At 42.3% G+C, this 72,089-nt stretch overlaps 1 protein-coding gene across 1 annotated transcript; it reads left to right on the top strand.

Annotated features, from left to right (window-relative positions):
• Positions 1-33,496: 33,496 nt before the first annotated feature.
• slc39a6 (solute carrier family 39 member 6) lies at positions 33,497-65,756 on the top strand. The gene is made up of 12 exons (XM_020466983.2): positions 33,497-33,639; positions 45,241-45,448; positions 47,933-48,557; positions 48,860-49,016; positions 50,754-50,861; positions 51,149-51,318; positions 51,642-51,830; positions 58,503-58,587; positions 59,117-59,512; positions 59,950-60,030; positions 60,548-60,738; positions 64,150-65,756. Exons 2-12 carry the CDS (start codon positions 45,246-45,248, stop codon positions 64,300-64,302), a joined length of 2,358 nt encoding a protein of 785 aa, XP_020322572.1. The 5' UTR covers positions 33,497-33,639; positions 45,241-45,245; the 3' UTR covers positions 64,303-65,756.
• The last annotated feature ends 6,333 nt before the right edge of the window (positions 65,757-72,089 follow it).

Genomic DNA, 72,089 nt, shown 5'->3' with positions numbered 1-72,089 from the left:
CAAAAACAAAACGAACAGTGAAGCTATATAAACGAGTGCTGACAGGCAACTACACATAGACAGGAACACACGAAACCAAAAGGGAAAATGGCAACCTAAATAGGATCCCCAATCAGAGACAACAATAAACAGCTGCCTCTGATTGGAAACGAATTCAGACCACCATAGACATACAATTACCTAGACTTACAAAGAACTAGATATACAAAAACACTAGACAAGACAAGCATACCCACCCTCGTCACACCCTGACCAAAATAATAACGAAAACAGATAACTAAGGTCAGGCCGTAACAATACCCCGGGACGGGGCACTGTGGATGCTAGAAACTCTCTGGTCCCAAGCATATCCCAAATTACCCACTTTTCTTTTTGGTAATTTCTCTTGTCTAAAATTGTTCAGTTGGCAGGGGATGGAGTGTTAACTTGATTTAGCACCTCTAGTGTCTGCATCTTCTTAGGGAATGCAAAAGCTGGCTGATGTAGATGCCCACCCGTCCCCCGTCCCAAAGGTGCGGACTCCCGGTACCCGGACCGGGTACCGTTGCCGGAAGCTCCGGACCGGGTACCGTCGCCGGAAGCTCTGGACTGCCGAGTCACACTGGATATCTGATGCATGGTACTGGTGGTACCGTGCTGGAGACACGCACCTAATGGCGAGGAGCAGGCACAGGACGTACTGGGCCGTGGAGACTCATTGGAGATCTGGCTCAATGCGTCCTGGCTGGATGCCCATTCTAGCCCGGCAAATGCGAGGAGCTGGAATAGAGCGCACCAGGCTATGAATGAGAACTGGAGACACTGTGCGCCTCTCTGCATAACACGGTGCCTGACCAGTCACACGCTCCTCACAGTAAGCACGAGGAGTTGGCTCAGTTCTCCAACCTGACTCAGCCAATCTCCTTGTGTGCCCCCCCAAAAATGTTTTTATTGGGGCTGCCTCTCGTGCTAGCCGTGTCCCCTCATATCGTCGCCATTCCTACTGCGCTGTTTCCACCTGCTTCCATGGCAGTCTCGTCCCCTCGGTACTTCTCCTCGTGGTATCGCTGTTCCGCTTTCGCTATCTCCTCCTTAGGACAGCGATACTCCCCAGGCTGCGTCCAGGGTCCTGCTCCATCCAGTATTTCTTCCCATGTCCTTACTGTCTGCTCCTCCTGAACACGCTGCTTGGTCTTTTTATGGTGGGTTCTTCTATCACGGCCGTCGTATGCGTACATTCTCTTTAATGAACACTGAACAAACTAACCAAAACAAACCATGACGTTATATAAACGAGTGCTAACAGGCAACTACACATAGACAAGAACCCACGAAACCAAAAGGGAAAATGGCAACCTAAATAGGATCCCCAATCAGAGACAACGATAAACAGCTGCCTCTGATTGGGAATGCATTTAGGCCACCATAGACATACAATTACCTAGACTTACAAAAAACCCTAGATATACAAAAACCTAACCAAAATGATGTGAAAATATTGATATAATAACCATCATATTGAAGTAAACCTGGAGTCACACAATATGTTGTGTGGCCATCCCAGTAGGACTCGGGAAAGCATGCAGTTTATTAGGCTACAGATTAAATAGATGATGAACTTCACAGGGTGGTGAAAGTGCAAGGTGATGAGCTTGATGCTCCTTTCCAATAAATATTGAGGGTCTTATTCTGGTGACATGATGATCCATGCTTGGCTGCTGTTTGACAAATACAAATAATATTTGTAATAATCTCAATGTAGACAGCCTAACCCCAATGTATCTGCCAGCTGTTAGCTAGAGCGCATGTGTCAAAACCAGAGTGGGAACATTTGCTATATGACGCAACAGTGTTTGTGACAAAACCCATCAGCAGAGTTGGAAATGAGATGGAAAGCCATTTAACTTGTATTTTTCATTCGGCACATAGGAATTTAACGGCAAAAGTTATTTTTATGGGCATTATGTCACCACGCACAGCCTTTTATCAACAAAAGTTTAGTTTGATGGAAACACATCTCTGGTGGGAAAATACGCTTGTTTATAAGCAGATTTTAGAATATTCACATGAACATCTGAAGTAAATTGGATGGAAACCTAGTTATTGATCAAAATCAAATCCAATTTTATTGGTCACATACACATATTTAGCAGATGTTATTGGGAGCGTAGCTAAATGCTTGTGTTCCTAGCTCCAACAATGCAGTAGTATCTAACAATTCACAACAATACACACAAATCTAAAAGTAAAGAAAGGAATGAAGAAATATCAATATTAGGATGAGCAATGTCAGAGTGGCATTGACTAAAATACAGTAGAATAGAATACAGTATATACATATGAGATGAGTAAAGCAGTACGTAAACATAGAGTTGGAAGAACTGACTAAATGAAATAATGTGAGCCTTTTAGATGACATAACATTTGAGGACACACCTTAAGGGCCAATGTATTTTCAATGTTTTGTTCACCTACACAAAGCTGGCCAACTTTTTCCCTCTCTTTCTGGCTGCCCTCCCACTTCCCTTCTAAGTTCAAGTTTGTTTATTTGTCATATACACATCATTTACATGGAGGACACAGTGCAATTAAATGCTTACTTGAAGGTTAACCTCTCGACAATGCAACAGAAATAGAAAAAGTAAGTAGCCATGTGAATAAAAACAAAAGCTCAATGGGTCGTTTTGTTATTATTTCTTTTTACAAATAGTTACATAGCCTATATGGAAATAACATACAGGTGTCAAACATATTTACCTGCAGAATGGAATAGGCTATAAGACCTTAAAGCAGCAATCAGCAGTAGAAACAATAACAGAGCAGTCACCCCACCCCTGGTTCTGTAAAAAGCTGAGGGGTGGCTTTGGAGAAATGTATTCACTCTCAAATTCATAGACTGGGCTATGGATACAAGGATTGACCATCCATGATATCAACACTATAGTTTAACCATGTTTTGAGGCTATAGTGTTTGTTCACATTTTCTTTGTTACAAACATTGGAGGAACACATGCTTATATTTTGGGTTCTGATGGGGTACGATTGTTGAAATAACCTCATGAGGCATTTATAAGTAATATTCTATAAGAATCAATGGTTACATATCATTACTTTATACTTACTGTAAGTCTAAAAATGGATGTAGCAACTGCTGATAGTCCCTTTAATTTTAAACAGGGTTCAATATAATATTGGAGTAAAATGCAGCTTCAGTCCACTGGGTGTCACTGGGTTACTGTCAGAAGATAATGCTTCAGTCAGAATAACGTTCTCTCCTTTCTTTGGTCTCAGCTAGCTAGCCAGCCAGTAGCTACCGAAGAGGCTAGCCAGCCAAGCTAGCTACAGAAATGAAACCCATCAAATACACTCGCTGGAAATAAACACTTCCTAATATCATGGCTTAAATTAACATCCTTAGCTTGACCATTCCCTAAATATACTGTTAAATTACTCTGACTGACACCCAATAGTTTAAGGACGCTGAACACTAACGCTAGCTTATTAGCATTAGCCAACCCTTATGCTAATGGAACCTTATGCTGATGGGAGACTAGCTTGTTTGCCAACACCAACCCTGCACAAACCTGTGGCTAACTCTGCTGCACTTTGACTTTCTGGCTGTTCTGTCCTCTCCACCTCATTCACTGCTTCCTCAACCTGCTCAACCGGGTCACTTTTCTGTGCCACTCTTTTGGAAGAAGTTCCCAATATCCAGACAATGACTGTGTGACAGGCGTTTTGCTGAGTGATGACATTGTAGGGGTGGGAGAGGGGTTAAGAGACGTGCATTGTGAAATCTAGACCAATCACAGCAGGCACTCTGTCGCTCCAGGGGCTTCTTGCAGTGCCTGCTAGTGCCTAGTACAGTATAATGTATTGTTTATTTTTGTCATAACAAAATGTCAGTAAAAAAATACATATATACTGCATTGTGCAAATGATGGCCGTTTATGGAAACTCTTATCAGACTGAAATGTTTAAAAAAAATATATATTAAAAAGACCTACATAAATTATTAATGAATCCATTTAATCTGCCCATCAAAATCTTTGGCACATAAATGTGTCAGAGGCTAAATTACCTAGATACGACATTGGCACTGAAATATATTGTACAAGGTAAGAAAATTATGACATTATGGCTACTAGGGTAAAAGTAGGACAAGTTACCAATGTCTGTACAAAGTGTTAATTTTGTTACGTTAAATATTTCACATTCTAAAATATGCAGAGTGGTCACTAGCTTGCACAGCCACAAAGTCATAAATCTGATTTTAAACCTAACTCTAACCTTAACCCTAACCTTAACCACACTGCTAACCCTAACCTTAAATTAACATCAAAAAGCTCATTTTAGATTTAATGAATTTTTACAATACAGCCAATTTTGACTTTGCAACTGCCCATCTAGCGGATATCACTCAGTTCTGCCTTCAGGGAATGATTTACGACAATAAACGTCAACCTGCCTCCCATCACCCCGACAAAGAAAATAACTTAGGTAATTGAACGCAAGAAAATTTAAAAAACGCATTTTAATGTAACCCCAGACAGCTGGTTGCCAGTTTTGATTGAACATATCCCCTGTCTCTCTATTGTGACTGGCAAAGGTGACCGTTGCTCATCGTAACAGACTTTAGGTAAAACCCAGTGTGGCTAACCCCCTGTCTGCATGTTTGCCTTGTATTACCCACAGATGGATTCATCCAGCATGACCAGTCATTCAATATCTCATCGCAAAAAAATATAAAATCAATGACCCGCTTTGGGTTATCAGGTAAACAAGAAGGAAATTGAAAGTGTACGAGACACACTAGTGGAGATAACAGATATTGGGCATGGGATGTCATATTGATGTCATTTCTGGTTGAAATCTGAGAAATATTTTATATAGTGTTATCAGTGAGGGATGTTAATTAATTGATGTAGCACTTGTCTACCAACTCAAAGCACTTTAAATAGTAAGGGGGAAACTCACCTCATTCACCAATGTCTGGCACCTGGGTAATGCACGGCAACCATCTTTGTGCCAGAACACTCACCACACATAAGCTATCAAGTGGAATATGCCAATTAGGAATGAGGGGGATGATTAGGTGGCCATGATGGAATGGGGCCAGGGTGGGAATTTAACACCCCTACTCTTTTTTGTGTGTGTGGGGGTTGGGGGGGGGGGGTATATCAGCTTTAATATTGCAGATAGATCAATGTAATTGATGTAATTGTCTGCATCATTTCCAATCCCACAAATATAAGCACTAGTCAAAAGTTTGGACACACCTTCTCATTCAAGGGTTTTTCTTTATTTGTATTATTTTCTACATTGTGGAAACTATGAAATAACACATATGGAATCATGTAGTAACCAAAAAAGTGTTAAACATATCCAAATATATTTTAGATTCTTCAAAGTAACCACCCTTTGCCTTGATGACAGTTTTGCACACCCTTGGCATTCTCTCAACCAGCTTCACCTGGAATGCCTTTCAAGAAGAAGTTTCCACATATGCTGAGCACTTGTTGGCTGCTTTTTCTTCACTCTGCTATCCAACTCATCCCAAACCATCTCAATTGGGTTGAGGTCAGGTGATTGTGGAGGCCAGGTCATCTGAATGCAGCACTCATCACTCTGAATGCAGCACCCCTACACCATCACACCTCCTCCATCCCTCATGTGGGAACCAAACATGCGGAGATCATCTGTTCACCTACTCTGCAGTCCCACAAATCTCAAATTTGGACTCATCAGACCAAAGGACAAATTTCCAACGGTCTAATGTCCATTGCTCTTGTTTCTTGGCCCAAACAAGTCTCTTCTTCTTATTGGTTTCCTTTAGTAGGGGTTTCTTTGCCTGATTCACAGTCTCCTCTGAACAGTTGATGTTGAGCTTACTACGGTAGATGATTCCATATGTATTATGTCATAGTTTTGATGTCCTCACTATTATTTTACAATGTATTTGTCATAACTCTCCTGTGAAGATCTTAAGGATTAGGTTACAGTGGATCCGCACTACAGCTCCCTCTCTCTCAAGCAGAGGTGGAGGGCTGCTTTATGGTGGTCATAAAATACTCTGCTTCTGGGCTCTGTAATATTTGAGATTGGAATGTGACTGTGGAACACAGAGAGACACTTGGACATCAAAGGTTGAATAATTGAACAGCATTTCTGTATTCCAAGCAGTTGGAGTGGTCTGTGGACACATAAGGAACAGTCATGTCGAGTTTGGTAACCTCATGAAGGACAGGAGACACACATGACTGTTTTTTTGTTTGTATACACTTCTCAATTATGGGGTTTGCATCTGAATGTTGTATAAAATAAATGATCAAGTATAAGAATACTTTTGGAAAGATAACAATGTGATCTTAGTCTTCTAAATGAGAATTGTTTTTCATAGTAACTTAAGATAAGTCAGTGGCCACGTCTCCGTGATAGATTATAACAAGATACAACTGCGAAAGACTTTGATCTCTGGTGGACAACCAAAGACTTTCTGTCGGCAATCTATCCAGCAGACGGACCGGCGATTGTAGAGAGGGACAACAAAGGCATTAACTCGTAAATATGTAAATTGCAATTTCATTTTGAATGAGCGGTTGTTCATGTTCAAAGTATTAGCATTCCCATGAATGTAGCATTTGACTGTATGTACGGAGGTCCACTGAGTTTCCCGCTCTTGAGCTGGCCCCACCCCTTTCATTTGTCTACCAAGCATTCATATCGGCTTAGGCCACTAAGGACTTTCAGTGTATCATGTCAGTAACCAATGTATAACTATTGTGTGTGTGTTTATGCAATTCTGTGATTGATTAGTTAGTTAGAAAATAAATCATTAAGCCAATTTGTATGGCCTACTAACATCTTACTACACAACATACACTTAGTATTACTTTCTTAGCTACATTATACATATCTCCCTGTTATATTACATCATTTATGCAGCAGCATACAATACATTTTTGGACTCACCTTGTTGTGCGGTGCTCACTTGAACAGGAAGGTGGCACAGCGGTCCTTCGGGGGCAAATTTTATCATCAAAGTCAAGCATTCTCTGGATTTATGGTGCCTTCCCAAGGTCTGTGCCTCGACACAATCCTGTCTATGAGCTCTACAGACAATTCCTTCGACCTCGTGGCTTGGCTTTTGCTCTGACATGCACTGTCAACTGTGGGATCTTATATAGACAGGTGTATGCTTTTCCAAATCATGTCCAATCAATACAATATACCACAGGTGAACTCCAATCAAGTTGTAGAAACATCTCAAGAATGACCAAATCAAATCAAATTTATTTATATAGCCCTTCGTACATCAGCTGATATCTCAAAGTGCTGTACAGAAACCCAGCCTAAAACCCCAAACAGCAAGCAATGCAGGTGTAGAAGCACGGTGGCTAGGAAAAACTCCCTAGAAAGGCCAAAACCTAGGAAGAAACCTAGAGAGGAACCAGGCTATGTGGGGTGGCCAGTCCTCTTCTGGCTGTGCCGGGTGGAGATTATAACAGAACATGGCCAAGATGTTCAAATGTTCATAAATGACCAACATGGTCGAATAATAATAAGGCAGAACAGTTGAAACTGGAGCAGCAGCACGGCCAGGTGGACTGGGGACAGCAAGGAGTTATCATGTCAGGTAGTCCTGGGGCATGGTCCTAGGGCTCAGGTCCTCTGAGAGAGAGAAAGAGAGAAGGAGAGAATTAGAGAACGTACACTTACAGTGCCTTGCGAAAGTATTCGGCCCCCTTGAACTTTGCGACCTTTTGCCACATTTCAGGCTTCAAACAAAGATATAAAACTGTATTTTTTTGTGAAGAATCAACAACAAGTGGGACACAATCATGAAGTGGAACGACATTTATTGGATATTTCAAACTTTTTTAACAAACCAAAAACTGAAAAATTGGGCGTGCAAAATTATTCAGCCCCCTTAAGTTAATACTTTGTAGTGCCACCTTTTGCTGCGATTACAGCTGTAAGTCGCTTGGGGTATGTCTCTATCAGTTTTGCACATCGAGAGACTGACATTCATTCCCATTCCTCCTTGCAAAACAGCTCGAGCTCAGTGAGGTTGGATGGAGAGCATTTGTGAACAGCGGTTTTCAGTTCTTTCCACAGATTCTCGATTGGATTCAGGTCTGGACTTTGACTTGGCCATTCTAACACCTGGATATGTTTATTTTTGAACCATTCCATTGTAGATTTTGCTTTATGTTTTGGATCATTGTCTTGTTGGAAGACAAATCTCCGTCCCAGTCTCAGGTCTTTTGCAGACTCCATCAGGGTTTCTTCCAGAATGGTCCTGTATTTGGCTCCATCCATCTTCCCATCAATTTTAACCATCTTCCCTGTCCCTGCTGAAGAAAAGCAGGCCCAAACCATGGTGCTGCCACCACCATGTTTGACAGTGGGGATGGTGTGTTCAGGGTGATGAGTTGTGTTGCTTTTACGCCAAACATAACGTTTTGCATTGTCGCCAAAAAGTTCAATTTTGGTTTCATCTGACCAGAGCACCTTCTTCCACATGTTTGGTGTGTCTCCCAGGTGGCTTGTGGCAAACTTTAAACAACACTTTTTATGGATATCTTTAAGAAATGGCTTTCTTCTTGCCACTCTTCCATAAAGGCCAGATTTTTGCAATATACGACTGATTGTTGTCCTATGGACAGAGTCTCCCACCTCAGCTGTAGATCTCTGCAGTTCATCCAGAGTGATCATGGGCCTCTTGGCTGCATCTCTGATCAGTCTTCTCCTTGTATGAGCTGAACGTTTAGAGGGACGGCCAGGTCTTGGTAGATTTGCAGTGGTCTGATACTCCTTCCATTTCAATATTATCGCTTGCACAGTGCTCCTTGGGATGTTTAAAGCTTGGGAAATCTTTTTGTATCCAACTCCGGCTTTAAACTTCTTCACAACAGTATCTCGGACCTGCCTGGTGTGTTCCTTGTTCTTCAAGATGCTCTCTGCGCTTTTAACGGACCTCTGAGACTATCACAGTGCAGGTGCATTTATACAGAGACTTGATTACACACAGGTGGATTTTATTTATCATCATTAGTCATTTAGGTCAACATTGGATCATTCAGAGATCCTCACTGAACTTCTGGAGAGAGTTTGCTGCACTGAAAGTAAAGGGGCTGAATAATTTTGCACGCCAAATCTTTCAGTTTTTGATTTGTTAAAAAAGTTTGAAATATCCAATAAATGTCATTCCACTTCATGATTGTGTCCCACTTGTTGTTGATTCTTCACAAAAAAATACAGTTTTATATCTTTATGTTTGAAGCCTGAAATGTGGGAAAAGGTCGCAAAGTTCAAGGGGGCCGAATACTTTCGCAAGGCACTGTAGATTCACACAGGACACCGAATAGGACAGGAGAAGTACTCCAGATATAACAAACTGACCCTAGCCCCCCGACACATAAACTACTGCAGCATAAATACTGGAGGCTGAGACAGGAGGGGTCAGGAGACACTGTGGCCCCATCCGAGGACACCCCCGGACAGGGCCAAACAGGAAGGATATAACCCCACCCACTTTGCCAAAGCACAACCCCCACACCACTAGAGGGATATCTTCAACCATGATCAATGGAAACCTGAGCTCAATTTTGAGTCTCATAGCAAAGGGTCTGAATACTTAGGTAAATATGTTTTTTTTATATATATATATATTATAAATTTGCTATAATATCTAAAAACCTGTTTTCACTTTGTCATTATGGGATATTGTGTGTAGACTGATGCGGATATCTTTTTAATTTAATCAATTTTAGAATAAGGCTGTAACGTAACAAATGTTGGAATAAGGGAAGGGGTCTGAATACTTTTCAAATGGACTGCATTCTGTCCCCTATCAACACTTTTTAAACCTTTGGTGCCAGCGAAATTACATGAGAAAGTTAAGTCCATAAGGGTGATAGTTTGTTGTGTGATTTTCTTTACGGTCTATTGAAGTATTTAAAACAGTATTATAATCTCCCACCATAATAAGAGAGTCTTGAATAGCTTGTAAACTGGATAGATTATTTTATATATTTTCAAAGAAGTGTGGATCATCATTATTTGGACCGTATAGATTAATGAGCCAAATCTGTTTATGGTCTAATAACATATTTAAAATAATCCACCTTGAGGAGCTGTTTGAACAATTGGCACATTCAGATCAAAATTGTTAATTAACATCACCCCTTTTGAGTTTCTTTGCCCATGGGAGAATTATATTTCCTCCCCAGTCCTTTTTCCACTCAAATTCATTTAAAATTGTTGAATGAGTTTCCTGTAAACAATAGATATTATATTCCTTCTCTTATAGCCAGGTAAATACTAATGGTATATTATTTGTATCTGCTAAGCCTTTAAAATTATAACCCGACAATAAGTGCCATGGGTATTTAATAACCACAAAGAGTCAAGACACACATTTAACATCCTAGCACCCTGCAATGTCCTCTTCCCTATCCTGGGGTATTGGGCCTTCCTTAGACCAGAGGGAAGAGTGCATTCTACTGGTGATACAACATCACTTCTAGCATTACAAGCCAGTGGAGGTATGCAGGGTGGTATGCTGCTGGCAAGAGGTTACTAGGGTAGCATCCATTCTGATCATATTACAGAGAGAGGTAGACATCTGCCCAGAACAATTGTTTTATATCTTTTAATCACATTCTTCAAACAGACTATTCTACTTCCACCTCAAGGCAATGCAATGAGTTCATTTCACGTTCATCAATTCTGAACGCAACAAAGGGTGGCATCCATTCTGATCAAATTACAGAAAGAGGTAGACCTCTGCCCCCCAAAATTGTTTTATATCTTTTAATCAAATATTTCAAACGGACTATTCTAGAGATCTGCATCTGCGCCTAGGTGGTTAGGAGACTGTAGTGCTCAAGAAATTTGTGAGAAAATCATCCCCCACTTCAAACACTGAATAAATGTTTGGATTTTGACATTCCCTCAATCAAGCAGTCAATCAATCAATGAAGTAGACCCGCCAAAGGCCGATGGACTACATCTCTCCATACAGAGTGACAATATCGACATGATCTACTACCACAGCCTGGTTTTGTTCACCGGATCCCCATCCCCGCTAAATCCCCTCTCACAATGACAATTTAAGTCAATCTAGAGTTAACCTATGAGAAACAAGTAGTGCAAAATAGTAATCGTGGATCAAGGCAAAATACTAGTCTCGTAACATGGGTGGATGCCAGTATCATATAACATCAGAGCCCAACCTGTATTGGTGAGAATTGTATACCAATCCATTCCTGGTGCACCTCCAGGGGATGCACATTTCTCTTCTATCTCAGCACTAACATGGCTGATTCAACTGAAAATGGGCTTGGTGATTAGTTGAATCATGAAGTTAGTGTTGGATGCTAGTGCTGGTCCCCACACTAGGTGCAAGTTGGAACCAAATAAGGTTCTTGAGAACTATACTATAGGGGAACCATTTTAGTGTCTCTGAAGAACCACAAATGGCATGGTTCTTTGAAGAACCACAAAATAACAATGCACATGACTGCATTTGCTAGTGATAGAGCCATGGTTGTTGCATTCATACATTTTCAGTCCTGTGGCCCTCACCAAGTGAGATGGTAGATATGTTGTCATTAAAATTAAATTCATTAGACAATACAATATACACTGCTCAAAAAAATAAAGGAAACACTTAAACAACACAATGTAACTCCAAGTCAATCACACTTCTGTGAAATCAAACTGTCCACTTAGGAAGCAACACTGATTGACAATAAATTTCACATGCTGTTGTGCAAATGGAATAGACAACGGGTGGAAATTATAGGGAATTAGCAAGACACCCCCAATAAAGGAGTGGTTCTGCAGGTGGTGACCACAGACCACTTCTCAGTTCCTATGCTTCCTGGCTGATGTTTTGGTCACTTTTGAATGCTGGCGGTGCTTTCACTCTAGTGGTAGCATGAGACAGAGTCTACAACCCACACAAGTGGCTCAGGTAGTGCAGCTCATCCAGGATGGCACATCAATGCGAGCTGTGGCAAGAAGGTTTGCTGTGTCTGTCAGCGTAGTGTCCAGAGCATGAGGCGCTACCAGGAGACAGGCCAGTACATCAGGAGACGTGGAGGAGGCCGTGGGAGGGCAACAACCCAGCAGCAGGACCGCTACCTCCGCCTTTGTGCAAGGAGGAGCAGGAGGAGCACTGCCAGAGCCCTGCAAAATGACATCCAGCAGGCCACATAAGGCTTTATTTTGAGAGCCTAGTTGTACAGGCCACATTATTATGCTGGTTTGTGTGATGTGTAATTCCCATTGGAATCCAGACAGAATGGGCATTTCCAACATTTAGATTTTTTATTCACCCACAACTTGCATTCAGAATGACTGCCAGGGTTGGGAAGACTAAGATATGAGAATACCTTAAATATCTGAACTAGAACAACCATTTCAGTAACGGCTATAATAAATCCAAGCTACAGTCTTACAGAATCCCCCTGCCAAGGGAGCTGTGTGACAAATTTCCAGTGGTCTGTGTTGTTGTGAGGGTTATCATCACCTCCAGCTTGTAGCTTCAGCCAATCAGACTGTCCCCATGCACCCCACACTTTGCCCATGCACTGACACCGCATCAAATGATTGGTCAGATGATCATAGCTAGCCCAGCACTGGCCAATTGGGCCGTTTGCATGCTCTTTCAAGTGTATAAATATACTCTTGAACTTGACATGTTATTGTGGGTAGAGTTATGTGCGTGGGATACGTGAACACAAAGTAAGTTGTTGCTGTTCAAAGCCTATTTGTCACATGCACCGAGTACAACAGAGGTGTAGACCTTTCCGTGAAATGCTTACTTAGAAGCCCTTAACCAACAATGTAGTTCAATAAATAGAGTCATGACAATATTTACTAAACAAACCAAAGTAAATGATGTAATAAAAAGTAACACAATAAAAAAACAATACTGAGGCTATATACAGGGGGTACCGGTATTGAGTCAATGTGCAAGGGTTAGTTGAGGTAATTTGGACATGTAGGTAGGGGTGAATTGACTATGCATAGAATATAAACAGTGAGTAGCATCAGTATAAAAACAAAGGGGAGGGGGTCAATGTAAATAGTCCGGGTGGCCATTTTATTAATTGTTCAGCAGTATGTTAAGAAGCTGTTAAGGAGCCTTTTAGACCTACAGTAGACTTGGCGCTCCGGTACCACTTGCAGTGCGGTAGCAGAGAGAACAGTCTATGACTTGAGTGACCGTAGTCTTTGACCATTTTTTGGGCCTTCCTCTGACACAGCCAAGTATATAGATCCTGGAAGGCAGGAATCTTGGACCCAGTGATGTACTGGGCCGTACTCACTACCCTCTGTAGTGCCTTGCGGTCGGAGGCCGAGCAGTTGCCATACCAGGCAGTGATGCAACCCGTCAGGATGTTCTCGATGGTGTTCTTTTCCTGCAGTCCACAATCATCTCCTTTGTCTTGATCATGTTGAGGGAGAGGTTGTTGTACAGGGAACATCACACTGCCAGGTCTCTGACCTCCTCCCTATAGGCTGTCTCGTCGTTGTCTGTGATCAAGCCTACCACTGTTGTGTGGTAGGCCTGATCAGCAAACTTAATGACTTAATGATCAGCAAAATCAGCAAACATAATGATAGTGTTGGAGTCGTGCCAGGCCGTGCAGTTATGAGTGAACAGGGAGTACAGGAGGGGACTGAGCACCCAGTATATCCTTCGGGTTGGACTCATTAAAGAAAAAATATGTTCTGATATCCAGAAGCTCTTTTCGGTCATACGAGACAGTAACAACAACATTATGTACAAAATAAGTACAAACAATGCAAAAAAACACACAAAATATCACAGTTGGTTAGGAGCCCGTAAAAGAGCTGCCATCCCCTCCGGCGCCATTACCCTCATGTTGTTTAGCTTGGCTTTGTATATCACTACGTAGCTATTACAATGTTATATTCGGAAGTTGTTATTAGTATTATTACCTTTAGTGTAATCTCTATGTGCATTACTTGCTATTTATGTTGCCCGTTTGTATAGCCTCATTGTATGGTATTAGGTAAGATGTTATTATTGTACTTTTATGTATTACCTGGTTATTAAATACAGTCCTTAACTACTGTGCTATTCCAGTTCTGTTCCATTTTTATTCACTGTTGTAGCCTATTTGATATGCATCCATCCATCCTGCTCTATTCATTGCATTCCATGTGCATATTCATTATCTCTCTGTTTTTGTGCCTGTACAGAACCATACCCATGTTCATCTTCTTCTGTGTGTGAATAAAGTTCCTGTGTGTGTTAACTCTTGGGCTGCTTTATTCCCCTCTAACCGGTGGTGGTGTCAATGAGTCACAAACCAGCAAAATACGTAGCGCCACGTCGCTCTCTTTCAAACAGATTGGAATAGTTTTGAAAAATGTATGTTGTATGAGTAGCATACAATTAATTAATCAATCAATGTACATGCAAAAAAATGTATTCTAGTGTCAAAATGCATTAAATAGTATAATTCTGGTGTCATGACGTTGCCTTCTTTGGGTACAGCAAGCCCATCCCCCTCTCCCTGCCTCCCCTTGCCTCCTTCAACTAGGCTGCTGTGGTCAGAGAGAGGTCGTAAATTCCTGAGAAGACCCTGCCTCATGGCCACACAGTATAAGAGACAGAGTGAATTTTCATAGAGAACAAAGGAATATCTTCCACCTCACAGATCTTGAGGTCCGAACAAATTTCATCTTCCGGACAAGGTATAAAATATCGGTGAAGAATCCAGCTACGAACTGGTCCGTTTGTCACATTTTGGGGAACCTCATGGGAGATGGTGTGGCCACATTGCCATAACGCTGTTTATATAATAGCCTCAGATATGAGGTTTACATCTAATAGTTGTATAAGATGAATGAGTGAGTATGATACTGTTTGTAAAATTGTGTGATGTGATTTTGGACTGTTTAATGAAGGAAACTCCACTTCCCTTTTGAGTTTAACTAAATCAGCAGTTAGTCAGTTAGCCACTCTAACCACAACAGAGAGAGAGAGAGAGAGAGAGAAGGAGAGAGACGGACAATTCTACAAAAGAAACGCACTTTTCACCAGCAATCAAGACGACACACTGAGCGTAAATATATATATTGATTGCAATTGTTCCCGAATGAGTGAGCGTTCATGTGCAAAGGATTAGCATTTAATTTGTTTTAATTATCAACTCTGTAGTGACTTCTCAGCTGACCCCCACTCCCCATTTTGTCCACCAAGCTGTGATGCCGGTTTAGCCCACTAGGGCACATTCCCTTATCATTTCTTGTAACCATATTGACTTTGTTTGTTTGTTTATGCATTTCTGTGAATTACTTAGTTAGTAATAAATAAATTATTTAAGACAATTGATGTATGGATGACTCATAGTGAAGACTGGGTTCGTGCAGATAACCAACAATTTATGACGTTTGGAATGAGACTAACGTGAGGTAAAATAAATAATTCATTATAATTCGAAGACGAATTGATCAGATATAAAATATATGAAAAGTTATTTTAGGAAATGATAACTTTGTAATCTGAATATTTTCCTTGGTGCCCGGACTTCCTAGTTAATTACAGTTACATGATTAATCAGTTTGATCGCGTAATACTAATTACAGAGAATCTTTGATAAAAACGAAGTCTTCAATTTAATGATAGTAAAGACACGACACTGGTAATAAGTCAGTCTAAGTCGGTCTCGTCCAAAACAAAGATTTGTAAAGATAGAAAAAAATAGCATGTCACGGAATGAAGGGTACCATAACAGCATTCCCTGGGTTGGGTTAATTTTATTCCTTCCCACATGCCCACAGCCGGCAGCACCCAAGTAATCATCAATTCGGAGAGCAGATGCAAGCGACTCAATCGTATTGCCCATTGTCAATACGGTTTGACATTCTACATCCCTATGAAGCTAGTTAGGAACCATCAGTAGTAAATTACACAATGTACATGGGACAATGTTTTAAAGGTTAATAGCTCCAAATTTCAATTACTTAACCTCAAACCAACTACAAATTGTAGAAATTCCCATACAAATATTGAAATTTATTGACGGCCCCTACTATCCCCAGAGATAGGCTATCCGAAGTCAAACCAAATTTTGCAGTCAACCTTTAAATCAAATCAAGTGCACACACAGAAAACATTTTAACGTGAAAAATCTAACAGCTTTGTAGTTCTTGACACAATCAAACCAGTGCGTCTGGCACCTCCTACCAAACCCCATTCAAAGGCACTTAAATCTTTTGCCTTTCCCTCTGAACTTCACACATACACAAAACATGTCTCTACTGTCTCAAGGCTTAAAAATCCTTCTTTAATCTGTATCCACCCCTTCATCTACACTGAATGAAGTGGATTTAACAGGTGACATCAATAAGGGATCAAAGCTTTCACCTCGATTCACCTGGTCAGTCTATGTCATGGAAAGAGCAGGTGTTCCTAGTGTTTTGTACACTCAGCGTATATAAAAGGAGTACCGGTGCCAAGTCAACATGCATGGGTACGAGGAGGTTGAGGTAATTGCAGTGATATGTACACTACCGTTCAAAGGTTTGGGGTCACTTAGAAAGGTCCTTGTTTTTGAAAGAAAAGCCATTAAAATAACATCAAATTGATCAGAAATACAGTGTAGACATTGTTTATGTTGTAAATGAATATCGTAGCTGGAAAAGGCTGGTTTTTATTGGAACATCTACATTGGCGGCGTACAGAGGCCCATTATCAGCAACCATCACTCCTGTGTTCCAATGGCACGTTGTGTTAGCTAATCCAAGTTGATCTTTTTAAAAAGGCTAATTGATCATTAGAAACCCTTTTGCAATTATGTTAGCATAGCTGAAAACTGTTGTTCTGATAAAGAAGCAATAAAACTGGCCTTCTTTAGACTAGTTTGATATCTGGAGCATCAGCGGGTTTGATTACAGACTCAAAAAGGCCAGAAACAAAGACTGTTCTTCTGAAACTCATCAGTCTATTCTTGTCTGAGAAATGAAGGCTATTCCATGCGAGAAATTGTCAAGAAACCGAAGATCTCGTACAACGCTGTGTACTACTCCCTTCACAGAGCAGTGCAAACTGGCTCTAAACAGAATGGAAAGAGGAGTAGGAGGCCCCAGGGCACAAATGAGCTCTGGCTCTGGTGCGGAACGTGGACCCCACTTCACCACAATTTTTGTCCGCCTCCTCAACCGCCCCTGTGGCCTCTTACGAGCCATGGGTCCCGAATGGACGGGAGATTCCGGCAGCTCCGGACAGGCGGGAGACTAAGGCAGCGCCGGACAGGCGGGAGACTCTGGCAGCACCGGACAGGCGGGAGACTCCGGCAACTCCGGAGTGAAGGACGGCTCTGGCCGTTCCTGGCTGACCGACGGCTTTTGCGGCTCCGGGCTGACCGGCAGCTCTGGCGGCTCCTGGCTGACTGGTGGCTCTGGCGGCTCCTGGCTGACTGGTGGCTCTGGCGGCTCCGGGCTGACTGGCGGCTCTGGCGGCTCCGGGCTGACTGGCGGCTCTGGCGGCTCCTGGCTGACTGGTGGCTCTGGCGGCGCCTGGCTGACTGGTGGCTCTGGCGGCGCCTGGCTGACTGGCGGCTCTGGCGGTTCCTGGCTGACTGGCGGCTCTGGCGGCTCAGGACAGACTGGCGGCTCTGCCACAAAGCAGGATCAATGAGTGGGAAGACTTGAAATAGATACATATTGTTGGAGTACTATGGAGCATTTTCTAAATTTAATCTGACCCCCTGCAACTGGACACTGATCTTATAGGAGACTCCTGTTTCCCCTGAATCGATGACAAAGACGTCATCACTAAGGTTGGTCATGGATTCTCTGTGCTACACCAAACAGTACCTCTCCTGTACGTCTGGTGTGAACTGCTCTCTTGAGGTCATGCCACAGCATCTCAATCGGGCTGAGGTCAGGACTCTGACAGTGCCACTCCAGAAGGTGTATTTCCTTCTGTTGAAGCCATTCTGTTGTTGATTTACTTCTGTGTTTGGGTCGTTGTCCTGTTGCATCACCCAACTTCTGTTGAACTTCAATTGGAGGACTGTACTCTCTGTTCACTCATGACTACACGACCAGGCACGACTCCAACACCATCATTAAGTTTGCTGATGATACAACAGTGGTAGGCCTGATCCCCGACAACGATGAGACAGCCTAAAGGGAGGAGGTCAGAGACCTGACCATGTGGTGCAAGGACAACAGCCTCTCCCTCAACGTGATCAAGACAAAGGAGATGATTGTGGTCTACAGGAAAAGGAGGACTGAGCACGCCCCCATTCTCATTGACGGGGCTGTAGTGGAGCAGGTTGAGAGCTTCAAGTTCCTTGGTGTCCACATCACCAACAAACTACCATGGTCCAAGCACACCGAGACAGTCGTGAAGAGGGCACGACAAAACCTATTCCCCCTCAGGACTGAAAAGATTTGGCATAGGTCCTCAGATCCTCAAAAGGTTCTACAGCTGTACCATCGAGAGCAGCTGCTGGTTGCATCACTGCCTGGTATGGCAACTGCTCGGCCTCCGACCGCAAGGCACTACAGAGGGTAGCGCGTACGGCCCAGTACATTACCGGGGCCAAGCATCCTGCCATCCAGGACCTTTATACCAGGCTGTGTCATAGGAAGGCCCTAAAAATTGTCAAAGACTCCAGCCACCCTAGTCATAGACTGTTCTCTCTGCTACCACACGGCAAGCAGTACTGGAGTGCCAAGTCTAGGTTCAAGAGACTTCTAAACAGCTTCTACCCCCAAGCCATAAGACTCCTGAACAGCTAATCAAATGGCTACCAAGACTATTTGCATTGCCCCATACACTGCTGCTACTCTGTGTTGTTACTTATGCATAGCCACTTTAATAATTCTACCTACATGTACATAATTACCTCAATTACCTCGACACCGGTAACCCCGCGCATAATGACACATTGACTCTGTACCGGTACTTCCTGTATATAGCCCCGCTATTGTTATTTACTGCTGCACTTTAATTATTTGTTATTCTTATCTTTTACTTTTTTAGAGATTTTCTTAAAACTGCATTGTTGTCTAAGGGCTTGTAAGTAAGCATTTCACTGGAAGGTCTACCTGTTGTATTTGGCGCATGTGACAAATAACATTTGATTTGATTTGATAACCTAACATTCTCCCGCAAAATGTCTTGAGAAACTTGGGAATTAATTTTTCCGTCGATGTAGGCAAGTTGTCCAGGCCCTGAGACAGCAAAGCAGCCACAAACCCTGATGCTCCCTCCACCATACTTTACAGTCGGGATGAGGTTTTGATGTTGGTGTGCTTTGCCTTTTATTCTCCACACATAGTGTTGTGTGTTCCTTCCAAACAACTCAACTGTATTTTCTTCTGTCCACAGAATATTTTTCAAGTAGCGCTGTGGAACATCCAGGTGCACGTTTGCAAACTTCAGACATGCAGCAATGTTTTTTTGGACAGCAGTGGCTTCTTCCGTGGTGTCATCCCATGAACACCATTTTTGTTTAGTGTTTTACGTATTGTAGACTCGTCAACAGAGATGTTAGCATGTTCCAGAGATTTCTGTAAGTCTTTAGCTGACACTTCAGGATTCTTCTTAACCTTATTGAGCATGCTGTGCTGTGCTCTTGCAGTCATCTTTGCAGGATGGCCACTCCTAGGGAGAGTAGCAAGAGTGCTGAACTTTCTCCATTCATGACCCAAAAACGGACAATTTGTCTTACCATATACTGATGAATACCAAGGCTTTTAGAGATACTTTTGTAACCCTTTCCAGCTTTATGCAAGTCAACAATTCTTAATCTTAGGTCTTCTGAGATCTCTTTAGTTCGAGGCATGGTTCACATCAGGCAATGCTTCTTGTGAATAGCAAACTCCAATTTTGTGAGTGTTTTTATAGGGAAAGGCAGCTCTAATCAACATCTCCAATCTCGTCTCATTGATTGGACTCCAGGTTAGCTGACTCCTGATTCCAATTAGCTTTTGGAGAGGTCATTAGCCTAGGGGTTCACATACCTTTTCCAATGTTTAAATGATGTATTCAATATAGACAATAAAAATACAATAATTTTTGTGTTATCAGTTTAAAGGAAGATCAGATCCAATGTGATGACCAATTTATGCAGAAATCAAGGTAATTCCAAAGGGTTCACATACTTGTTCTTGCCACTGTAGCAGGCGCCAGGCTAACTCCAGTCATGTGCTAAGGTTTGCTGGTAAACCTAGCTTTAGGTAGCTGGTTGTAATGTTGTAGCTTATTGTTTAGTAGCTAGTCATATCTATGACTAAAAACAGAACAGGTTTTACAATCAAGATACAACATATCTCAGATTGTAAAACCTCTTCTACTTTTAGTCATAGATATGGCTACCTGTAGTTGATTAGCTAGCCAGCTAAGTTAGCAAACAGAAAAATTATTTGATTCCCCCCCACTGTAACATAGTAGTATGTTAGCCAGCAATACACAGTATCGGTTTCAGTAGATAAACTAAAGTTAGCTATCTAGCTAGGTGGCTTGCAGAAAAATGTATTTAATTAGCTAGGCACCATGTTTGTCATCTGCCCTCTTGGTGTTTTTAGCTAAACCCAACTTTTTGTTTCGAGTCCTTTGCGCTTTATTCCGGTTAAAACATGTATGGTTAAATGTCACCATGTAGTTGAGAGATGCTCCATCGTCAAATTTGTGTTGATGAGCCATTGCATCTGGTCAGTTGAATCCGCCGATGGGAACATTGCTGAAAGACGTCCAATGACTCTATCGAACAAGGACAACCATATCTACACCCACAAAAACTTATAGTGTGATCAATATAACATAGAGCCTTCACGAAATGCCACAAAGCAGGACTACATTTATTCATAGATCTCACCCCCCTCCGTCATCAATACACCGGAAGCTGTCATAGGGTGTATCATTCAGCGAGCAGCCCTCACCTGCCTTCCTCCTGTGCAATTATGTGTCTCAGACATTATGAAAACAAGCCCAGATTCCCCCAGGGTGAAATTCCCCTTTAACAACTCGGGGGAGATTTATGATGTCCTGTTGTCCCTATCCACTGACACCAAGCTCACAGGCAACTATGGTGCTAAAACAAAGTTGCAGATTAATAACTTTGGCTTCATGTGTGCAGTGGTCGTTTGGTATGACATCTTGTTCGAAAGTTAACATAGCCAGTAAGAGTTCTTCCAAGACTATCGCTCAGATGCAGCTTTCGCAGGCACATTAGCAAGCGTAAAAGAGTTGTCAGAGGAGATGTGGATTGAACCCTGTTTCCCAGCGTAGCTCACGGTTCATCCCAGGAAGAAGAGAAGTCTGTTTGGCTGCGAGGGAGAGGATGAGCCTCTGACTGACACTCTACCCAATCCGCCAATGAACGCTTTACACAGGTTGAGGAGCAGAGCAGTGTTTTCAGTATCCTGTACAACATCCCCACTATCAAGGACATGGACACTGCAGCGCTTACCAGGGACTGTGCAACACTGGAGAGGGCCCTTACGCACAGGGATTCCTGGGACATCGATGCAAAAGAGCTGTGTGATGAGCTCAAAGCCTTGAGCAGGAGACTGGAGAGTGAGGCAAAACCACTCGATGCACTGGAGTACATACCAAGACACCAAATGACCTCCTTGTACCCCAATGCCTTTGTTGCCCTGAGAGTTCTTCTCACACTCCCTGTGACAGTGGCAAGTGGAGAGTGCACCTTCTCCAAGCTCAAACTCATCAAAAACTACCTGTGCTGTACTATGAGTCAAGAGAGAGTCAAAGGACTCGCCACCATATCAATTAAGTATGAAATAGACTTACAAAATCAACCTCCGAGAAGCAGTGCATGTTTTTCTTGCTTTTTCTGCGAGGAAGGCCAGGCGAGTAAACTTTGAATAAAAGGCAAGCATTGATCATACCCTTGTATGAATTCTATCGCCGAGTAATTTGTAAGATGAATCAATTATCATCTTTTTACTATGAGTTTACTTAGTTATTTTTAGACTTAAATAGACTACATCTGAATGTAGTCTGAGGACAAAGTGAGGGAAATGATCTCTGAGAAATTGAAGATGGACCACAGGAAGATTGAGGTGGAGCGCACCCACAGGACTGGAAAACCCACCACCGGCCCAGGTGATAGGCCCAGGCCGATAGTGGTCAAGTTCCTGAGGTTCAAGGACAAGGTAGCTGTTCTCGAAAGAGCTAAGAACTTGAGAGGAACGTATATCTTCCTCAACGAGGACTATCCTGAAGCTGTGCTCCAGAAGAGGAAAGAACTGATCCCAGCCATGAAAGCTGCCAGAGTGCCTACATCCGCTACGACAGGCTCATTGTCCACCCTCCCTCCCAGAAGCCTGGAAGGGATGAGAGAGCCAAGCATATGGGTTCGTAGCCTCAACCCCGCAGCACACACACACCAATTGATGAAATAACGAAAAGTTATGGTTGTACACCTGACTGGCTTACTTACTGCAAATTGAGAAATTATGTGACTAAACTCGACAAAAAGAAGAAGTAGAATGATGGAAAAAAACTACTTTAAATGAAATTATGGGCAGAAAGACAAATTCGACTCCATCTTTCATCGAATCAGATGGCTTATTCATCACAAAACCATTTGATGCTGCCAATAATTTTAATTATTATTTAATTGGCACAGAGGGAAAACTTTTAGGCAGGAAATGCCCACTACAAACAGTGGGCATTTCTAAAAAATGCAATCTAAGGTAATGCCTACTAAAAAAACAAATAATGAAAGAAAAGCAGTGCACGTTTGAATTTTGTCAAGTTAGTGTGGGAGAGGTGGAACAATTATTGTTAACGATTCGCAATGACAACCTCCTGGCATTGATCATTTAGATGGAAAGGTACTGAGGATGGTAACTGACTCTATAGCCACTCCTATCTGTCATATTTTTAATCTGAGCCTAGAGGAAGGTTTTTGTCCTCAGGCCTGGAGTGAAGCCAAAGTAATTCCGCTACCCAAGAGTGGTACTGGTTGTAACCTCAGACCTATAAGCTTGCTGCCAGCTCTTAGCAAACCGTTGGAAAAAATGGTGTTTGCCTAAATACCATGCTATTTCTCTGTTTACAAATTAACAACAGAATTCCAGCTTGCTTATTGACAAGGGCACTCAGCACATACTGCATTGACACAAATGACTGATGAGTGGTTGAAATACATTTATAATAAGAAGAATGTGAGAGCTGTACTGTTGTATTTCAGTGCAGGCTTTGATATTATTGACCATACCTCTGCCATATTGTGGATTCAGAGCTATCTATCTAATAGATCTCAAAGGGTTTTCTTCAAAGGAAGCGTCTCTAATGTAAAACATGTAAAGTGTGGTGTACCACAGGGCTGCTCTCTAGGCCCTCTACTCTTTTCTATTTTTACCAATGACCTGCCACTGGCATTAAACAAAGCATGTGTGTCCATGCATGCTGATGATTCAACCATATACACATCAGCAACCCCAGCTAATGAAGTCACTGAAACCCTTAACAAAGAGTTGCAGTCTGTTTGGAATGGCTGGCCAGTAATAAACTGATCGTGAACATCTCTAAAACTAAGAGCATTGTATTTGGTACAAAATATTCCTTAAGTGCTAAACCTCAGCTGAATCTGGTAATGAATGGTGTGGCTGTTAAACAAGTTGAGGAGACTAAATTACTTGCCGTTACCTTAGATTGTAAACTGTCATGGTCAAAACATATAGATTCAATGGTTGCAAAGATGGTGAGAGGTCTAGCGTGACACCACACTCCAAAAAGCACGTTCTGCAGGCTCTAGTTTAGTCTAATCTTGATTATTGTCCAGTCGTGTGGTCCAGTGGGGCAAGGAAAGACCTAGTTAAACTGCAGCTGGCCCAGAACATAGTGGCACATTTTGCTCTTAATTGTAATCAGAGGGCTACTATTAATACTATGCATGCCAATCTCTTGGCTAAGAGTTGAGGAGAGACTGACTGCATCACACCTTTTTATAAGAAACATTAATGTGTTAAAAATCCCAAATTGTTTTCATAGCCAACTTACACAGAGCTCTGACATACCCACTTATCCCAACAGACATGCCACCAGGGGTATTTTCATAGTCCCCAAATCCAGAACAAATTCAAGAAAACTTACAGTATTATATAGAGCTTTTTGCAAGGAACTTCCTTCCATCTTTGATTCTAAGATGGCTTGCAGTCGGACATTTGTTTTGTCTTGTCTTGTCCCGTTCCGTGTACATATCGTTTTCTTTGCATATATTTAGTATATATTTTTTATATTTTTTAATCTCAATTTCCATCTACGGTCTGAACATACTCTCCTGCAACCCGCCTCACCCAATGTGGTATGGATCTGCTATTTTTTTATACTTTAGAACCGGAACCCCCATCAGCAGCTACCCAGCTAACTAGCTCCTAGCTAGTAGTCAGTTAGCCCCTGCTAGCAGTCATCACCATCAACTCGGATATCAGCCAGCCTCAACCCGGTCAATTCCTGCCAGTCTGCACAGCTCGATATAAACCCAGAGCATATCGGACTGCTCTTTCTCTACCACATCTCCGGATTCCTACCACAAGCTCTGAACCTTTACACCGGATCATCGCAGCTAGCTCGCTGCTATCCGAGTTGTTACTCCTGGCTAATGTCTCTGTCCCGAAGCAAGCACTAGTTAGCCTGGAGCTGGCCTCAAGCTAGGCCCATCCCCTGGCTAGCCGAAGAGATCCATCAGACAATTCCTGGGCTTCAATACCTCTTTTGCCATTTGGCCTAGACCCTTTGCTGCCGACACGGAGCCCCAATGATCCATCGTGACTGGTCTGCCGACGTAATCGTCCAAGGGGGTTTCAACAGACTCTTCCGTTGTGACGTCCCCCTGAGGCCCATCTGCTAGCCTGCTAGCCCCGGCCTGCTAGCTGTATGAATTGCCATGTCTCCAGCTCGCCTAGATACTCACTGGACCCTATGATCACTCAGATACACATGCCTCTCCCTAACGTCAATATGCCTTGTCTATTGCTGGTTTGGTCAGTGATTATTGTCTTATTTCACTGTAGAGCCTCCAGACCTGCTCAATATGCCCTTTTGTTCCACCCCCACATATGCGGTGACCTCACCTGGCTTAAATGGTGCCTCTAGAGACAAAACCTCTCTCGTCACTCAATGCCTAAGTTTATCTCCACTGTTCTCACATCCTACATCCCTTGTCTGTACATTATGCCTTGAATCTATTCTTCCGTGCCCAGAAATCTGCTCCTTTTATTCTTCATTCCGAACTCACAAGAAAACCAGTTCTTATAGCCTTTAGCCATACCCTTATCCTACTCCTCCTCTGTTCCTCTGGTGATGTAGAGGTTAACCCAGGCCCCGCAGCCCCCAGAATCCCTCCCATTCCACAGGCGCTCTCATTTGTTGACTTCAGTAACCATAAAAGCCTTGGTTTCATGCATGTTAACATTCTCCCTAAGTTTGTTTTATTCCCTTCTCTAGCATGCTCCACCAACCCGGATGTCCTATCCGTGTCTGAATCCTGGCTTAGGAAGCCCACCAAAAATCCTGAAATTTCCATCCCTAACTATAACATTTTCCGACAAGATAGAACTGCCAAAGGGGGCGGAGTTTCAATCTACTGCAGAGATAGCCTGCAGAATTCTGTCATACTATCCAGGTCTGTGCCCAACCAATTCAAGAGTCTACTTTTAAAAATCCACCTTTCCAGAAACAAGTCTCTCACTGTTGTCGCTTGTTGTAGACCCCCGTCATCCTCCAGCTGTGCCTTGAAACCTTGAAATCAGCCCTAGCCTTAACAGGAAGCCAGTGTAGAGAGGATTGCACTGGAGTAATATGATCCCATTTTTTGGTTCTAGTCAAGATTCTAGCAGCTGTGTTTAGCACTAACTGAAGTTTATTTAGTGCTTTATTCGGGTAGCCAGAAAAGTATTCAGAACCACAGCAGTGGAAAGAGGCCACTCTAGTCGGGGCATGAAGTTAAGAACGCTGAAACTGATGTTGGACAATCAAATTTGATATGTAAATAAACAAAATGCATTAAGGCTGAGACATAGAGAGAAAGCTTATTTTACACACCCTCCATGCATTCATGAAAGCACTTGTTTTCAAAGCTCAAAGGATAGAGTTCTACTGGAATATTAAATTCTATATTAATAAGTTGAGGGGTCATGGCATGTGTGATATACATTGAGTGTACAAAAAATTAGGAACACCTCCATGAATTAGACAGACCAGGTGAAAGCTATGATACCTTATTGAGAGCATCCTGTCGGGTTGTATCACCGCCTGGTACGGCAACTGCACCACCGGCAACAGCAGGGCACTCCAGAGGGTGGTGTAGTCTGCCCAACGCATCCCCGGGGGCAAGGACAACAACCACCCAGCCACTGCCTGTTCACCCCGCTATCATGATTTGATGTCACTTGTAAAGTTCAGTCAATCAGTATAGATGAAGGGGAGGAGACAGATTAAAGAAGGATGTTTAAGCCTCGAGACAATTGAGACAAGGATTGTGTATGTGTGGCATTCAGAGGGTGAATGGGGAAGACAACATACACTACCGGTCAAAAGTTTTAGAACACCTATTTTTACTATTTTCTACATTGTAGGATAATAGTGAAGACATCAAAACTATGAAATAACACATATGGAAACATGTAGTAACCAAAAAAGTGTTAAACAAAGAGAGGAGTAGGTAGGAGGCAGTCGCAGGTTTAGAATTAATGAATTTATTTAAGTACCATAGATCAAAGCGAAACCAAATGCTGTTTGTGCTCAAAATATATCTTCATAAACAAAAAGGCACAGGCGAACCCAAAGTAGAAAATATAAAGTACTCAGGAAATAGTAGGCGAGATTCCTCTCAGGAAAACAATTAACATTTACAATGACCGACAATGACAAATGTCAGAGGCAGTATATATACAGTGATAGAGTGGGGATTGGAACCAGGTGTGTGTAATGACGACGAGACAAGTCTGGGGTTGATGAGTGAAGGGCGTTTGCCAGTAGTAGGTTCGGCAGCAGCTAGAAGGCCTGCGACACCGAATGCCTGAGCTGGACAGGAGGGGGAGCCAAAGCAAAGGCTGGTGTGACAATATTTGAGATTCTTCAAATAGCCACCCTTTGCCTTGATGACAGCTTTGCACACTCTTGGCATTCTCTCAACCAGCTTCATGAGGTAGTCACCTGGAATGCATTTCAATTAACAGTTGTGCCTTCTTAAAAGTGAATTTCTGGAATTTATTTCCTTCTTAATGCAATTGAGCCAATCAGTTGTGTTGTGACAAGGTAGGGGGTCTATACAGACCAAGTCCGTGTTATGGCAAAAACAGCTCAAATAAGCAAAGACAAATGACAGCCCATCAATACTTTAAGACATGAAGGTCAGTCAATAAGGAACATTTCAAGAACTTTGAAAGTTTCTTCAAGTGCAGTCGCAAAAACCATCAAGTGCTATGATGAAACTGGCTCTCATGAGGACCACCACAGCAATGGAAGACCCAGAGTTACCTCTGCTGCAGAGGATAAGTTCATTAGAGTTCCCAGCCTCAGAAATAGCAGCCCATTTTAATGCTTCAAAGAGTTCTAGTAACAGGCACATCTCACGATCAACTGTTCAGAGGAGACTATGTGAATCAGGCCTTTATGGTCGAATTGCTGCAAACAAACCACTACTAAAAGACACCAATAAGAAGAAGAGACTTTTTTGGGCTAATAAACATGAGCAATGGACATTAGACAGGTGGAAATTTGTCCTTTGGTTTCAAAAATTTAGATTTTTGTTTCCAACCGCCGTGTCTTTGTGAGACGTGGTGTGGGTGAACGGATGCATGTGCATTTCCCACTGTAAAGCATGGAGGAGGAGGTGTTATGGTGTAGGGGTGCTTTGCTGGTGACACTGTCTGTGATTTATTTAGACTTCAAGGCACTTAACCAGCATGGCTACCACAGCATTCTGCAGCGATACGCCATCCCATCTGGTTTGGGCTTAGTGGGAATATCATTTCATTTTCAACAGGACAATGACACAACACATCTCCAGGCTGTGTAAGGCTACTTTACCAAGAAAGAGAGTGATTGAGTGCTGCATCAGATCACCTGGCCTCCACAATCCCCCGACCTCAACCAAATTGAGATGGTTCGGGATGTGTCGGACCGCAGAGTGAAGGAAAAGCAGCCAACAAGTGCTCAGCATACAGTTGAAGTCGGAAGTTTACATAAACCTTAGCCAAATACATTTAAACTCAGTTTTTCCAAATTCCTGACATTTAATCTCAGTAAAAATTCCCTGTTTTAGGTCAGTTAGGATCACCACTTTATTTTAAGAACGTGAAATGTCAGAATAATAGTAGAGAATTATTTATTTCAGCTTTTATTTCTTTCAACACATTCCCAGTGGTTCAGAAGTTTACATACACTCAATTAGTATTTGGGAGAGTTGCCTTTAAATTGTTTGACTTTTAGCCTTCCACAAGCTTGCCGTGATGCCGAGCACTCATCATCTTCATCCATTAGTGAGTCGATGGCTTGAATAGTCTTGCTGGAAATGGAATACAATGTAAAAATGTGCAGCATTCAGTAAAGACCTAATTAACATATGCAGGTGGCTTCTATCTTCAGTGTGCTTTAAATGCTTTATTATCAAGATGTTTAAAGTGCGTGTGGGCGACCTCAAAGAACTGCAAAATGTTGGATAAAGCATATACTGTACAGTACTGTCTTTCTTCATCAGCATCTTTATACTTTTGTTAATAAAATAAATTATAAAAATACTCTATCAAAATGCAGATGTTTATTTCGTTATGGATCCATAACAAATTACTATGGGAATAAATATCACTGAATGACAGAAATATTGGAACAAAGTAGGCTAACAAATTGTTGCTTAATGGAAGAGGCAAGTCGAAGGGGGAAAAGACAGCGCTGCTCTGAGACAAGCATAGGGACTGGTCTTGATAAATCAATGAGATTTTTATTTATCTCCGTTTGGGTATTGGTTAGACTACAATTAGGGTGTGGAAATGTTAGGAATATTTTGCTCTTACTGTTTCACATCTGACCATGATTGGGAGTCCCATAGGGCGGCTCACAATTGGCCCAGCGTCATCCGGATTTGGCCGGGGTAGGCCATCATTGTAAATAAGAATTTGTTCTTAACTGATTTGCTTAGTTAAATAACGGTTACATTTAAATGTAACAAACCTCATCCATGGAGGGTATTGTTTTCTTAGCAAGGGAGGATAATTCTCCACCTGGGCGGACTGTGAGAGGATCACGTACAAACACAATGATATCCTTGGGCATGCTGTAGTCTTCAAATCTGGTGGAGAAGTTGTCCCTCAGCTGCTTGATGAAATCTTCCCTCACCTCTGTGACAATGCTGCGGCCTGGTCCCTCTGCCTGCCGTTTCTTCAGTGTGCTGAAGTGCAGTAGCCTTCCAGATGACAAGTCCAAATCAAACAACTCAACCTTACTTGTAAAGGCCTCAAATTTCTACACCATGTCCACGACTGTTTCCCTCTTCTTGTTTTTCCACAAACGGGGCTGTTTTCTGGACTCAGTGGCGCAAACGATCTGGGAGAATCTCAATTGCATACTCTCGTCTTCTCTCCTGGACTCCTTCTCAAACCCCATTGGAGGAGAAGGTCAGAGGGGCAGGACCTCTGGCTTTTATCGTCCAATGGGTTTTGAGAAGGAGGGGAGGAGAGAGGACTCGATGAGGATGCAGTTGAGATTCAGCCCAATGGGTCAAAAATAAAGTTAAAATATTTTGTATGTCTTCTGTGCCCATATGAATAACCCCTATGATGTAACTGGAATGATAATGTTCTTCTTGTCTGTTTTTGTTTTATTATTTCACTGACATACTGTGTTTGATCTTGTCTAGCCATCTTGTCTCAAGAGGACCACAATGGAAATAAGTCCCAGACTTTATTGTGTGTTATCCTCAATGATTTTACTCATGTGCATGTATGGCTTTTTCAAGTTGTATGTTTGCTTGTTTTTATTAATTTGTCAAATTGATAAACTAAACTAAAAAGTCTGATAAAATGGAAAACTAAATGGAAAAGATTGGATGTCAAAGTCATGACATGACAAATGCATTAAATCATTCCTAACCAGAAATACTAATTCGGGGAGGTAAAGTAACACAGACCAAAAATATGCAATAAGTAGTAAGACTATGGCCAGCTTTATAGACAAGGTAACCTTAATAATTCGTTCAAATAGAAGTCCAATTTTGTGATGTTGTCAACCCATGGAAATATTGCTAAAATCTCTTCTTCTTCCTCACATGTCTACTCTGCTGACCAAAGCTCAAGTAAGTCGAGAGATAAATGGGAGAGGCTGTGGACATGTCCTAATGTGCCTTTCCCAGCTAGCTAGTTTATGCTGGCAAGCTTGCAACAACAGCACTGCGCTAGTTAAAACTTGTAAAAGTGATGTTTATTTACACTGAACAAAAATATCAACGCAACATGTAAAATGTTGGTCACTTGTTTCATGAGCTGAAATAAAAAGTACCAGAAATGTTCCATATGAACAAAAATATTATTTCTCTCTATGTTGTGCTCTAATGTGTTTCCATCCCTGTTAGTGAACATTTCTCCTTTACCAAGATAATCCATCCGCCTGACAGGTATGGCATATCAATAAGCTGATTAAACAGCATGATCATTACATAGGTGCATGACAATAAAAGGCCACTTTAAAATGTGTAGTTTTGTCACACAACACAATGCCACAGATGTCTCAAGTCTTGAGGGAGCGTGCAATTGGCATTCTGACTGCAGGATTGTCCACCAGAGCTGTTGCCAGAGAATTGAATGTTCATTTCTCTACAATAAGCTGCCTCCAACATTGTTTTAGAGAATTTGGCAGTATGTCCAACCGGCCTCACAACCGCAGACCACGTGTAACCATGCCAGCCCAGGACCTCCACATTCGGCTTCTTCACGTGCGGGATTGTCTCATGCAACAATCTTTGAAATTGTTGCATGTTACGTTTATATTTTTGTTCAGATGGGCAAAGGAGAAATATCTTGTAGTATTAGTCACCATCTGGATGTCACTGTGACATGCCAATTAGCTAACGTAACGAGGTTGTAGCAAAGTGCTTCCCACTGTTTTCCTTCACCGGGCAGCTGTATCACATTGCTGGTGGTAGCTAACATGGCCAATGTGTTCCATCCAGTGATGTACAAACCCTGGATTGCATGTATAGGCCATTACTAGGCTTTGAAGCCACAAGTCTGTCCTATTGGCACTCCCCAGTACGGGCAGTCCCCAGTAGGAGCAGTCCCCAGTAGGATCAGTCCCCAGTAGGAGCACTCCCCAGTAGGGGCACTCCCAAGTAGGGGCACCCCCCAGTAGGTGCACTCCCCAGTAGGGGCAATCCCCAGTAGGAGCCATCCACCATAGAAATTAATGGAATGTTTCAAGGAAAACAATGTATGTTTTTAACTATTTTTGTTGTTGTAGTGGGGATAGTAACAATAGTAATCTATAAAATTATACTTGAAGTAAAATGTTTTAATATATTAACATTTTTATGTTCAGTTCGCAATATAATTTAAAACTATGCATTAAGGTGTCTGTAATATAATAAATGTGGCAAAAACGAATGTAGACCTTAATAAATTCATTTCTATAGCTTCCAAAATATTTTTTGCATTGGTGGAGGAGTGCCAAGATGGAGGCACAGTGGCTTTAACACCCCCAAAATTAATCTAGTGTATAGATAAATCATTGGTTCTGTCCCACTTGATTATATTTTGAGTAGGATACCAGCATAAATGAGAAATAGCTTGTAATATTGGTAGTAAGCATCTGGATGTCACCGTGATACAGTCTACTGCTCAATGGGGAGACACAAGAACACAGGGCACAGTGTGTCCTTCATTCCTGATTGCCGACTAAAGTGTGAGCATTGCTGTTCTGCAGTAGTAAGGAGGGAAGTAGCAATATCAAGCCAGGGTGACAGCTAAAGTACATTTCTTGTTATGATTTTCGGGATTAAAGTCAAATATATATTTTTTTAACAACAATTACTCCGATAAAATCTGAATGATTCTGAACACTCTCCCAGTCTCAAGTCCCATTTTTGGCAGACAAATTTCAAATTCTCTTTGAAGTTTCTAGCCACAAGCATAAACTAGCTAGCTGTGGATGGCTCATTAGGATGACTGACTGAACTGACTGAACCAAATTTGTTCTTTCCCATTCAACTCTTGCTGTGTGACATACATCATACATTTCGAGAAGGGTGCAGTTGCGGCCTGCAATTCGGGGCATTCCTGCATATGGACATCCCTGCATCGGCAGGAAACTCTCGTCCATTTTTAAGTTAGGACAGGCATGAGGTGGGGGCCCTCCAGTACAGTAGTGCATAATAACGTTGGATGCCATCCGCCGATAAACCCCACACAATACGGGCATGGGTGACAACGGTAGCTAGCTAGCTGTACACCAGTAGACACTGTCCTTCGCCACTGCCTGTCAGGCACTGTTTTCCTGCAGTTCTGTTAACGATGGCGAGGGCAGGCGGAAGCGAAGGACACTTGGTGCTAGTTTAACCAGCTCGTCCTAAGGAGGACTCCGGTACCCAGCAGCCCGGAGCGACACTGTGTGCTATCTAGCAAGCACTCGGGGTCGCTAACTATCAAGCTAGCTAGTACTTGGTGTCGCCCCAGCCACCTGCCTGCTTTCTCCGGTACACAGGAGGCGGCACTGTGTGCTAGCTAGCAAGCTAGCACATGGTGTTTCCCCAGCCTCCCTCCTGTTGTGCTAGCGGGAGGTGGGGACGACCAGTAGACAGTGTCCTTCGCCCATGCCCGTCGGGCTTGGTTTTCTCCGGTATACAGCAGGCGGGATGTGGGGTGGTGACACTAACTAGCAAGCTAGCTAGCACGCGGAGGCGACCGATAGACAAATTCCTTCATCCCCGCCTGTCGGGCACTGCTTTCCTGTGTGTTTTGTTAATGACGGTGAGGACAGGCGGGATCGAAGGATTACCGTCTACCGCTATCTAGCAAAGAGGACTCCAGTAGGTGTGGAGGGGGCAGGAACCAATGGGATGCTCGAGTGGGGGTGTTCATGAAGGAACCAATGGGATGCTTGGGTGGGAGGCAGATGCCCACATGCAGGAACGCCCCAAATTGAGGGCTACAGTTGCACACAGGTTCATGTCCTAACTGTCCAGGAGCAGAAACAGATCACATCCTCCTTCAAACTTATGAACAAGCATTTCACTACACTCGCATTAACATCTGCGAACCATGTGTATGTGACCAATAAAATTTGATTTGACATCAAAGGCAAACGCTCAGAAGAATTATTACGTCCCTGGGAATAAGCTTCACCCTTTGCTCAAAATCCTCCCAGAACACACTGTAATCCATTTATCAATAACTTCCTTCTTCCAGTCATGTAGACTAGAGCGCAGAATCTAGAACATCAGTCTCACCACACTCCATCCCGGTAGGTGGCGGTAATGCACCTAATACTGGTATGCACCCTATTGCACATTTTGGCCACCAGACGTCTCTCCTGCCGAGATAAATACTTTAGTCAGCACTATTCCGTACCACACACACTTCATTCGAAGGAAGGTTTGGGAGAAACGTGTATCCTACAAGCGCTACGGTTTCCAGGTAGGAGATTCCTTGTGCTATGTTTAGCTAGATTTTAACACATGTATCAAGCGGCGGAGTATGTCGCCCGCCTTGCGTTTTTGTTCAATGGGTTTGTTTAGTTTCCGGTCTATCCTGCTTGACGTTTTCTCTGCACACGGCACCGTAGATTTTGCTAGTGCAGAGTGCATAAATTCAGCTCATGGCGCTCTCTTTTGATAGTAAACTCGGTGTATTTTGTCTCAGAGATTCCTGTGGTCGTTACAAAACAATTGTATCGTTTTTCATTTGCGCATGATTGCCTATCATTTACACCCTGACTAGGCCCTGGCAAGGCCCGCAAGCAACCACCATATGTTCTTCCTTCGAAATGCCGCATCTGTTGATAAAGGATAAAGAAATCTCTAGCTATGAGTCTGGATACTTGCATGTTGGCCTTTTGTTATAAGTGATTTGTCGTGGTTATGCTAACACGAACTATGAGTGTGGATCTGTCGACGTTCGTATTTACCTGATTAGTTATTCTCAGATATACTGGCCCCATTTTGACCAAAAACGGTAAATTATGCGTTTTGTCCTGGTTGGTGCAATCCGATTTCTTTGTGACGTCCCTACCCTAAACCCCTACCGAAACGATTTTAAATGTCAACTTGGAATGTGTAGGGACGTAGCAGGGATCCCGGATAGCAATATTGACCATATTGCCATAAAGATACAATAGTGTGTGATTGTGGCCTGCAATTCGTGGCGTTCTTGCTTGTTTTCATTCCTGCATCTGCAGGAACACCCCCCTGTCCAGCATGCCAGGCGCGGAAGGACATTAACTACCGGTGTCTCTCCCACCTGCTGAGTCCCAGCAGTGTCCTTTGCTTACACCTGCCGAACACTTGCCCTCGACTTTAACAGAACTGCTGGAAAGCGGTGCCCGACAGGCAGGGGAAAACTACCTATCCCACCTGCTGTGTACCGGAATCCTAACTAGCTAGCACACCGTTTCTTTCGCTCCAGCCTGCCGGACACCTGTCCTCGCAGTCATTAACAGACCCGCAATAAAGCGGTGCCCGACAGGCAGGGGCGAAGGACACTATTGCCGCCCCCACCCCATCTTATATTGTAGTTTTTGTTAGTTTGCGTCCAACATTATGTTCATTACCGCCACCTAGTTTACTGGAGCGCCCCCGCTTTTTGCCTGTGTACCGGAGTCCTATCTTAAATTGACCAGTAGAAGTATAAAGAGCGGTTGCATCATTTCTGGGGGAAAACATGTTTACTGTTGCCTTGCTTTCCTGTTGTTTTGAAATGGCAATACATCACTTCATGCTAGTTAGCCAGCTAGCTAATTGGCCAATAGCACAGATGAAATAATAATCTTTGTTAATGGCTTGTTGTAGCTAGCTAAGTCTGAACTAGCACACCTGATTCACCTTGGCGCAAGAAAGAGGATTTCAACACCTACCATCTCAGATTATTCTGAAATCGTTTCTGTAGTTTGAAACGGATAGGGTTATCATTCCTGCAACATTGTTTAGTTGAAATACATTTCTCACAGAACAAATGATATCTAATTGATTGCATCAAATTGGCATTTTTTTATTTATTTTTTAAAGTTCAATAAATATAGTACCTAACATCCTATTTGGACAAAAGGTCTTCCTAACAATGAGTAAGACATGAGAAATTGCCAAACAGCCACCCACAGACTGGCCACAACCGCAGGGCCGGAGCCAGACATAAGCGGTCGCTTAGTGTCCCCAGTCCTTCAGAGTCTTAATTTACTGTTCAGTTAGAATAGTAGAATGCACAAGGTGTCGTTTCGAAATTTGGTTGTGCATCAGCAGTCTTTCTTCATGTCAGTCATCTCAATTAACCATGTCCGCTTCCAATTTTTAGATTGGGCGAAACTAACGTACCATCGATCTAAACTTGTAATAAGCATGGCCAAATACCATCAGGCCACACAGGGCGTGTGCTCAGAGCCGTGACCTTCAGGGGACCCCATTTAAATAAAATAAACTTTATTACTCACACTCACTCAGATCGTATTAACATGGTGTAAATCTTGGCCAAATGTGTAGAATTGCAGCAAATTAACTTTAAAATGTACAATGTTATCTCTGCTGTCAAGGGGGGAACAAAAATGTTTTGCCTGCGAGGTGGGGACCTCCCCAACCAAATCTTGCCCACTGCAACGGCCAGTATACAGTATCAGTTCTCTGTAGTATAAAGCTTGGTGTATTGTTTATTAGTTCTATGTAACGTATTCTCAGTAAATTTATGTGATGTTTTTTCCCCCTTGTTTCACACTTATCTTTTCCCCATAAATAAGTGTGAAAGTACCAGGTTTTGCAGCTGTTCCTGTCACACCCTTTTATGACAATTGTCTTTGCAACTTTGGGTAGAAAACCAATAGCTTTTGCTCATGATGAAACTAAATTGTGTGGTCATCCTCACAAGTCAAGTCGTTCCTCTATGAGAGTAATTCAGTTTGACCTCTTAGACTTACAGTGCATTCGGAAAGTATTTAGACCCCTTGACCTTTTCCACATTTTGTTACATTACAGATTCATGTAATACCCTTGATGTACGGATACCCTGAGAAAAAGGTTAATGGAAGATAAGACCATCGAGCCCAGCTAACGTTAGCTAGCGAGTAGGGACCATAGAATATTTGCCATCTTTAAGGTACCTAGCTAGCTAGTCAAGGCAATCTTTCATGCATGGATTTGCACACACTGACCTTCTCAACCCAGTTATTTGCGCACTGCTGCATGACCTCAGTTATTTTGAGTGTTGGGCAGATCTTGACATAATGCCTTATTTCCTGTTGTAAGTAAATAATTGCACCAATGCATCCCATCCAAAAGTGAGAATGTTCATCAACCGTGAAACCCTTCTAAGGTTACATGATGGAGTTTGTCTTATGACTATTTATAAACCCTTATTCAACCAAGCTTAATAGGCTTATAATTTGGCAAGCACGAAGGACTATCTCACAATTTTAACTGTTTATTCATGTGTCTGTTTAATTGATGGTTAAAGTAGTTGGTCCATTGTCAAATGCAGCATTACATATTTAACCATTTTAAAGCAATTTGGGCCCAGGCATCAGACTCCAGATCTTTATTGCAGAGTTGTGTCAATGAGGTGGTCGGTTTTCAATTGGATAACACTTATCACGTAGTTGGTGCAGGCTGAAAAAAATATTGCTTTAGGATGCTATCGGAAACTTTAACATTTAACTAGCATGGTACCAAGCATTCGTTGTTACACCCCTGTAATTACAGACTATATTTAACACCAGTTACATGTTATTACAGTGTAACTATGAATTATTACAATACTGTAATTACATATGTACAGTGTATTCAGAAAGTACTCAGAACTTTTTCTGCATTTTGTTACGTTACAGCCTTATTCTAACATGGATTAAATAAAACTTGACTCCTCAATCTACACACACACAACCCCATAATGACAAAGTAAAAACTGGTTTGCATAAAAAACTAAAACTGATATCATATTTACACAATTATTCAGACCCTTTACTCAGTACTTTGTTGAAGCAACTTTGGCAGAGATTACAGCCTAGAGTATTCTTGGGTATGTCGCTACAAGCTTGGCACACCTGTATTTGGGGAGTTTCTCCCACTCTTCTCTGCAGATCCTCTCAATCTCTGTCAGGTTTGATGAGAAGGGTTGCAGCACAGCTATTTTCAGCTCTCTCCAGAGATGTTAGATTGGGTTGAAGTCCAGGCTCTGGTTGGGCTACTCAAGGACATTCAGACTTGTCCTGAAGCCACTCCTGCATTGTCTTGTGCATACGTTAGTTTTTATAAATTTATTTTTTATTTAACCTTTATTTAATCAGGAAGGGCTCATTGAGGTTAATCTCTTTTTCATGAGTGCCCTGGCTAAGATAGGCAGCACCAAGTCATTACAAAAAAAATACGTTTTGGACACTTCAGTGAAAATGGTTAACTTTGTTAAAGCAAGGCCCTTGAACTCTTGTATTTTCTGCACTATGCAATGATATGGGCAGTGACCATGTAACGCTTTTACAACATACAGAAGTGAGGTGGTTATCAAGGGGCAAAGTATTGACACGTTTTTTTGAATTGAGAGACGAGCTTAGTTTTCATTACTGACTGTAATTTTCACTTTTCAGCTTACGGACAATGTCAAATGTGATATAGCGATGCACCTGAGTGAGTTGGGTGCGCAATTACACAGGTACTTTCCTGAAAAGTATGACACACAACTGGATTCATTATCCCTTTCATGCTCTGCCTCCAGTACACTTACCGATATCTGAACAAGAGAGCCTCATCGAAATTGCAAGAAGCGGTTCTGTGAAAATGTAATTTAATCAGAAGCCACTGCCAGATTTCTGGATTGGGCTGCGCTCGGAGTATCCTGCCTTGGTAAATCACTCTGTTAAGACACTGGTGCACTTTGCAACCACGTACCTATGTAAGAGTGGATTCTCTGCCCTCACTAGCATGAACTAAATACAGGCACAAACTGTGAAATTATTTATTAAGATTGAGACTCTCTCCAATATAACCCAACATTGCAGTGTTGTGTGCATCCTTTCAAGCACACCCTTCTCATTAACCTGTGGTGAGTTATTCCCAATATTCAATTAACAAATAAGGTTTAATATGTAAGATGGCTAAATAAAGAGCAGCAACATTGTTTTTTTGTGCCCTGGTCCTATAAGAGCTCTTTGTCACAACCCGGCTCGTGGGAAGTGACAAACTCACACTCGTTCCCATGTTTGTGTGGCAGGCTTACAATGATGGCAAAACAAAATTTTGAGAGTGTGCTGACCCTGGTGCTAGAGGGGGTACGCAGCTGGAGGTTGAAGGGGTACGGGACTATAACAAACTATGGGAACCACTGATATAGACCAATTAATTTAATATACCACAGGTGGACTCTAATTAAGTTGTAGAAACGTCTCAAGGATGATCAATGGAAACAGGATGCACCTGAGCTCAATTTCAAGTGTCATAGGAAAGGATAATATGTCAAATTGTTTAAAAAATGATTTATACATTTGCCAACATTACTAAACCTGTTTTCAGTTTGTCATAGGCTATTGTGTGTGTTTTTATTGTTGTATTTAATCCATTTTAGAATAAGCCTGTAATGTGGAAAAAGTCAAGGGGTCTGAATACTTTCTGAAGGCACTGTAATCTTTGTCCTGGAAATAGCCTCTGTGGTTTATTCCCTTCAACAGAGGTCTGGATTAGTTAGACCAATCCCAGTGAACAAGCAAACCATTAGGCAGCAGCAGTTGAAATGGTTTCAGTGTTATGGTCTTAAATGGTAAAAGTTCCAAAAACACAATGACCACGTGTACATGCGCACTGCATTCCGAATAGTAGCTCATATCCCGCTTATGGTCTTATTTGGGATAAGCTGTTTTACATCCATCTTTGATATCCAGCTCACGAGTATCCCTGTAGCCACGAATAAACTGAATATTCCTCATATGAGTCAAATGGAATAGTAAGTGAAATCTGGACTGACTGTAGGCCTAGAACATCTCACATGTAACACAGTATAATATTAACTGCTGCAGAATGATGCATTTCTTGCAGTAAAATTATACAACTAATGTTAATTGTCTCGAACAGGAGTGGAGAAATATTTATTTCAGCATCTCTTGAGGAAATACAAATGCGCTTGTAATGTGTGGTCTCTGACACTGTTATGCAAGTACTGAAGTTTTATCAGAAACGTGTTTCATAATTTTCTCAGCTTTTCGTTTACTTAAAACTGGTCAAACTGATAACATTTAGCACAGGACCAATCTTTCCAGTGTATTGGAGTGGTGTTTTCTCCCCGGTCCCTAAATGAAACAACTTTAGCGGTGTTAACTACACTGAACAAAAATATAAATGTAATGTGTTGGTTTCATGAGCTGAAAAAAAGATCCCATACATTTTCCTTTCACACACAACAGCTTATGTCTCTCATTTTGTGCACAAATGTATTTATATCCATGTTTGAGCAGTTCTCCTTTCCCGAGATAATCCATCCACCTGAAAGGTGTGGCATAACAAGAAGCTGATTTTAACGGGCATAAGCTTCTGACAACAAACACAATTGCATTTTATCGCCGTCAATTTGAATGCACAGAAATACCGTGATGAGATCTTGCGGCCCATTTCGTTTAAGATGTACAGTGGGGCAAGAAAGTATTTATTCAGCCACCAATTGTGCAACTTCTCCCACTTAAAAAGATGAGGCCTGTAATTTCCTAGTAATTGCTCCCACAGTTGATTTCTTCAAACCAAGCTGCTTACCTATTGCAGATTCAGTCTTCCCAGCCTGGTGCAGGTCTACAATTTTGTTTCTGGTGTCCTTTGACAGCTCTTTGGTTTTGGCCATAGTGGAGTTTGGAGTGTGACTGTTTGAGGTTGTGGACAGGTGTCTTTTATACTGATAACAAGTTCAAACAGGTGCCATTAATGCAGGTAATGAGTGGAGGACAGAGAAACTTCTTAAAGAAGAAGTTACAGGTCTGTGAGAGCCAGACATCTTGCTTGTTTGTAGGTGACCAAATACTTATTTTCCACCATCATTTGCAAATTTAAAAATCCTACAATGTGATTCTGGATTTTTCTTCTCATTTTGTCTGTCATAGTTGAAGTGTACCTATGATGAAAATTACAGGCCTCTCTCATCTTTTTAAGTGGGAGAACTTGCACAATTGGTGGCTGACTAAATACTTTTTTGCCCCACTGCATACTGCCAACAGATGCATATCTGTATTCCCAGTCATGTGACTGTGTGACTATGTGAAATCCATAGATTAGGGCATAATGAATTTATTTCTATTGACTGATTTTCTTCATATGATCTGTAGCTCAGGAAAGTTGTTGAAATTATTGCGTGTTGCATTTTTATACTTTTGTTCTGTATAGATTACTAATGCATCCATTAATTTAAGGGTCTTTTCACACTTGGTCCCTTTCAGAATTTTTTGGGTGAACTCCATGCGGTTCACTTAATTTTGTGTGCAGTGTGAACACTCCAAAGGAGCTCAGACTATTCAAAAGAGCCCCCGACGTGAACCGAACTGAGACCATTCCCCTTTTTAGGGCAATGTGAATGCAAAGCTCCCCAGGTTCACTTGTCATTATTCCTGCACCACGCACTAGACTACTGCAACACCGTTTCCCCTGCCGTAAACCCTCACATTAGTGGCACAAAAGCGAGAAGATGCATGGAGAGAAATTTATGCTGCTTTTGGATCTTGATTAGCGATTGTCAAGGACTCACAGAATTGACATGTGTGAGGTTTTTAGTTCAGATTGTTTGCAATATGTGATCTATAAGCTAAGAGAGCTTCACAAGCGGTTTGTGGGGTTCAAATAGTGCGAGGACAATATATTTTGTGAAAATCACACCATAGGGTACAAAATCTATTCTAGCTCTTAAAGGGGCAGTAGCCTACCGTGGGTGTAGATTTGTTTTTTTAATTACAGCATTATTTATTCGGCATTTATTCTGTTACCAATCAAATGTACATGTTAATAGTATCTTCTGATTACCATTATGTATCATATAACTAAATTAAATCTATTAGCTTCCAAAATGTAAATCGTTATCTAGCTGTCTGATACCACCTGGCTTGTCCTGCACTTTGTATAAACCCAGCATGCATGTTGGGAAAAATACCTTGGTTCCTTTCTAAACATAGCATTGTGAATGCGAAGAGAACTCGGTCCACAAAATAGGTGAGGTGAACTGGAAAAAGTTGACTTCTCATTTCGACTCCTTTTTTTTACTGGAGTTCTTTTTAAAGAGGACTGAGATCAGTTATTATATATAAAAACACCTTCAAACATTATTCTCGTGAGTCCTACTTTATTTAGTCTTCTGGGGCAACAAGTTATGACAAAAGAGAAGCTGCATCGCTCCAACTATACTTGACAAACAAATGGCCTACCAAATGTCGGAAATTATTTGCAGAAACATTGCCAAATTAGGGGTGAAAGTAGGCTATACTGTCCAGTACGGAGTATCAGCAAAAATAATGAACTTATGCTGGATCGAACTGCGGTAGCCTACTTTTTGAAGGGATTTGTTTGACAATCAGATGAAAACATCACACAACACCCATGATATGTGAAACTGAGCCTGCCGAGAATGACAAAAACAACAGTAAACTGGATAAGATGTTTACATGCCACAGTATCCCGTATAATATCAGCATATCCCAGGTATCTTCTCTTATCCGGGTGTCTCATAACCGGGATACAAACATTTTGGGGCTATTGTAAACAGGATATGTTTATATAAGTCAACTCTAACAGAGTACTCCGAATAATAACGGGATATTGGTGCGAATGTAAATGTGGTCAGGAGTATTCAACTCTTAACCTATGAGATCCAGAGCCTGCTGGTTTTCTGTGCTACCTGATTAATTAGTTGCACACACCTGGTGTCCCAGGTCTTAATCAGTCCCTGATTAGAGGGGGAAAACTGACGAAGAAAAAGAAGCAGTGGAACTGGCTTTGAGGTCCAGAGTTTATTTAATTTTCTTAATGTAATCTTTAACTAGGCCAGTCAGTTATGAACACATTCTTATTTACAATGACGGCCTACTGGGGAACACTGGGTTAACTGCCTTGTTCAGGGGCAGAACAACACATGTTTACCTTGTCAGCTCGGGGATTGGATTCAGCAACCTTTTGGTTACTGGACCAAAACTCTAACCACTAGGCTACCTGCTACCCCAAAGGTCTGAGGGGTATAGTGTATAGAAGGACACATTGAATTGCTTTCGAGAAGGACTGTGTTGACTTGTGAGGATGACCATACAATTTATTTTCATCATGAGCAAAAGCTATTGGTTTTCTACTATTCTACTGAAGTTATTGGTTTCTATTAGTTGTCCACAATGTAATTTGCCAGGTCATTGTTTCCATTCGCTGTAGAAAATAGTTACTGGAGTGGTATAGCCTAGTGGAGTGGACACACGACACATCCAACTACTGATTTGGTGTTTTCAATCCTATAGATTTGATTTAGATCGAGTTCACCATAAGAAATAGTTTTGCTTTAAGCAGTCCTTTTGTATTTGTCATTTTTTGGGTAATTTCTTAAAGGACAGCAATCATCTTTGTGAACTGCGTATTGTCGCATTGGTCGGGCAGCTACATACGTTTCCAAATGGTCTAAACCGTTTGCTTTGGAGATGGGCTGTAAAATACAAAGCTGCATTATATTAATTGGCTAAGTAAATGCCATGCTAATTTCTAAAGATAAATATTAACAGTATTAGCTTTTTTTTTATCTGCAAAAATGCATAGTTAATCAGTGGGTGATGGGAATTTCAGATAAAAAGTTGGGGCATAAATTGCCCCACCCCTAATCTGATAGTGGGGTGGTAAATGCTCAGTTTGCTCTATGGCTCAGCTCAGGTGTCTACACACACTCACTCACTCACTTAACACACACACTAAGATTTATTGTGTAGGCTTTTGAATACAAAGTCTCAATAGTCTTCTGTATCATATCCTTTTCACACTACTAAGCCGAACTGAACACGGCCAAATCAAGCTGTTTTGAGATGGCCGGCAAGCCTGGTTATGCATCCACCATAGTTTCTCTATTAACCCTGCTGAAAAGGGAAAAACTCAGCAAAAAAAGAAACGTCCCTTTTTCAGGGCCCTGTCTTTCAAAGATAATTTGTAAAAATCCAAATAACTTCACAGATCTTCACTGTAAAGGATTTAAACACTGTTTCCCATGCATGTTCAATGAACCATAAACAATTAATTAACATGCACCTGTGGAACGGTCGTTAAGACACTAACAGCTTACAGACGGTAGGCAATTAAGGTCACATGTATGAAAACTTAGGACACTAAAGAGGCCTTTCTACTGACTCTGAAAAACACCAAAATAAAGATGCCCAGGGTCCCTGCTCATCTGTGTGAACATGCTGGAAGGAGGCATGAGGACTGCAGATGTGGCCAGGGCAATACATTGCAATGTCTATACTGTGAGCAGCCTAAGACAGCGCTACAGGGAAACAGAATGGACAATTGATCGTCCTCACAGTGGTCTACCACTGTAACACATCGGTACATCTGAACATCACACTTTGCGGGACATGTACAGGATGGCAACAACAACTGCCCGAGTTACACCAGGAACGCACAATCCCTCCATCAGTGCTCAGACTGTCAGCAATGGGTTGAGAGAGGCTGGGCTGAGGGCTTGTAGGTCTGTTGTAAGGCAGGACCTCAGCAGACATCACCGGCAACAACGTCACCTATGGGCACAACTCGCTGGACCAGACAGGACTGGCAAAAAGTTATTTTCACTAACAAGTCGCGGTTGTCATTGCAGGCAATCTCAACGCTGTGCATTACAGGGAAGACATCCTCCTCCCTCGTGGTACCCTTCCTGCAGGCTCATCCTGACATGACCCTCTAGCATGACAATGCCACCAGCCATACTGCTCATTCTGTTCGTGATTTCCTGCAAGACAGGAATGTCAATTGTTCTGCCATGGCCAGCGACGTGCCCAGAACTCAACTCCCAGAATTGTCCGGGAACTTGCAGGTGCTTGGTGGAAGAGTGGGGTAACATCTCACAGCAAGAACTGGCAAATCTGGTGCAATCCATGAGGAGGAGATGCACTGCAGTACTTATTGCAGCTGGTGGCCACACCAGATACTGACTGCTACTTTTGATTTTGACCCCCCCCCCCCTGTTCAAATCAAATTTTATTTGTCACATACACATGGTTAGCAGATGTTAATGCGAGTGTAGCGAAATGCTTGTGCTTCTAGTTCCGACAATGCAGTAATAACCAAGTAATCTAACTAACAATTCCAAAACTACTGTCTTATACACAGTGTAAGGGGATAAAGAATATGTACATAAGGATATATGAATGAGTGATGGTACAGAGCAGCATAGGCAAGATACAGTAGATGGTATCGAGTACAGTATATACATATGAGATGAGTATGTAAACAAAGTGGCATAGTTAAAGTGGCTAGTGATACATGCATTACATAAGGATGCAGTCGATGATATAGAGTACATATGAGATTAATAATGTAGGGTAAGTAACATTATATAAGGTAGCATTGTTTAAAGTGGATAGTGATATATTTACATCAATTCCCATTATTAAAGTGGCTGGAGTTGAGTCAGTGTCAGTGTGTTGGCAGCAGCCACTCAATGTTAGTGGTGGCTGTTTAACAGTCTGATGGCCTTGAGATAGAGACTGAAAAACAGCTTCTCGGTCCCAGCTTTGATGCACCTGTACTGACCTCGCCTTCTGGATGATAGCGGGGTGAACAGGCAGTGGCTCGGGTGGTTGATGATCTTTATGGCCTTCCTGTAACATCGGGTGGTGTGTAGGTGTCCTGGAGGGCAGGTAGTTTGCCCCCGGTGATGCGTTGTGCAGACCTCACTACCCTCTGGAGAGCCTTACGGTTGAGGGCGGAGCAGTTGCCGTACCAGGCGGTGATACAGCCCGACAGGATGCTCTCGATTGTGCATCTGTAGAAGTTTGTGACTGACCTATGACCATGTTCCATTTGACCTATGACCATGTTCCATTTGATTCACTTTTCCATGTAGAGGGAATGGCAACGAGGAGGTGGGCAGCAGCTGCCCTGGCAGTGCTGGGTCTTGCTATGTGTTGGCCCTGCTCTACTGGGGACACTGGTCCAGAGTGCACTCGTGTCACTGGGGAGACTGGTAAAAGTGGCAGTGAGTTTCTGTCCACTATCGACACCCAGATGGCAGAACAGACCCAGCGGCAGCACCTGGAAGCTCTCTTCGACAGGTAAATCCTTCAAGTGGAGCTCCAGTCTCCTTTTTCACCTTTTTTAACACCTGACTTAACTTGAGGCACATCTCAATAGGTAGTCCAGGTAAGTCATGACCTCATACAATTTTTATTTGAAACATGTTTAGTCTACAGCGGTTGTTTACGAACAGTGAAATGCTTACTTACTGGCCCTTCCCAACAATGCAGAGAGAAAATAGAAAAGTAATAAATACACAATCACTAACGATTACTTGACTATACACAGGGTACATGCAGAGTCGCTGTGCAGTGGTACGAAGTAATTGAGGTAGATATGTACATATAACTAGTAATTAAGTGACTAGGCAACAAGATACACTACTGTTTATAATCTGTGATGAGTCAAAGTCAGTGCAAAACTGGTCAATGCAGGTAGTCCGGGTAGCTATTTAGATAACTATTTAGCCGTCTTAATGGCTTGGGGGTGGAAGCTGTTAACGATCCTGTTGGTTCCAGACTTGGTGCATCGGTACCGCATGCCATGCGGTAGCAGAGAGAACAGTCTATGACTTGGGTGGCTGGAGTAAATTTTTAGAAACTTCCTCTGACACTGCCTGGTATAGAGGTCCTAGATGGCAGGGAGCCCAACCCCAGTGATGTACTGGGCTGTACACACTACCTTCTGTAGCGCCTTGGCGTTGGATGCGAAGCAGTTGCCGTACTAAGAGGTGATGCAGCCAGTCAAGATGCTGTCAATGGTGCAGCTGTAGAATTATTTTGAGGATTTGAGGGCCTATGCTAAAACTTGTCCGTGTCCGGAAGGGGCATTGTTGTGCCCTCTTCACGACTGTGTGTGTGTGTGGGCTATGATAGATCCTTAGTGATGTGGATACAGAGGAAATTGACGCTCTTGACCCCTCATGCTCGGCCCTCCGTTTCCTGTAGTCCACAATCAGCTCCTTTGTCTTGCTGACGTTGAGGTAGAGGTTGTCGTCCTGGTACTACACTGACAGGTCTCTGACGACCTCGCTTTAGGCAGTCTCATCATTTTCAGTGTCCAGGCCTACCACCGTCGGGTCATCAGCAAACTTAATGACGGTGTTGGAGTCGTGCCTGCCGACGCAGTTGTGGGTGAACAGGGAGTACAGGAGGGGACTAAGCACCCAACCCACCAACCATGTTGAGGGGTCAGCGTGGCAGATGTGTTGTTGCCTACCTTCACTGCCTGGACGTCACCCGTCAGGAAGTCCAGAATCCAGTTGCAAAGGGAGGTGTTCAGTATAGAGGTCTTCCAAAATGGACCTGGGGCTTTCCCACCCGGACCCGGTATGCACAATTTTATATATATATATAATTATGACTGGTTCCGAATGTGCCCGAGGACAACTATACCCGTTCTGTATAGACCTGGTCGGATCCAGACCCGGTCCAATCCAAGTGAGGGAAGCAGCAGAAAATATATACAGTATATTTCTTAAGCTACTTCATTAACCGGAGCTGATACAGAATGAGAGGGAGAGGGGCCGTACTGTGACGCAGGGAGGGCAAGAAGAGAGACTTCAACCAACCCGACTTGCTCTATAGCCATGGCAGCTATTAGTCAGTTATTTATCATAAAATATGATTACATAGTACCTGTCTTGACTGCATTAAACTAGGAGAAGCTAGTTAATGTTAGCTAGCTAGGCTAATTCGGGCTTCAGTGCATGCACTTTCTTATCCTACAGTTACAAATAACAACCACTCCATTCAGAATTTTAAGTAGCTACCTGTTGGCTCTTGGTCCTTGAAGCATATCCTTCTCCTTTTAATTATGTCATTTTAATTCCATCTGCCATTGATTAGGCCTAACTTTTGCCACACATATGGAGGCTCTATGACTGTAGCCTGTTGCCGCTTTGATGACTTATGATTTTCCAGCAACAACAACAAGGTACACGCGCCACGCTTTACTCTTGTGGAAAGCCAGAGCAGCAGCATACATTGTGCAATTTGGATCTGTACTGGCCCTTCCGGACCACTCAGTTAAAATTACACACACCAAAACCTGTTATAATCAGATCTGACCCAGAACTGTGACATTATTTAGAATTCTGGATCCGGCTCACGTTTCAGATATTTGGGTACAGGTGGATCTGAGAAGACCTGTAGTTCAGTTCTTGGGAACAGCAACTGTGGTGATCTGCTTGAAACATGTAGGTATTACAGACTGGGTTAGGGAGGGGATGAAAAATTCAGTGAAGACACTTGCCAAGCTGGTCAGTGCATTCTCTGAGTATGCGTCCTGGTAGTCTGTCTGGCCCTGCGGCCTTGTGAATGTTGACCTGTTTAAAGGTCAACTCCTTGAAGTTTGCAGTTGCTCAAACCTTTTTCTGGTCTATATGCACACCTTGAGTGTGTTTTAATAGGGTATAATATAGCTATTTTGATTTATTCACGTTCTGAATGTGTGAACTGTGTACAAAGGTGATGAGAATCAGCTGCATAATGCCTAAATATACATTATTTGAAATTGTATAGGTACGGGGAGAATGGCACCATTTCGCTGGCAGGCCTGAAGCGGCTGTTGGAAAACGTGGGACTCGACCGAATACGAAAGGTGATGGTGCAACACCATGAACAACCCATGGACGACGGAGCGGAGGGGCATCTGCATGGACACCACAACCACCACCGTAACCACCAACACGAGGACGACCACAATGGCACACACCGTCAAAAGCACTCCCACCGCCCCCCCATTGAGCCCAAAAAGGTTCCCGAGACCCCCAAGGTGCCCAAAGTAGATGACCCTGTCCTGGGGAAGAAAGTGGAAAATTTGGATACCCACCATAACCTCTATGTGAAGAGAACCACCACAGCGCAGGAGATTAGCACTACCACTGAGGCAGTGCGCAGTCGGCGGGAAGCCCCCACTGCTAGTCTGACCACTGTCATACTGGTCAGCAACTCTCTGGGGGCTGAGAACCAAACGCAGCCACCCATGGTCAGGCAGGGGGGCTCGAATAATCAGCACTTATATGACCATAATGATCACAACCATGATCATGAACACAGTCATGAAGAACACAGTCATGATGACCACAGCCATGGTCAGGACAGCCTCCACAACCAGAGCCAAGATCACATACAGGAGAAAGCAGAGGTATGATTTGGGCAGCAATGTGACATTCGGGGTGTTTGATATTCAAACCACACAAACATTCTCATACTCATAATTCCCATTGCACGTACCACTTCGACATTTGTCATTGTATATTTAGGTGTCTGATGTGCTTGAACTCAATTCATTGTCCCATATTCAGAACTTTTTTCTAATTGGGTTCTCTCTCTCATATCTTTGTCAAAACAAATCATCAAGCTATATATGTACTGTATGTGCTTGCTTCATATTTAGTTTGTGTATTTGGTCACATGCATAATTTGTATCGTCGTTGTATATTTTAGTGTTTGAATGCCTCCAGTATCCTGTCGTCCCATGGAATGGCCAAAGGGACCCTGTCTCTCAGTGACTTCAGCTACCTCTGTCCTGCCCTTCTCAACCAGATCGATGCCAAGTCCTGCATACTGCACGGCAACCAAACACCCCAGCATGTCAACAAAGGTATGATTATGGCTCTTTCGCTATTGATCGAAAAAGATCGGACCTCTCCCCACTTCTTCTCTTCATTTCATTGAACTGATCTGAAAGAACTGACCAGGGGCCCGGTTTCCCAAAAGCATCTCAAGGCTAATGTCATGGTTAGAACCTTTTATAGGAGCATTGTTAAATATCCAAGCTGTTTACCATCGTTATTGATGTTGCACTTGAAAACGCTTGTAATCTAATGCCTAGCTCAGACCACTCATCATCGAACAGCTAAATGTGTCTTTAGATGTTTTTTTTATGCCCCCCCCTTAATACACGAGAGCTCCGCTAAACAGAATACATAGTTGATCTGTCTGACCACCGATAACTTCAGAACAAACGTTGACTACAAATATGAAGTTGACAATGTCTTTGCAATTTGATACAGAGAAGTGATGTATAAAAAGATGCTTCAAATGGAAACCGAGATGACCGCATTAACATCTAAACAGTAGGCTATAGGTGTTTTCAATAGAGTTCTATTTTGCTACATGTATGCTACTGTCTGTAATTTATTTCAATATATTTCATGATGTGTAGCCTAACGTGCGCAATCAGTTTTTTTTTTTGTGAATTTTTATTGGGTAAGCATTAGAATAAGCCACCCCTCAATATTTGCAGCCGTAGTTGGTGTTATCTCTGGAGCTGATCCGTCGTCAGTATTGTGAAATAATTATATTTTTAAGGAAATATTTGAATGGAGAAAGCTGATCCCGTCAGTATCGACAAACGACTCCCTTAGTGACCGCTCTCTCTGTGTGATGTTTTGGGAAACGCATGTTACATCTTCAGCTGTTGTAGTAAAAATGCATCGTTAAAACACTTGTAAGCCTAAGTTCCATCGCTATTGGGAAACCGGGTCCAAGTCAAAGCCAGCCTTACTATGTGCTGTATTGATTTCACCTGTCCGGTCTTTTCCAATCAGTGCTGTTGGAAGGGCGGAAGACGAGCAGAGGATGGATTTCAAAACCATATCGACAGAGCCTGTATCTCCTCTTACAGAAAGTGTAGTCAACTTACACTGTCTAGCCAGAAAGTAATAAAAACATGGGATCCACTTGCTAATCTAGTGGGAGTCTCTGGTAGGTGCTTTGGAATATATAATATGATACCTGTGCTCGCATAATGCAATAATTGTTTGATGTGCCAATGTTTGAGTCAACCAATCTTTGTCAGAACAAAAGGGTAACTGTGAGCGAGCAGTGTGCAGGAATCTCTCCTTTTTTTTCCCCTTTTACACTATCCTTGGTTTATTCAGCTTGCAGACAACAATGAAATGTAATTATAGCTGTTTTGATTGAATTTCATGGCAAGTCAGTTGGACGCTCAAGTACCAATCGAGTGGCCGAGGTCTCTTGATTTTGACCTTGAGTTTCACATGTGTTTTGGCACATTTAGATAAATATTAACTGCAAGATTGATATTAGGATAAAAGTGCATACTGTAATCTGCACATGCTCCATTTTTCTGGTCTGAAGAGTATGGTTCCTCTTTTGGCTTGCCTTAAATGTACAATCTGTTACTTTTATATCCAGCCAAAGTGCTTCTTCTGAACTGGTTAATGAAGTCAGATTGTGCCTGGACAATGACATTTTGAAGAATGTCACTTACTACAGCATAATGTAAAGAAAATGAGTAAAACTATTAACCATGTTCATTTTAGCAATGCCTTATATGTATTAATCACATGTAAAAAAATGTTATGCCTTCCAGTTCACAAGCATAATAATCCCCATCACCATGGTCATCACAACCATGATCACACTCACGAGGACCATCAAGTGAATGAAAACAACAAGAAAGTAGGCTCAATTCAAGCAGGTAAGAACCACCGTATTTTGCGCCGGGTGAATTTTCAGTATGGTGTCTTGCGTAATCTGCTTCTCCAATTCTGTGGTAGATAAGATGAATCTATTAGTTGTCATTAAATGTCTTTCACTGTGCTAATTTAATTCCATTACACCAGTTTGTCTATTATACTTTTGGGGGACATTTTGCTTGAGCAATTAGCAGTGTGCTAAAATGTCACCGTTTCACTTGCATCAATGAACCTTTTAATCAAAAACTGGATCTGTGCATGTATTTGAACGTATGTATGTGTGTTCTAGCGTGGGCCGGCGGCTTTGTCTCCATCACCATCATCAGCCTGCTGTCCTTGGCTGGCGTGGTGCTCATCCCGTTGATGAACCGAGTCTTCTTCAAGTTCCTGCTCAGCTTCCTGGTGGCGCTGGCTGTGGGCACGCTGAGCGGAGACGCCTTCCTGCACCTCATACCCCACGTGAGTCACACTAGATGACTGCTTTGGAGCACTACATATTAGGGCAGAACATGGGGGTTGTTTCTAAAAGCTAAACATGACGCTTGGTCCATGTGACTGGCCAGTTAATCATGCTGAGCTGGACTTAAGTCAAGAATCAGAAAAATGTCACAATGATTGGTTACATTTCTTTTTAGCTTGCCTTCACTTTAGGACCAATTTGAATGGTCTGTACAAAAACTGCCCGCCCGGTGCTCTGGTGAGCTAAAACAAATGCACCTATTGCTTCCTATACTTCAGTCACACTCCCTCATAAATTCCCATATCCTCCTCTACCCCACCAGTCTCAGGGGGGCCACCACCATCAGCACTCTGTGAACAAGACATCAGGGCACAGTCTCCACGGGGAGGAGGAAGAGGACCATAACCTGGACGGGGTGTGGAAGGGGTTGACGGCCCTGGGCGGAGTCTACTTCATGTTCCTCATCGAGCACTTCCTCACACTGGGCAAAATGTACAAGGACAAACAGAAGGTCGGGTTTCTTCGAGGATTGGCTTCTATTGTGTTGAATGTAGTTTTAGTCTTCATGTTATATATTTGCTGAAATGTTTATTAATTTTCGATCATTCAGTTTGGAAACATAGGTGTGAATTTATTTGAGGGAGACACTGACTGACTGACTGAGGGAGACACTGACTGACTGACTGACTGAGGGAGACACTGACTGACTGACTGACTGAGGGAGACACTGACTGACTGAGGGAGACACTGACTGACTGAGGGAGACACTGACTGACTGAGGGAGACACTGACTGACTGAGGGAGACACTGACTGACTGAGGGAGACACTGACTGACTGAGGGAGACACTGACTGACTGAGGGAGACACTGACTGACTGAGGGAGACACTGACTGACTGAGGGAGACACTGACTGACTGAGGGAGACACTGACTGACTGAGGGAGACACTGACTGACTGAGGGAGACACTGACTGACTGAGGGAGACACTGACTGACTGAGGGAGACACTTGATGAACAGAGACTTTGACCTGTGTAATGATCCTTCTAATTAATCACATCTATGATTAATCAATCAGGTGGATGGATTATTCTGACAAAGGATAAAATGCTCACTAATTGAGCATCATTACACAGGTGCACCTTGTGCTGTGGACAATAAAAGGCCACTAAAATGTGCAGTAAACCACAATGGCGTGGATGTTTTTAATATTTTCAATATTTTTGCATTTGGAAAGTATTCAGACCCCTCGACTTTTTCCAAAATCTTGTTACGTTACAGCCTTATTCAATAATGGAATATATATATATATTTTCCCTCAATCTACACACAATACCCCATAATTAAAAAGCAAAAACAGTTTTTTTTAAATTGTTGCAAATGTATAAATAAAACAACTCACATTTACATAAATATTCAGACCCCTTTACTCAGTACTTTGTTGAAGCACCTTTGGCAGTGCTTACAGCCTAGAGTCTTCTTGGGTATGACACTACAAGCTTGGCACACATTTTATTTGGGGATTTTCTCCTATTCTTCTATGCAGATTCTCTCAAGCTCTGTCAGGTTGAATGGGGTGAGTCACTGCACATCTGTTTTCAGGTCTCTCCAGAGATGTTCGATCAGGTTCAAGTCCGGGCTCTGGCTTGGCCACTCAAGGACATTCAGAGACTTGTCCCGAAGCCACTCTTGCGTTGTATTGGTGGTGTGCTTAGGGTCGTTGTTCTGTTGAAGGTGAACCTTCACCCCAGTCTGAGGTCCTGAGCGCTCTGGAGCAAGTTTTCATCAAGGATCACTCTGTACTTTTGCTCTGTTCATCTTTCCCTCGATCCTGACTAGTCTCCCAGTCCCTGCTGCTGAAAATCATCCCCACAGCATGACCACCATGCTTCATTGTAGGGATGGTGCCAGGTTTCCTGTAGAAGTGACGCTTGGCATTCAGGCCACAGAGTTCAATCTTGTTTTTTTTCCAGACCAGAGTCTTGTTTCTCATGGTCTGAGAGTCCTTTAGGTGCCTTTTGCCAAACTCCAAGCGGGCTGTCATGCTTCTTTTTACTGAGGTGTGGCTTCAGTCTGGCCACTCTACCATAACGGCCTGATTGTTGGAGTGCTGCAGAGATGGTTGTCCATCTGGAAGGTTCCCCCATCTCCAAAGAAGAAACTCTGGAGCTCTGTCAGTGACCATTGGATTTTTGGTCACTGACCAAGGCCCCTCTCCCCCCGATTGCTCAGTTTGCATGTGCGGTCAGCTTCAGGAAGAGTCATGGTGGTTCCAAACTTCTTCCATTTTAAGAATGATGGAGGCTGTGTTCTTGGGGACCTTCAATGCTGCAGAAATCTTTTGGTACACATCTCCAGATCTGTGCTTCGACACAATCCTATCACTGAGATCTATGGGCAATTCCTTTGACCTCATGGCTTAGTTTTTGCTTTTTATTTAATCCATTTTAGAATAAGGTTGTAACGTTAAAAAATAATGTGAAAAAAGTCTAGGTGTCTGAATACTTTCTGAATGGTGTGTGTGTGTGTGTGTGTACAAAGCATTAGGAACACCTTCCTAATATTGAGTTGCACCCCCGCTTTAGCACTCAGGACAACTTCAATTCATCCGGCAATGGACTCTACAAGGTGTCGGAAGTGTTCCACAGGGATTCTGGCCCATGTTGACTCCAATGCTTCCCATAGTTGTGTGAAGTTGGCTGGATGTCCTTTTGGTTGGTGGACCTTTCTTGATACACACTGGAAACTGTTGTGTGACAAACCCAGCACCTTTGCAGTTCTTGACACAAACCGGTGCGCCTGGCACATACTATCATACCCCGCTCAAGGGCAATTAAATATTTTGTCTTGCCCATTCACCCTCTGAATGGCACATACACAATCTATGGCTCAATTGTATCGAGGCTTAAATTATTCTTTAACCTGTCTCCTCCCCTTCATCTACACTGATTTGAAATGGATTTAACAAGTGACATCATAGCTTTCACCTGGTCAGTGTCATGGAACGAGCGGGTGTTCTTAATATTTAGTACACTCAGTGTACTAAGCATCCCCACAACATGATGCTGCCACCCCCGTGCTTCACGGTTGGGATGGTGTTCTTCGGCTTGCAAGCCTGCCCCTTTTTCCTCCAAACATAACGATGGTAATTATGGCCAAACAGTTCAATTTTTTTTTTCATCAGACCAGTGGACATTTCTCCAAAAAGTACAATCTTTGTCTCAATGTGCAGTTGAAAACCGTAGTCTGGCTTTTTTATGGCGGTTTTGGAGCAGTGGCTTCTTTCTTGCAGAGTGGCCTTTCAGATTATGTGGATATAGATACTTTTGTACCTGTTTCCTCCAGCATCTTCACAAGGTCCTTTGCTGCTTGTTCTGGGATTGATTTGCACTTTTTCACACCAAAGTACGTTCATCTCTAGGAGACAGAACGCGTCTCCTTCCTGAGCGGTATGACGGCTGCGTGGTCCCAAGGTGTTTATACTTGCGTACTATTGTTTGTACAGATGAACGTGGTACCGTCAGGCGTTTGGTAATTGCGCCCAAGGATGAACCAGACTTGTGGAGGTCTACACTTGTTTTTCTGAGGTCTTTTGATTTTCCCATGATGTCAAGCAAAGAGGCACTGAGTTTGAAGGTAGGCCTTGAAATACATCCACAGGTACACCTCCAATTGACTCAAATTATGTAAATTAGCCTATCAGAAGCTTCTAAAGCCATGGCATAATTTTCTGGAATTTTCCAAGCTCTTTAAAGGCACAGTCAACTAGGTGTATGTAAGCTATGATCGATTACTGATGTGTCTTTATTAGATCAGATATTTCCAAACTGGGATACGCGATGCCGTTGGGAGTACCCCAAATAAAAATGTGATTCTCGCCAATTCCACAACAAATGGTCCATATTTAGCCAAATGTAGCTGCTGCTGCTCATGTTGGTATCTGTATGGATCTGTAATGACAGGGAGACATAGTGGCGTGGTAACGTGCGTGCAAGCAGTTGTTCCCGGCGCCACTTGGGTACACTGCAGTATCCCCCGAGAGGCTCTTGCTGCCAGGGGAATGCCTCACCGCTTGAAAGAAGTTTTGGACACAGTGAAAAATGGTTCACTTTAATAAAGCAAGGCCCCTGAACTGTATTTTCTGCTCTTTGCAATGATATGGGCAGTGACCATGTAACGCTTTTACAACATACAGAAGTGCGCTGGTCATCAAGGGGCAAAGTATTGACATATATATATTTTTTTTTTTAATTGAGAGACGAGCTTAAAGTTTTCTTTTCTGACCATAATTTTCACTTGTCTGATCGCTTGCATGCTGACGAGTTTCTCACATGACTGGCCTATCTGGGTGATGTTTTTTCTCGCCTGAATGAGCTGAATCTAGGATTACAGGGACTCTGTGCGGGACAAAATTGAGGCTGATTTAAGAAGTTGGAGCTCTTCTCTGTCTGCATTTAACAAGGACAACACACAGGTCTTTCCAGCATTGTATGATACTTTTGTGTGCAAGTGAACTCGAGCTTACGGACCATGTTAAATGTGATATAGCGACGCACCTGAGTGAGTTGGGTGCGCAATTACGCAGGTACTTTCCCAAAATAGATGACGCACACAACTGGATTCATTATCCCTTTCATGCCCTGCCTCCAGTCCACTTACCGATATCTGAACAAGAGAGCCTCAAAATTGTAACAAGCGGTTCTGTGAAAATGTTATTTAATCAGAAGCCACTGCCAGATTTCTGGATAGGGCTGCGCCGAGAGTATCCTGCCTTGGTAAATCACGCTGTTAAGACACTGATGCCCTTTGCAACCACGTACCTATGTGAGTGGATTCTCGGCCCTCACTTGCATGAACTAAATACAGGCACAGACTGTGTGAAATTATTTAAGACAGAGTTTGAGAGTCTATAAAAAGTTTGGGAGCCACTGGTCTAGATGAGGTGGAGGAGACAGGTTAACAAAGGATTGTTAAGCCTTTAGACAATTGAGACATGGCCTTTCTATGTGTGCCATTCAGAGGGTAAAAGGGCTTGAAGTGCCCTTTAACGGGCTATTGTAAATCAAATCAAATGTTATTTGTCACATACACATGGTTAGCAGATGTTAATGCGAGTGTAGCGAAATGCTTGTGCTTCTAGTTCCGACAATGCAGTAATAACCAACGAGTAATCTGGCTAACAATTCCAAAACTACTACCTTACACACACAAGTGTAAAGGGATAAAGAATATGTACATAAAGACATGAATGAGTGATGGTACAGAGCGGCATAGGCAAGATGCAGTAGATGGTATCGAGTACAGTATATACATATGAGATGAGTATGTAAACAAAGTGGCATAGTTTAAAGTGGCTAGTGATACATTTATTACATAAAGATAGTGTATACATGAGAAATAATGTAGGGTATGTAAACATTATATTAAGTAGCATTGTTTAAAGTGGCTAATGATATTTTACATCAATTCCCATTATTAAAGTGGCTGGAGTTGAGTCAGTGTGTTGGCAGCAGCCACTCAATGTTAGTGGTGGCTGTTTAACAGTCTGATGGCCTTGAGATAGAGACTGAAAAACAGCTTCTCGGTCCCAGCTTTGATGCACCTGTACTGACCTCGCCTTCTGGATGATAGCGGGGTGAACAGGCAGTGGCTCGGGTGGTTGATGTCCTTGATGATCTTTATGGCCTTCCTGTGACATCGGGTGTTGTAGGGCAGGTAGTTTGCCCCCGGTGATGCGTTGTGCAGACCTCACTACCCTCTGGAGAGCCTTACGGTTGTGGGCGGAGCAGTTGCCGTACCAGGCGGTGATACAGCCCGACAGGAGGCTCTCGATTGTGCATCTGTAGAAGTTTGTGCTTTTGGTGACAAGCCGAATTTCTTCAGCCTCCTGAGGTTGAAGAGGCGCTGCTGCGCCTTCTTCACGATGCTGTCTGTGTGGGTGGGCCAATTCAGTTTGTCTGTGATGTGTATGCCGAGGAACTTAACTTACTACCCTCTCCACTACTGTTCCATCGATGTGGATAGGGGGGTGTTCCCTCTGCTGTTTCCTGAAGTCCACAATCATCTCCTTAGTTTTGTTGACGTTGAGTGTGAGGTTATTTTCCTGACACCACACTCCGAGGGCCCTCACCTCCTCCCTGTAGGCCGTCTCGTCGTTGTTGGTAATCAAGCCTACCACTGTTGTGTCGTCCGCAAACTTGATGATTGAGTTGGAGGCAGTCGTGGGTGAACAGGGAGTACAGGAGAGGGCTCAGAACGCAACCCTTGTGGGGCCCCAGTGTTGAGGATCAGCGGGGTGGAGATGTTGTTACCTACCCTCACCACCTGGGGGCGGCCCGTCAGGAAGTCCAGTACCCAGTTGCACAGGGCGGGGTCGATACCCAGGGTCTCGAGCTTGATGACGAGTTTGGAGGGTACTATGGTGTTAAATGCTGAGCTGTAGTCGATGAACAGCATTCTCACATAGGTATTCCTCTTGTCCAGATGGGTTAGGGCAGTGTGGTTGAGATTGCATTGTCTGTGGACCTATTTGAGCGGTAAGCAAATTGGAGTGGGTCTAGGGTGTCAGGTAGGGTGGAGGTGATATGGTCCTTGACTAGTCTCTCAAAGCACTTCATGATGACGGGAGTGAGTGCTACGGGCGGTAGAGGCTGTTCCAAGGGTGCAACTCAATATTAGGAAGGTGTTCTTAATGTTTGTTTGTGTGTGTTTAACTATACGTGTGGTACTATACTTGTTTTACAAACTGGGGAACTTTTGTTAGTCTCCACACTGTGAAATGCTATGTCTAGGGGGTTTAGGGTTAGGAGCTAGGGTTGGGGTTAGGTAAAATAGGATTTTGAATGGGACTGAATTGTGTGTCCCCACAAGGTTAGTTATACAAGGTGTGTGTGTGTGTGTACAGTATTTCTGCCGAGACTACATTTGAAATGGATAGTCGATTCAATGAATGGGAGCAGCTAGCTTCTCATTGCTCTTATGCTAATAGCAATGCCCCCTCACCCTTTTCACCACTGCTGAAAACAATCCTAGGGGAAATACCGTTGCAACTACATGGTTCCATCATTCAGCATCTTGTATTTGTATTTCTTCTTTTAATTTCATGTATGTTGTGATCTGCAGTTACATAAATGTGATGATTATCTTTGTTCTTGCCACTATTAATCTCCATATTAACCAAACAGGTGAAGAAATATGACCAGAATGATGACAAGGTGGATCCTGAGAAACTACCGGGCCTGGAGGAGAATGACCTAAAGCCAATTGAAGGTCAATCTGAAAGAGATCGTCGAGGGTTGTGGAGACATTTAACAATGTGACATTCACTCTGTCTCAGTGTGTTAAAACACAGATGCAGAGACAAAGTTTGACTTCCTAGTTTTATAATCCTAACATTTATTGACAATGCATGCAACCAACTTTTACTTACTTTATTTTTATGACGTCTATTTGACAGGGATAATGCACATTAATCAGCATTTATGTAATGCATGTGCCAGATTTGGCTCAAAGGCTAATTTCACCAGTAAGACATTATCCTTGCGTCGGAACCCAGACAACATTTAAACGACCATGTGATGTGGGTTAGCAATTACTTTTGGAGCACATTGTTGCTAGTGTTTGAGTTTGAATCCGACCCATGCAATTTCTAACACACACTGTCCGCCTAACTTTGTTTCTCTCACTGTCTCTTTCCAATAAACATGAAAAATACAGAATTGAGTGAGAATTCCCACTCTTTAAAAAAAACACACAAAACAATTAACCCTGCCTTCTGTCGTGTCCATTTCCCCCAAAGATGTGAATACTAACGGAGGTGGCAACTTCGGCGACCACCACAGCGATGGGCTCCACCGGGTCAGCGAGGAGGAGGAGGTAATGCTGGCGCCCGCCACCTCACCCGAGGGCTACGCCTCCATGTCGGGCTCGGCTGCTGCCACCTACACAGCAGGGGACTGTGAGAACAAGTGCCACTCCCACTTCCACGACACGGTGGGCGAGGCAGACAACCTGCACCACCACCACCACGAATACCATCACATCCTGCACCACCACCACTCTCAGAACCACCATCCACACAGCCACTCGCATTCGTACTCGGAACAGCACTTCCAGCAGGCGGGTGTGGCCACGCTGGCCTGGATGGTTATCATGGGCGACGGGCTGCACAACTTCAGTGACGGCCTGGCCATCGGTGGGTTCACGTTTTAACTTTGCCTCAATACAAGGGGAAAGCGTCAGGTTGATAATGCTGTTTACGGTTTTGTTTTTCTTTTCAGTTATTTGAGGATGACCTAAATAAATTGATGAGGAGAGAAATGAGTTTGCGCTATTACAGAATCAATCAAATGTATTTATATAGCCCTTCTTACATCAGCTGATATCTCAAAGTGCTGTACAGAAACGTTATTTCTTAACCTTTTTGTAAAGGGAAAGGGGATACCTGGTCAGTTGCACAACTGAATGCATGCAACATAAATGTCTTCCACATTTAACCCAATCCCTGTCAGAGAGGTGCGGGGGTCTGCCTTAATCAACGTCCACATCATCGGAGCCCGGGGAGCAGTTGTTGTTTTTGGGTTAAGGGTCTTGCTCAAGGGTTATTTCATGTTTCTTAATGACTTATGACAGGGGCGGCGTTCACGGAAGGGCTGTCCAGTGGCCTCAGTACGTCGGTAGCCGTGTTCTGCCATGAACTGCCTCACGAGCTGGGTAAGACACAACAGCCTAGCCAATACTTACAGCTGTCATTTTAACTTGAGGTGGACACTTTTGATGTTGAATGAACACCCCCTCTCTTTTTTTAACAGTAGCTGTCAAAACTGCTTTCAAAGGTGTGGTTTTCCCCAATTGCATCAAAATGTTGTGCAATGACTGGGCTTTTGCATGTTTCTCTCCCTGTGGCAGTAGCACTTGCAATTTGAAAGCACTTTTGTTTTGTTTTGTTCTCTCATAGAACGCACAACGACAAGCTGACCAATAGACAAGTTTGCTACTATGGGATTGTCTTCATAAATGTGGACAGCTTTAGCATCTTGAAAGTGCGCCTATTCAGAAATATTTTTCCATCTTCCATATTTTTGGGGTTTGGCAAAAATGTAACATTGGTGCAGTGCCGCTGCTAAAGGAATCTAGAAAATAACACTGCCTAGTGCGCTGCTCATTGAATTGTTGCATCTTTTTCTCCGGTCCATGTGTCCTAAAGCCTTGCATCCTTCCTCCCCCTTAGGTGACTTCGCTGTGCTGTTGAAGGCTGGCATGACAGTGCGACAGGCCATTCTCTACAACATGCTGTCTGCCATGATGGCGTACCTGGGCATGATCACGGGCATCCTCATTGGGCACTACGCTGACAACATCTGCATGTGGATCTTCGCCCTCACCGCCGGGCTCTTCATGTATGTTGCCCTGGTGGACATGGTAAGTCCCATGATTTGAACATTATTAACATGCATGTCTGTGTACTTGCAGGTTCTTGAAAGGACATTGTAAAGAAGATGGTGTAGCTTTGTAAATGATGGCATTATTGGCCATACTTTTTCAGTGTTTTGCACAGGCCATAGTCATATTCAGTAGGGGTGTAATGGTACATATTCGTACCAAACTGTTCATATAGGGACCTCTGTACATAAATTATTTTGAATAAAAACTTTAGGTCAATAGGCTATGCCTACGCTGCGTTGTGTGCCTCTTGAGTAAATCAGAGCTGAAACATTTCGGGCTATTCTGCTAAAACAACTAGAGCCTATGCTCACGTAATGAAAATGTGGATTTAATTGCTGCGTTTCAAACGTTCTTTTTTTGTGTGGCGCAGCCGGGAACTAGTTACAGTGGTGGAAAAAGTACTTAACTGTCATACTTGAGTAAAAGTAAAGATACCCTTTTTAATAGAAAATGAGTCAAGTGAAAGTCACCCAGTGAAATACTACTTGAGTAAAGTATTTGGTTTTAAATATAAAAAACAACAATAGAAAAGTAACTGTAAAAAATATACTTAAATATTAAGATAAAAAGTAAGAATAATTTCAAATTCCTTAAATTACGCAGACTAGATGGCACAATTGTCTGTTTTTTATTTATTTACGGATAGCGTGGGGTACACTCAGACAAACTAAGCATTTGTGTTTGAGTCTGCCAGATCAGAGGCAGTAGGTATTACCAGGGATGTTATCTTGATTAAGTGTTTTAATTGGACCATTTTCTGTCCTGCTAAGCATTAAAAATGTAACGAGTACTTTTGGGTGTCAGAAAATGTTTGGAGTAAAAAGTACAAGTATTTTCACTAGGACTATAGGGAAGTAAAAGCAAAAGTTGACAAAAATATAAATAATAAACTGCAGATATATTGGGCCAGCAGGGAGCCTAAGAGCATTGGGCCAGTAACCGAAAGGTTGCTGGATCGAATCCCTGAGCTGACAAGGTAAAAATGTGTTGTTCTGCCCCTGAACAAGGCAGTTAATGATGGCCTACTGGGGAACAGTTGGTTGTAAATAAGAATTTGTTCTTAACTGACTTGCCTAGTTAAATAAATGTATAAAAAGTAGTACTTTAAAGTATTTTTACTTAAGCACTTTACACCACTGACTAGTTATGTACGATGGTGAATGGTGGGGTTGATAAACCTGGAGGATTCTCCATCCTCGTTATGTCCAGTTTGGGAACATTGGCTTCCCAGTAGATTACAATGGTGATGATGGACAGAGAGCATGTTGCCAATGCTCAACGAGAATAGCCCATTCAGCAGCCAACACCTCATGTTTACACATTCCTACCACCGGAGAAAAATAGCACAACTTTGTCTCCCCAGACAGAAGCCACTCCTCAGTAAAAAGGCACATGACAGCTTGCTTGGGGTTTACCAAAAGGCACTTAAAGGCTTGCAGACGATGTGAAACAAGATTCTCTGGTCTAACCAAGATTGAACTCGCCATGCATCACGTCTGGAGGAAACCTGGCGCCATCCCTACGGTGAAGCATGGTGGTGGCAGCATCATGCTGTGGGGATGTTTTTCCGCGGCAGGGACTGGGAGTCAGTCAGGATCGAGGGAAAGATGAATGGCGCAAAGTACAGAGGGCTCCTTGATGAAAACCTGCTCCAGAAGACAGGACCTCAGACTGGGATAAAGATTCACCTTCCAACAGGACAACAACCCTAAGCACACAGCCAAGACATTGCAGGAGTAGTCTCTGAATGTCCTTGAGTGGTCCAGCCAGAGCCTGGACGTGAACCCAATCTAGCGTCCCTGGAGAGACCTGAAAATAGCTGTGCAGCGACACTCCCCATCAAACCTGACAGAGCTTGAGAGGATCTGCAGAGAAGAATGGGAGAAACACCCCAAATGCAGGTGTGCCAAGCTTGTAGCGTCATACGAGGCTGTAATCTTGAGCCTGCCAAAGGTGCTTCAACAAAGTACTGAGTAAAGGGTCCGAAGACTTATGTCAGTGATTTCAGTTTTTAGCAACAACAAAAAAATTGCAAACATTTCTAAGCCTGTTTATCCTTTGTCATTATGGGGTATTTTGTGTAGATTGAGGGGAAAATACTATTTACAACATTTTAGAATAAGGATGTAACAAAATGTGGAAAAAGTCAAGGGGTCTGAATACTTTCCGAAGGCACTGTAACATCACATACCGGAGTGGGAAATGAGAAGTACTGTGCTACACACCCTTTATGAAAGTCACACAAGTGCGAATATTTTTCTGTTTGTAAGAAAACATTATAGCATAGGCCTATACAATGTCTAAGCCATGTTTACATATTGATTTCACATGCATATTGCACTTTATTTTAGTGTTGTTGATGAGTAATCGTGTGTTAAAAAGAAAAAAAAGAAAATAAAGTGTTTTGTGTTTCTGATTTTGTTCTCTTAGCAGTCATTATGTCTCGTGACAATGAATGGAATCAGGAATACCAACACTTTGCATTTTCTTACTGTACTAAATTTTAGTTTAACTGTTGACATTTCATTTTCCTGCTAAAAGGAAACCATGAACCCAAAACGGCAACAGGTACCGAAACATGGGGTTGGTGAACTGTTACACCCCTAATTTTCAGGCCATGCAACTGTTTTTGTTTTTTAGCAGTAGTCAGTTGTCCTCCCACCAACAGAGCAACATCGAGTTTTTTTTTTTTTTTAACCAACCGTCATTACCATCTGTTATGCTGGTTCAGCAGGACTTGTCAAAAAATACCCATCCCATCAATGCAAACCGAATTGTACTGTTGCTTAGCTTTTTGCTTAGCCTTTTGCTTAGCTTGCTGATAAGTGGCCCTCTGAACCATATGGCCTCTTCTCACACACTCTCTGTGAGAGAAGCAGGTAGGGACTGAATGGGCTGTCACAGGCAGCTGTTGTACAGCCCAGCTAAGTCCCCTCAAGTCTGACCTCTTGTGGCCATGTTGAATGCATGTGATGTCTTCCAAAGCTGCATAAGAGCAATTTCTCGACCAGGAATACATTTAAGGTGCGTCTGTGATTGGAGGCTTCTGTTACCACAAATTTACATTACAAGCGACTTAGTGGCATTTCAAAATATAGTAAAAGTATGGATCTCTTGTGATGTCAATATCGCAATGTCAATATAAATTCGATAAATCGTGCAGCCCTACCATCATGCATTTTAAAAGCAAAAGGGTTGGTGTAATTATTGGTTGGAGAGCATTTCCACCATTTGTTAAATCCTTTCAAGAAAGTGTAAAATTGCATATTTAGCGGAAGGGTGGAGAATGGGGATGCAGGCTTGGCCTGTTTACTTGATTCTATGCCTTGAATTAGCTGCTTTCCCAGAACTTCCATTCAGTACAAACCAGTGTTTGATGTTTTACAGGTCCCGGAGATGCTCCACAACGATGCTGGGGACCACGGCTTCAGCCACTGCGGCTTCTTCCTGCTCCAGAACGCAGGCATCCTGTTGGGCTTCTGCATCATGCTGCTCATCGCAATCTTTGAACACAAAATCCAGCTGGAAATAGACCTCTAAACTGATGGATCTCAAACCTGGTCTCCAAGGACCCCTGTGTTTGCAGGTTTGAATCCAAACCGAACTTGGCACTGGGAGAAGGAATAGATTAATCGGACATGGTTAGTTGATTAGAACAGAATGTAGCCTTAAGTTTGATTGTAAGCCCACATTCACAGGCATCCTTGGAAAACCAGCAGTGTAAAGAAACACTCCTCAAACTCACAGGACCAAGCGCCGTGTGTCTCACCTGCCAAGTGGCCACATCACGAGTCAGCCATTACTGTGTCTTTCCCTCATCTCCTCCAAGAAGTGAAAAAAAAAAAATGAATAGTGTGAACATTTCTTTTTGGTCAAGGTTCACCTGTTGCAAAATGTCAATTGGCATGTATTCTGTATGTTTTTTTTTAATGTCTGTGAAACCTTTGTTGCATAGTTGTCTGTCTTCCCTTAGTGTGCTTCATGTTTTATTTCTGGTCAAGATTTACAGTAAAAAAACAAAATGAAGGACTGTGTTTTGTTGACGGGATGTTTGGAAAGGACAAGCTTTGTTTGTGGGCGTCAGAACAAAGGCCAATCCTTTAAATGTTGTGTTTATTTCAAATCCACAAGGGTCAAGTGAAAGCTCATTGATTGGGCAAAGAGGCTCCATGCCCAATTTCGGGGCACTGTACCACAGGTTGTGACTTTAAACATTGTAAGTGCCAGTCGGCTTGAGCCTGTTTTAATCCCAACCTATCCCACCTCCTTGGTAACAGTGCACCAAGTCTTTAAATGCCCGATCAAAATGAATCAAGCCAATTTACGGGCAGTTAATCACTATGCCTCTGGAATTGTGTGCATGGTGTTATACTCTGGGGGGGGGGGGGGGGGACCTAGATCAGTCTTAAGTCTGTTACATTGTCCACAGAGGAAACTTGGTTGTAAATGTGTTGGAAATTAGCCTTTATTTTGCAGGGCTATTTCAGAGGTACAGTATCTCACAAGTAACAGTGTTGAGCATTTTCTCCCATGAAAGTAGTCTATTAGAGAAAAAAGGCTCCATCTCTATCCCTAAGTTTGTTAATTTAGCCAGTGTCAGTAGGATATCCAGTCATGGGACTAGATAGATAGCGATCGATCTGATACATGAAAATTCTCTCTTCACTAAGTGATTATAGTGGTAACTTCTTTCAAAGGTCCTATGATGAATGTGTGATCTATGTCTGTTCAGAATGAAGCCACTCAAAGTGGTATTATGTTTTTAAGTTATCGTGACAATATCTCATCTTGCTGTGTTTTGAGAAGATAACCAAAAGTTTGGTTAGGAAAAATTAATGTTTTCATCCGTTTCACACACTGTTTAGGAAGAGGTATATCATGAAGAGAACCTGTTTGTGTGCCATTATTTTACTGTTGTGTACGTCAGGCAGCTTTGGATGTAATATGTGTTACTTTACATTCCAGAAGAAAATAAAAGTTATTGCCTACCACCACCTCTTTGGCCTCACTGGATAAGTAGAGTATGACTGCACCCACAAGAATGCAACGTGAACATTGAAGAGACTTTTGATCTGGAACTTGAAAGTAGTTATGCTGCTGGGGCAGGTCCTCTGACATTGAACTCAACTGACACTACCACTGAATAGGGTTGGGCAGTATTCAGATTTTCATACTGTGGGGGGGGGGGGGGGGGTGACGACAAAACAATTTGAATGTCTGCTGTAACCAAGAAGCTTGATCTTGACACTTTGCTTCCAAAATAAGTGTTACGAGTTTAGCTATCATTTAAGTTAGCAAAACAAATGCATTAGCTGGAGCCCTGAGCTGGATATAATTTAGATGTCTTGTACTTTTAATCACACCGTCGGTATTTGGAATATCCTGGTATACCGCCCAAGCCTACCACTGAAAATTGCTGCCATCCAGTGGTCAAATGACCATTCTAAATCCATTTGCCGGTAGCAGGTGGTGTGTGTATTGGTAATGTAAACACTACCATATCAAGTCATTGTACCTTGTTGATATACAACATGAGCTACTTGAATTGTAGGTGCTACTTCATACAACTGTGATAAGTTGAACAAGCATTTTAACATCCTCACAGGTAGGGTAACGTATTTTGTTTGTTACCCTTTCTTATTCAGCCTTCAAGCTGAAAACATTGGACCTCATTGACATAGAACTCTTTCTTCATCAACTAGGCTGATGAAGAATCATGGATACAAGCTAATGCATCCAAGCAGGATACTGTATGTGGTGACCCAGAACAGTCAGGTGTTTACTTCATATTTTAGACCCCCATGGAGTGCCTGTTTGGTCGCTAGCTAGCCAAGAAGAGGACACGGAGAAACAAGAATCACGATCATATAATTTCTAGCATAGCCAATGTTACATTACCTTCACAACCAAGAAGAGGACACGGAGAAACATTACGAATTATGATTATATTGTAATGAAACAGCAGGGAGCAGGTTTCAAACCCTCGACCTTCTAGCCCTAGGTCCGGCGCACTATCAACTGTGCCACAAAATTATGCTCATGCGGCAGTCGATTTCCGTGCTTATAAACCCAGGGTCGTTACACTATAATTTCTAGCATAGCTAACGTTACCTTCACAACCAAGAAGAGGACATGGAGAAGCATTAAGAATCATGATTATATCATTTCTAGCATAGCCAACTAGCTAGCTAACGTTACATTACCGTCACAACCAAGAAGAGGACACGGAGAATCATGATTATATCATTTCTAGCATAGCCAACTAGCTAGCTAACGTTACATTACCTTCACAACCAAGAAGAGGACACAGAGAACCATTAAGAGTAAGAAATATGATATCATTTCTAGCACTGCTAGCTAACGTTATATTACCTTCACAACCAAGAAGAGGAAATGGAGAAACATTAAGAATCATGATTATATCATTTCTAGCATAGCCAACTAGCTAGCTAACGTTACATTACCTTCACAACCAAGAAGAGGACATGGAGAAACATTGAGAATCATGATTATCTCATTTCTAGCATAGCTAACATTACATTACCTTCACAACCAAGAAGAGGACACGGAGAAACATTAAGAATTATATTGTAATGAAACAGCAGGGAGCAGGTTTCAAACCCTCAACCTTCTAGCCCTAGGTCCGGCGCACTATCGACTGTGCCGCAAAATTATGCTCATGCGGCAGAGTCAATTTCCCTGCTTATAAACCCAGGGTCGCTACACTATAATTTCTAGCATAGCCAACTAGCTAGCTAACGTTATATTACCTTCACAACCAAGAAGAGGACAAGGAGAAACATTAAGAATCACGATTATATAATTTCTAGCATAGATAACGTTACATTACCTTCACAACCAAGAAGAGGACACAGGGAAACAAGAGTAAGAATCATGATTATATAATTTCTAGCATAGATAACGTTACATTAACAACCAAGAAGAGGACATGGAGAAACATTAAGAATCGTGATTATATCATTTCTAGCATAGCCAACTAGCTAGCTAACGTTACCTTCACAACCAAGAAGAGGAAATGGAGAAACATTAAGATTCATGATTATATAATTTCTAGCATAGCCAACTAGCTAGCTAACGTTACATTACCTTCACAACCAAGAAGAGGACATGTAGAAACATTAAGAATCATGATTATATCATTTCTAGCATAGCCAACTAACTAGCTAGCTAACGTTACATTACCTTCACAACCATGAAGAGGACACAGAGAAACATTAAGAATCATGACTATATCATTTGTAGCATAGCCAAATAGCTAGCTAACATTACATGACCTTCACAACCAAGAACAGGACATGGAGAAACATTAAGAATCATGATTATATCATTTCTAGCATAGATAACTTTACATTACCTTCACAACCAAGAAGAAGACATGGAGAGTAAGAAACCTGATTCTATCATTTCTAGCATAGCCAACGTTACATTACTTTCACACCCAAGAAGAGGAAATGGAGCAACATTAAGAATCATGATTATATCATTTCTAGCATAGCCAACAACTAGCTAGCTAACGTTACATTACCTTCACAACCAAGAAGAGTAAGAATCATTATTATATCATTTCTAGCATAGCCAACTAACTAGCTTGCAAGCTATATGAATGATACAACAAAATGAGCTACTCTCGTTGGGGATCACTATGGCTATTTGTAAGAACAAGTAACGGTAAGACCCTATCTGGGAAGCAGATTGCTTCAACATTCTACTCAATACATTGTCAATGAGCTCTGATTTAATCAAAATTGGCTTGGACATACAATGACATTGCAAAAGGAGGCAAATAATTAGTATAAACGTTTGTCCTCATTTTGATGATGCCATATTGATTTTAGCAGTATAACATTATCTAGGCTAGTTAAGATTCAGGGGAGACCACAGGATATTAACAGTTAACGTTAGTATTGCTAGCTAGCTATTTTTGGCCCTCAAGACCACTTTATACGCATACTTAATACAAGTCTGAGGTTGACGAGTGCTAATTTCTCTCAACGTTTTAAAAAGGGTAGTAGACTTTTACAGATCATAGTTTAGCACAAAACTAATGAGACTGTTTCAGCATGTGCAATGTAACAATTCAAAACATTCATCATTTTAGAAAACATATATTTATATATTTAATAAACATTTAAAAACAATACATGCTACTATAGACCTGCTAAATTACTCACATCTAGCATTATTTTTTAAAAATAATTATATATTTATTTTAAAAGATGCAGCCGTTATTCATAAAGCAAACATTGGATGACTTGGTGAAGGTGTGGTAAAGAGAAGCTATCTGTCACAACCTGATCTGTTTCACCTGTCTTTGTGCTTGTATCCACCCACCTCCAGGTGTCGCCCATCTTCCCCATTATCCCCTGTGCATTTATACCTGTGTTCACTGTTTGTCTGTTGCCAGTTTGTATTGTCAAGCCTACCAGTGTTTTTTTTTCGTACTCCTGTTTCCTTGAGCCCCTGTTTTCTAGGTTTTGATCATTCTGCCTGCCCTGAGCCTGCCTGCCGTTCTGTACCTTTTGCCACTGCCCTGGATTACTGACCTCTGCCTGTCCCTCTGTACCTTACGGACTCTGCCCTGAACTACCGACCCCTGCCTGCCCTTAACCTGTCCTTTGCCTGACCCCTGTTTATATAAAAAACGTCTGTTATTCGAACTGTGTCTTTTTTTGAGCCTTTAACTCTCTGTTTTCCTCCCCCTTCTTCATCCATGGTGCTCGTTCAACGTAGCATTAGGAGAGTCCTGTGAAACTAACAGTTTTGAACTTGTCATTCTGAACAGCACCATCTTTCTAATTGAGACCGTTGACATATTGGCATAATATGAAAACTGATGGGCAACATCATAACCTCTATAAAGTATAAAGACATTTGTTTTAATCAAGTATGTTGCCATGATGTGTAGAAGCTGTTATTGAACAAAAGGGAATATTAATCAAAAATCCATAGAAAACGTTTATCATTAGAAAAATATTGTCAAGTCACAAAGGGCTTTACAGCAACGTTACAGCTTTCCAACTGTAACATCAGCACTAGCGTACACTGAGCGCACAAAACACTTTTGAACACCTGCTCTTTAATTGACAAAACTTTTGGCAGTGGTTAGTCGCTAAATGAGTTACTAAACTCAGAGCGTGCACATTCGACATGGGCCAATGTAGTTTTGATTCACGGAAAAATAATCACCAGTCGGAAGTTAGGTCAAGGAGTTGTATTCTTTTTAAAATTGGGTTGCAAATATTATTGAATTTATTCACATATCAAGTTACAAGTTTGCAAGTGTTTCACAACTACAAAGCTGATTATACAAGTGCAACTCATATTTTACATGTGCCAATCATATATTACATGCTTGTACACTTATGTCTCTATTTTACTTGAATTGATAACAGAAACATTTTAAATAATACCATGCGTAGACAGAAGTATGTGGACACCCCTTCAAATGAGTGGATTCCATTGCTGACAGATGTATAAAATCAAGCACACACCATGCAATTTCCATAGGGTACAGTAGAGTAGGGTACAGTATAGTACAGTACAGTAGAGCACAGTACAGTACAGTACAGCATAGCACATTATATATGTATATGTTATGGCCAACTATATTAACAAAAGGCATAAGCTGATGCACCCAAAAATGTCTTGTAAAGGCGTTGACTTTACCCTGAAGAAAGCACTGCTTGCTGAAACATTTGAGAGCATAATTAGAGGGTGCAACATTATTTCTTTATTTTTATTGGCCAAATAGATGTCAATGTTGGGGCTCTTGGAGGGTTGGCGCCCCCATGCTGGTTACACTGTAAGACATTTCTGTATTTTCAACAGTAAAAAACTGTAAATGTGTAACAGAATTAATGCTGTAGATTACACTGCATTGTGGGTAAAATTCTGGAAAATACTCTTATTAACTGTAATTGGAAGCCTCTTTAAAAAATTACTCTGACATACTGTAGCTTATGCCTACTGTATATTCAAGTTATTTGTTTCAATCGCCAACCTCATGCTGTCAGAGGTGAGACACATGAAGCTCGGACTATTTTAGGAAATATCTTCTTGACGCAACTGTGAAGTGGAATTATATTTTCAGCAGTTGCTGGTTAAGGTACTTTGACTTGTTTAGAAGTATCTTTATTGCAGAATAGTGGTGTTTTACAGTAGTGGTGTTTTACCTAATATTGCATTAGAGCTGCCGCTTTCTTCTAATGAGTAGGCTTGCATGTTGATTAATTCACACAACTATCACACCCATGCATATTATTAAATTACACTGATGTTCCAGATAACATGGTTTTATATTTGTTGATAACTAATATTGAAAGGTGATAGGATGCAATCTACTTAGATTAGAAGGCCCAGGCTACTTCATCCTAACGTAAACTAAATACATTGGATATAAAACAAATACTGCCATGTGATAAAGGATAGCATGTCCAATATACACTGAGTGTACAAAACATTAGGAACACCTTCTCTTGCCATTACAGCCATACAAGTGAATTCAGGTGAAAGCTGTAATCCCTTATTGATTGATGTCACATGTTAAATCCATTTCGATCAGTGTAGAGTGTAGAAGGGGAGGAGACAGGTTACAGAAGGATTTTTAAGCCTTTAGACAATTGAGACATGGATAGTACATGTTTGCCATTCAGAGGGTGGATGGGGAAAACAAAATATTTAAGTGCCTTTGAATGGGGTATGGTACTAGGTGCCAGGCGCACCGGTTTGAGTGTGTCAAGAAGTGCAGCACTGCTGAGTTTTTCATGCTCAACCGTTTCCCGTGTGTATCAAGAATGGTCCACCACCCAAAGGACATCCAACCAACTTGACATAACTTGTGGAAAGCAGCTCCCCTGGGACTGCTGCGCAGAATAAATATTAACCTGCACGGAGATGCACGAGGTTGAACTTCACTAAACCTTCTTGAGTTTTCCCCCTCAGTTAACCTCTACGGGATCGGTTGCCCCCCGCGGGACGGTTGAGCTAACGTAGGCTAATGTGATTAGCATGAGAATTAAGTAACAAGAACATTTTCCAGGACATAGACATATCTGACATGGACAGAAAGCGTAAATTCTTGTTAATCTAACAGCACTGTCCAATTTACAGTAGCTATTACAGTAAAATAATATCATGCTATTGTTTGAGGAGAGTGCACAATTATGAACTTCAAAATGTATTAGTAAACCAATTAGGCACATTTGGGCAGTCTTGATACAACATTTTGAACTGAAATGCAGTGGTTCATTTGTTCAGTCTAAAACTTTGCACATACACTGCCACCTAGTTGCCAATCTAAATTGCAC

The sequence above is a fragment of the Oncorhynchus kisutch genome, linkage group LG30 (genome assembly GCF_002021735.2).
Source record: "Oncorhynchus kisutch isolate 150728-3 linkage group LG30, Okis_V2, whole genome shotgun sequence".
NCBI classification, from domain to species: Eukaryota; Metazoa; Chordata; class Actinopteri; order Salmoniformes; family Salmonidae; genus Oncorhynchus; species Oncorhynchus kisutch.
Note: the sequence above shows the minus strand (reverse complement) of the source record. Positions and strands in the feature narration are given on the sequence as shown.

Excerpts from the sequence above, each read along its gene's own strand:
- slc39a6 (XM_020466983.2), top strand. The coding sequence starts at position 45,246 with ATGGCAACGAGGAGGTGGGCAGCAGCTGCCCTGGCAGTGCTGGGTCTT. Across the intron at positions 59,513-59,949 it reads CAGTGACGGCCTGGCCATCG|GGGCGGCGTTCACGGAAGGG; the intron begins GTGGGTTCACGT and ends GACTTATGACAG. Across the intron at positions 60,031-60,547 it reads TGAACTGCCTCACGAGCTGG|GTGACTTCGCTGTGCTGTTG; the intron begins GTAAGACACAAC and ends CCTCCCCCTTAG.